General features: G+C 45.2%; 5 protein-coding genes across 5 annotated transcripts; 3 read left to right on the forward strand and 2 right to left on the reverse strand.

The window, feature by feature from the left end:
* Positions 1-11,712: 11,712 nt before the first annotated feature.
* On the reverse strand, positions 11,713-12,651 carry LOC142829618 (olfactory receptor 52D1-like). The gene has a single exon (XM_075930213.1). It carries the CDS (start codon positions 12,649-12,651, stop codon positions 11,713-11,715), a length of 939 nt encoding a protein of 312 aa, XP_075786328.1.
* A 12,189-nt stretch (positions 12,652-24,840) lies between these two features.
* Positions 24,841-31,841, reverse strand: LOC102448746 (olfactory receptor 52D1-like). Its single transcript, XM_006130959.3, has 2 exons — positions 31,766-31,841; positions 24,841-25,823 (listed from the first exon to the last, which is right to left on the reverse strand). The coding sequence occupies exons 1-2, from the start codon at positions 31,839-31,841 to the stop codon at positions 24,841-24,843; spliced, it is 1,059 nt and encodes a 352-aa protein (XP_006131021.3).
* Positions 31,842-36,087: 4,246 nt separating this feature from the next.
* On the forward strand, positions 36,088-37,026 carry LOC102448986 (olfactory receptor 52E8-like). Its single transcript, XM_075930363.1, has one exon. It carries the CDS (start codon positions 36,088-36,090, stop codon positions 37,024-37,026), a length of 939 nt encoding a protein of 312 aa, XP_075786478.1.
* A 15,805-nt stretch (positions 37,027-52,831) lies between these two features.
* On the forward strand, positions 52,832-53,770 carry LOC102449228 (olfactory receptor 52D1-like). Its single transcript, XM_006130961.3, has one exon. It carries the CDS (start codon positions 52,832-52,834, stop codon positions 53,768-53,770), a length of 939 nt encoding a protein of 312 aa, XP_006131023.3.
* Positions 53,771-61,007: 7,237 nt separating this feature from the next.
* LOC142829655 (olfactory receptor 52D1-like) lies at positions 61,008-64,128 on the forward strand. Its single transcript, XM_075930544.1, has 3 exons — positions 61,008-61,094; positions 61,415-61,495; positions 63,187-64,128. The coding sequence occupies exons 1-3, from the start codon at positions 61,008-61,010 to the stop codon at positions 64,126-64,128; spliced, it is 1,110 nt and encodes a 369-aa protein (XP_075786659.1).
* The last annotated feature ends 7,085 nt before the right edge of the window (positions 64,129-71,213 follow it).

The following is a 71,213-nucleotide window of genomic DNA, read 5'->3' on the forward strand; positions in this document are numbered from 1 at the left end:
TGTGAGATTCTTTCATTGCTTCCAGAGATCATCTCCCATGGTTGCACAGACCCTATCATGCTGACACACTGAAAAGTCTGACTCACAGTAGTGTGTAATAACCTCATATCAATGTATTTTATTTCTGTTACGTCATACAGACACGCATGCACCCTACAGACACGCATGCACCCTACAAAGGTAGCTCTGAGTTGGGCATCAGTGAATGGTGATGGTGGTACTTGGTCTCCAGGAAGGGCATGCACTGAACACCTTCCAACCCAGCACAGGAGTAGAAAACAGGCACAGGGAAAGCAAAGCAATTTTCTTCCCTAGGGGTTAATACATGCCCTCATTCAGATACATTTCATTCCCAACTCCCATAATGGAACAATCGGCTGATGTATATTTTCATTCTTTCAGCATTGCACATTTGCAGCATGAGGTATCTGAGATTCCTTACTCCCAATGAACCCATCTTGCAAGGCAGCTTGTTTGCAGCCCAAATCTCTGAGCCAAGTTTCTGACTGGGTTTAAAAGTTTCCCTTTGGAAGTGACTGTAGAGATCTTCCAAGCAGGTAGTTAATGTTCAGTTAAAGCTAATCTGACCTTTCGCTGCACAATCTCATCCTACTATGGCAATAGAAGTGTAACCCTTCTGCCAGGTAGCATCAACAGCAGCCAGGGCTGGGTCCAATATCTAGGGGTTTGTTTTTGTCATAGAAATGGCTCAAGCCCCTACCCAGCAGCCTCGGAAATTCACAAAGCTTGGGGTGCCTCTGAGAGGCAATGCTTCCCCACTCGCAAGCACAGAGTCTAAGTATAAAAAAGACTTTTAATTAAGAGGAAGAGAAGTAACATGGCATTAGCTTGGGAAAATACCACCAAGTTAGTCCCTAACCAAACCACGAGTAAATGTTCCAACTCAAATGGATTGAGCATTGTCCTTTGCCTCTCAGGCTCACAAGTCCAGCAATGTAAGTGTCCCATTCACATTCCCAAACTTTTTCCATACCCCATTCGCAGTTGCTGCCCTTGGTCAGGGCAGATCAGAGCTCAGAGGCGATTTTCAGAGCTCACTTCCCACCCTTGGGGATAGGATGTGGATAGCAGGCTTCTCACTCACTCTGTTGGCCACTCATCACTGCTCCCACCAGCCACCCTGATGACCACCTCCTCCTGCCAGCCATGCTGCTTACTGCCTGCTGCTATTCCTTCCAGCCATTTTCTGGCTGCTCCTGCAAGTCATCCTGCCGCTGTTTGTACTGGCTGCTCTGCTGACCACCTGCTCCTGGCATCCAGCTGCCACTGTTTCTGCTGGCTGCCCCTGCCAGCTGCTCTGTTGGCCACTTGCTCCTACCAGCTGCTGCTTCTGCAATGGGTCTGGCTCTTTGTCAGTTTGTCAGTGATTTCAGCTCTTGGCCACCACCTAGGCTGTCCAAAAGATTCCAGCCCCCACTGAAATAATATTTCAAAATAAAAAAGAGACTCACTGCAGGTATGGTGTAGAAGACCAATATCTATGTGAGTATTTTGTCTTTTGTGGTCTAAAATTATAACTTCACTTTCTCAGATTGATAAAGATTTGTATTCACTCACTGTACGTCTAAACTACGTTTTTTTTCAAAAGAGGATATGCACATTTTGTGGGAATTTGAATTTCTCCTTCCAATCTTACTTTCAAAAGAGGATCTTTAAAAAATGAAAGTAGTCTAGATGCATTTTTGGGGAGAGAAAAAACCCTTTTTTGAAAAATCTGCGTAAACTTCAGTTTTCAAGGAAAAGTGGTCTTTCAAAACTAAAATGTAGTCTAGCCATAGCCCCAGGGACTAATGGGAAACCACCGTGTGTCAAAGATGCAGTATTTTCTGGTGGACTGGAAGTCACAGAGAGGAAAACTGCCAGGTGTTGGTCAGAGAGAGGGAACTCGGCAGTGGACAATGCAGCAATTGGAGACATAGCTATAAGTTGGTAGATGTGAGGAGATGCTGAGATCAATGCTGAGTTCAAACAAAGAGGGACAAAGCAATGTTGGTTAAAGAGGAGGCAGCTGTCTCCTTCTTGGGATGTGGTTTCAATTCCGAAGCCCAATGGGATCACATTCTGCAGAAGTTTTTCCTCATTTTGTCACGAAGCTCTTTGGTTTTGACTCCATAAATGATGGGGTTGAGCATGGTGGGGACAAGGACATAGATGTTGGTCAAGAAGATTTGAACATGAGGAGCGATGCTCCCACCAAACCGATTTGTCATGATAGAGAAAAGGTAAGGAGTATAAGACATCAGCATCACACCGATGTGGGCGGTGCAGGTTTTGAGGGGTTTCAGGTGGGCTTTCTGGGAGGAGATTCTAAGAACAGCCCTGATGATCAGAGAGTAAGAAAGGGCAACGAGTGTCAGGTCTGACCCAATAATTGTAAGTGTCATCACTAAGCCATAGAGCCTGTAGAATGTGAGGTCCCCACATAAAATCTTTGCCACCGGAATAGCCTCACAAGTCATATGAGGGATGATGCGGTTGCCGCAGAACGGCAGTTGGCTCAGCATCAAGGGCACAGGCACCACACAGAGAATCCCTCTTATTAAACTGACCAGTCCCAGCTTAGCTATCCGTGTGTGGGTGAGGATGGTGGTGTGTCTCAGAGGATTACAAATGGCCACGTAGCGATCGAAGCCCATTGACACCAGGACACCTGATTGCATTGCGAAACCCGTGCTAAGGAAGGTAATTTGGGTGAGGCAGCCACTCACTGTGATGAATTTCAAATTGAACCAAAATATACCCAGGGCCTTTGGCACAACGCAGGTCGACATGGTGATGTCCGTGAGCGCCAGCATGCAGAACAGGAGGTACATTGGCTGGTGCAGCGTCTGCTCTTTGCATATCACAAGCAGAACGGAGACATTTCCTAACAGACAGAAAATGTAGCAAGTAGCAAAAGGGATGGAAATCCAGACGTGAGCGTGTTCCAGGCCAGGGATGCCTCTTAGGATGAATGTTGACATGTCAGAGGGGCTGAGGTTAAAAGCTGCCATGAGGTGGTGGATGAGACAACAGGGTTGAGGAATTCACAGGGCGCCTGTGAAAACACAGAAGCACACTGAGCTGGGGATATAGATAATCATCAACATCACAGGAAACATGATAGTTATTGTCAGTCTATAAAAGTGAGTACTGATACGGCAACTTTTGCAGAAGGCAACAGATGTTTTAGATTAATGTCAAATCTAGAGAAGTTCTCGGAGGAGCTAACCCCACCAGGTTTCTTGGCAGCAGAATGGCAGATCAACTTTCACGTTGAGAGGTTCAATACATCTGCTTAGTAGAGGAACTCCTCAAACATCAAACAAGGTTCTAACTGAACAGTACGAGCTCAGCACAGAGACCTGGGTACCTTCGACACATGGCTCTGGGAAACCCTGCTCACAGTGCAAACGTGGGCAACATTTGAGGAAAACATTGGGGCCCATAAACAGGAGAACAGTGAGGGGGGATTGTATGCTTTGGGTGTGTCTAGACTACATCCCTCTGTCTCCAGAGGGCTGTAAATTAGACATACTGAAATTGCTAATGAAGCGGGGATTTAAATACCCTACGCTTCATTTGCATAAAAATGGCATAAAAATGGCCACCACTTTTTGTCACCATGGAGCTTTGGTGACAAAAAGCAGCAGTCTATACACAGATGTAATGCTCAATAAAGCCTTTGCCAATAGACATACCTTTATAACAAATAGGAGAGATAATATTTTTATAGTTATGAACAATCTAACAAGAAGTTGAGTATCGAAGTGGCAACATTTACAGATGGCACCAGATTGTTTAGTTCAAATTCAAGCCCAGAGAAGACGTCAAAGGAGCTAACCGAGGCAGATGAATCAGTCGGCTAGCAGCAGATGAAATTTGATGTTGACAATTGCAGTATGTCTGCCCATTGGATGGAAAAGTTTGAACCCTTCAAACACCTAATACTAATATAACTGCTTGATCTCAGGACAAAGACCTGGACGTCATGGCTTACTGCTCTGGGAAACCAGCTCACTGTGGTAGGTATGACACAATATAAGCAAAACTTTAGAATCCAGGAGTTGAAGTAATCCTACAGAAAAGGCAATGCCATGAGATCACTCAGACTATGTTTCATCTGGGCTGTGTCTAGACTGGCCAGTTTTTCCGGAAAATCAGCCGCTTTTCCGGAAAAACTTGCCAGCTGTCTACCCTGGCCGCTTGAATTTCCGCAAAAGCACTGACTTCCTACTGTAAGAAATCAGTGCTTTTTGCGGAAATACTATGCTGCTCCCGTTGGGGCAAAAGTCCCTTAAGGGCCAGAGTAGACAGCTGAGATTTGTTTAGCGGAAAAAAGCCCCGATCGCGAAAATGGCGATCGGAGCTTTTTTGCACAAAAGCGCGTCTAGATTAGCCACGGATGCTTTTCCGCAAAAAATACTTTGCGGAAAAACGTCCGTGCCAATCTAGACGCTCTTTTCCAAAAATGCTTTTAACTGAAAACTTTTCCATTAAAAGCATTTCCAGAAAATCATGCCAGTCTAGACGTAGTCCTGGAGTCCCAGGTAAGGACCCAGGCTGAGACAGATACATTCTGGAGTGGGATAAACACTGGTGTTCTCGTTTTTTCTTTGTTGGGCTGTCTTGAAGCAGGTGACGTCTTAGTCTTACCAACCTACTTCTAGCTTTCATCCGGAGCACATCGTATAAACCATTGTTTATAGCCAACCCCTAAGATACAACTGAATTTGTTCGAGGCATACACAAATAGCCAGACAGGGCCAAGTGTCAAGACTCCTGCCTGAATGGAACATTTCCAAGGAATGTCACCTCCTAGAGACCTGCCCTAACTCAAATCCCTCATTTTCAGTATAGATACATAGCTCCTTAAATGGAAAAAAAAACCCAAACCATGAGTTACAAGGTGAAATAACGAGGATAAATCTAACAAATATCTTAAATGTCTGTATATCACAATAAGGAGTACGAGGAACAAATAAACAGGAAGAACTAGAAATGGTCTGGAACAATGCAATTCAATAAAGTAAAAATGCACAGTACCATACTTAGGAAGAATAAACAATTGTACAAATACTAAATGGGGAATTAAGGATCTGGGTTACAGTGGATCACAAAATATGAGCCAGTAACAGGGATGTGAAGGGTGAACCAGTAAGCATTACCTTTAATGGGTGATGCTTATCAGTTCCTGTTAACTGGCGGCTGGAGCAGCTCCCTGCCTGCCACAGACGGGGGATTGCTTTAGCCCTGGTTTGCAGCAGGCTCAGATGTGCCGCAGGCAGGAGAGGGGGAGGTATGTTACAGCCCAACCAGAGCACCCCTATCTGCCTCCCTTTAATTGGTTAACCAGTTAAACATCATATTTAATCAGTTAATCAACTAAATGGGATTCTGAATCCCTAGTGAATGTTTCCTGTAAGCTGTGCACTTCTGTAGCTGGTCAGGAGAGACTCACATGCCACCCCTCTGATTTGCAGAGTGTCCACAGCTAGATTTTTGTTGCTACTGGTGGTGCACATTCACACATGCTTCAGTGCACATAATTATTTCACACGTAGATGAAAAAGAGAGGGCACATTGGTAAAAAATGCAACACTGTTGCAAAAATGGCAAACAATTATGGGATGCATTGGCAAGAGAATTCTGAGCAAGTCATCATTCTTCCACTCTACTTAGCATTGATTAAGTCTCAACTGAAGTGGTGTGTCCAATTCTGGGCACCACACTTTGGAAAGATGTGGACAAATTGGAAAAAGTCCAGAGGAGAGCAATAAAAAAGGTTTAGAAATCATGATCTACAAGGAAAGATTGAAAAATAGGGTTTGTTTACTCTGAAGAACCAGTCTGACCAAGCCAAAAGAGTACTAACAGTCAGTGGATTTTCAAAATTTGGTGGTGTTTCAGGGTACGTCTAGACTACAGGGTTTTGTCGACAGAAGTTTTGTCGACAGATACTGTCGACAAAGCTTCTGTCGACAAAGAGTGTCTAGACTACATCCAGTTCTGTCGACAAAGCAAGCTGCTTTGTCGACAAAACCCTGTAGTCTAGACACAACCCTACATGCAATAACACCTTCTGTCGACAGAACTCTGTCGACAGAAGGTGTTATGCCTCGTAAAATGAGGTTTACCAGCGTCGACAAAACTGCTGAGTTCTGTCGACGTTATGTCGACAGAACTCAGCGGTAGTGTAGATGCAGGTATAGTTTTGTCGACAAAAGTCCACTTTTGTTGACAAAACTCTGTAGTCTAGACACACCCTCAGTGACCAACATTCATTTATACTATAGTGTCCAGAAAGTGGATCTCTTGTATTGTTCCAAGAGGAGGTTGATAGTGGGGTGGAAATGTTTGAAAGTAGAGTTTGAAAAGACTGGGTTTGTTAACTTACCAAAGGAAAAGAATAAGAGAGGGTATGAGAACAGTCTATATATGAATGACAGGTAGAGAACAGACTATATAGAACAGACTACAGGCAGTCCCCGGGTTACATGGATCCGACTTACATCAGATCCCTACTTACAAACGATCCCTACTTACCCCGCACTAGCTGCTTCCCCCAGCAGACCAGGGAGACGTGAAGCTAGCGCCCCCCCGCAGCAGACCAAGGAGACGCAGAGCGGTTTTTCTCAGCAGACACCTCAGCTTGAGAATAAAGGACTGAGGGAAGTGAGGGGTGGGAGAATAAAACTGAGCTCTGGAGAAATGTTTGGCTAGAGTTTCCCCTACAATATGTACCAGTTCCGACTTACATACAAATTCAACTTAAGAACAAACCTACAGTCCCTATCTTGTACGTAACCCGGGGACTGCCTGTATATGTTACTGAGCAGTAAAGAGTACACCGAGAATGTGTTTTCCATTTCTACTAAGAAAAGAACCAGGGTTCATGCAGTGAAATGTACATTGAAAGCAGATAGAAAATAATCTGTTCTTCACTCAATGTCCAGTTAGACTGAGGAACTCATTGCCACAGAAGGTAGTTGTGACCATGAGCTAAGCAACAATCAGGAAGGGTTTTGATTTTGACATGGAAAGAGAGACTATCCAATCACAGCATTCATAGTTACATACATATTTTGAAAGCATGTTTCATAGTACAAACCTGCTTTGAAAAATCTCGCTGAAGTCCTGATCTCTGCTTACTTCTAGGGTCAAAGAATGTAGCAGTGCTTGTATCAAAGGCAAATCCAGAAACAGCCAGTGTGACTCTGGGATGGAATCTCAAGGAGTCCCTGAGAAGTTATTTTACCTCAGTATTTTGCACTGGTGCAACTGATGTGGGAATCCTGTGTCCCGGTTTGGGACCCACGATAAAAAGGAATGTCGATAACACTGAAGAATCATAGAAATATTCAAAGATTAGAAAAGCTGCTTTGTAGTGATAGAGTCAATGAGCTCAATTCATTTAAAAGTAAAAAGGTAGTTAAGAAGTGACTTGGATACCATGTTTAAGTACATACATAGGCTTTTTAGCCTAGCATAGAGAAATATACGTTAAAAAAAATGGAGAGAGTGATTAACCAGTAGAACAATATAAGAAGAGTCTTGGCAGATTCTTCATCACGGAAAATTTTAAAATCAAAGTTTCTCTCTCTAAGGCTATATCTGCACTGCAGCGATGGAGATTTCACAACTGCATTAGGCAATTTATTCCAGTGTTTAATTACTCTGGCAGATGAGACATTTTCCTAATGTCCAACCTAAACCACCTTTGCTGCAGTTAAAGCCCATTGCTTCTTGTTCTATACTCAGAGGCCAATTTCTCAGAGGAGAACAATTTGTCTCCTTCCTTCTTGTGACACTTGTGGGGAAAATCAAATAACTCCAATTGTGTCTAAGGGGGGACACTGGAGGAAATCATAACTTTCTAAAAGAAAACTGCTGTAAGGGTTAAAAGTTTTCCAGACCTCTCTCCCTGTATCAGAGTGAAATCAAATTAACTCTAATCAAAGACCCTTACAAATGCCTATCTCAAATTCATGGATACTCCTAGTCTGTCACAAATTATCATGTAAACTCTTATCTTTGTCACAGTTTGACTTGTAAGACCACTCACTCCACATTCTCATGTGCCTTTGTTGTGTAAAACTTATTTCTAGCACTCCTGGTGTGAACAGAAGTCTCAGAGTACTTCTGCTGAGACTTTGATATGTTAAGGAAAACAATCCACAACTGAACTGTCTAAGCATTCTGTATAAAGGATCAAAAAACCTGTAACTCAGGGCTGACTGCTATTGCTCTGCTGCCAGCCTGCATGCATGCATAATAAAGTTTTCCCTTCTAGATTTCTCTCCTGCCTCACTGATTTGACTTCCAGCCTCGGACCCTTCTGGGGGCTCTGTACCCCAGGGGAACGAGATTTCCCCCTCACACTCTTCCAGTTACCTGAAAACCGCTATCATATCCCCTCTCTGTCTTCTGCTTTCCAAACTAAACAAGCCCAATTCTTTCAGTCTTCCTTCACACGTCATGTCCTCTCGACCAGTGGTTCCCAACCGTGGGCCATATGGATCCCTAGAGGCCACGCCCAACCTCTAGGGGGCCACATGGGAAAAACGGAACATTAGGCAAATTATGTACCTTTTTTTTCCAACTAACAGTGTCTATGGGGGCGGGTCACAGAGGAAAACGAGGCTCAGAAGGGGGCCATGAGCAAAAAAAGGTTGAGACACACTGCTGTGGACCTTTAATCCTTTTTGTTGCTTTTCTCTGGACCTTCTCCAATTTCTCCACATCTTTCCTGAAAGTGGTGCCCAGAACTGGACACAGTACTCCAACTGAGGCCTAAGAATGAGAAGGTTGGACATTAGGAAATTCTTCCTAACTGCCAGGGTGGTTAAACACTGGAATAGATTGCTGAGGGAGGTTGTGGAATCTCCATCACTGGAGATTTTTAAGAGCAGGTCAGGTAGATATCTATCAAGCGTAGGGCAGGGGACTGAATTCGATGACATCTCAAACTCTCTTCCAGGTCTAGGATTCTAGGATTTCACCCATAGGCCTGAAATAATGTACCAGTATTTTAGTTTCAGCAAATGGAGGGGATTATTTTACTTGACTGCTCAGAGTCTTACAGAAGCCCCAAGGTCTGTGGCATTCTTACTCTGGGTTTGAAGTTGGGTATTTTAAAAGACATGTCCCCCCAATTTTGGAAGAGCAGATAGTGGCCAGTGTGTGACCCATGTTTGTGGTGAACCTCCTTGTAACACAGATACACACTGCAGAGGTTTTGGCTGCTCTATCTATCTCTGCTGTGTTACTGAGGAATGAAAAACCACACTGCAGAAAACTCTAATGAGATAGATAGAAAGGCACAGTAAGAAACAAGGAACTTATTCTAAGGCCCAACAATTATCTACACTTTCCCCAATACATTGGTAGTTCCAATTAATCCTGGTAAATCCTTGCTATATCTTGAAAAAAAGCACTAAACACTTGAAGTCACCATGATCGTGTATTGCTGCCCTGATAGATATACATTTCAACTCTGGAACACCGTTCCTCAACCCTTATCACTAAGCATTAAGGTAGAAACAGGCAACTCACCACAATCCCCTCAACAAAGTGGGGAAATCTTCCTGTGGCTGTGAGGCAGAGAGAAAGGACTCAGCATGTGAATCTCACCTGTCTGATACTCGCTGCAGTGACTGTCCCCTTTATGATTCCCCTGTCCAGTCCCTGTGGGCTCCTGGGTGGGCCAGAATTCACAGACAATTCCCTCAGCTCTGTGAGCGGTGGCAGGAGCAGAAATTAGACCCTGGAGGACCAACAGCTTGAGAGCCTCATCCTGGAGAGAAGTAATTGGATGCTATCAGGTGCTCAGCTTGTCTGGGCAAACCGGACCTTCCCACTGCTCAGCCTTGCTGTCTGTTCTGTGGGCACTGCCCTGCCATCGGCACTATGGGTGGGGAGGCTGCCACACAATACAGGGCCAAAAATCAGTTCAGTGGATAGTAGCCAGGCACTGCTGCATACGGCCCATTCAGCCATATCAAGCCCATCGGCCTCCAAAAAGTCACTGCTGCCCTGTGGAGGCTCAGGCTATGTCTAGACTGCAAGCCTCTTTCGAAAGAGAGCGTCTAGACTGCACGTTGAACTTTCGAAAAAGCGGCTTGCTTTTTCGAAAGAAAGCATCCAGTGAGTCTGGATGCTCTCTTTCGAAGAAGCCCTATTTACATTCAAGAACGCCTTCTTTCGAAAGAGGAACTTTCGAAAGAAGGCGTTCTTCCTCGTAAATTGAGGTTTACCGCCATCGAAAGAAAAGCTGCGTTCTTTCGATTTAATTTCGAAAGAACGCGGCTGCAGTATAGACTTTGAAAGTAGGAATAAGAGATCCTCCGGAAAAGGGCTTTATTCCGGAGGATCGGGTCAGTCTAGACGCTCTTTTCCGGCTTTTCTACAAGCCGGAAAAAAGCGGCGGACATCTTTATTTAAATCCCGCGGGGGATATTTAAATCCCCCGCGGATTTCCCTATTACGAAGTGTAAAATTAGCATGCCCCTTTCGGAAAAGGGGCCAGTGTAGACGTAGCCCTAGGGTTTTATTTACACACATAATGAAGATTTGTTTTTTTCCCCAATTGATAAGTTCCAGGAAAAGCTTATCCACATTAGCAATGAAGTGAAAAGAAAAACAAATTCGGTCTTTGTCAGGAGTTCCGAGGCTACTGTACACAAAAATCTGCTAAACCAGTGCGAACATTTCTTCTTTGGTATAAAATGTTCAGAACAGAATTTGTGTTGTCTCGTATCTGGCCTGAAAGCAAAAAGATTTTTCTGAAGTTCCTCTTGTGTCTTGCTCTATTGTTTTGTTATTATTTGGTTCATCAGGGGAAAACAATCTTACTTCTTCAGTGTTACTTAAAAGTCTTGACATCAAAAAGAGAGCAACTGAACAAGTTCATAAAAGTCTTACTTCTCAATGGCAACGGTGTGTTAACAAATTTCAACCTCAAAGAGCTCAAATTATATGACTTGCGTCTGAAGCCAGTGAACCAAGTCAAAAGTGTCCACAGAACAATGTCTAAAATGAGATCTCAGCCCATGTATGTTGACAGGGTTGACTAGAGTAGAAGGACTTACAAATTCCTCACCTGATCACTGCAGGTATGGAGTAGAAGACCAATATCTATGTGAGTATTTTGTCTTTTGTGGTCTAAAATTGTAACTTCACTTTCTCAGATTGATAAAGATTTGTATTCACCCACGGTACGTCTAAACTACGTTGTTTTTCAAAAGAGGATATGAACATTTTGTTCGAATTTGTATTTCTTCTTCCAATCTCACTTTCAAAAGAGGATCTTTCAAAAATGAAAGTAGTCTAGATGCATTTTTGGAGAGAGAAAAAACCCTTTTTTGAAAAATCTGCATAAACTTGAGTTTTCAAGGAAAAGTGGTCTTTCAAAACTAAAAATTAGTCTAGACATAGCCCCAGGGACTAATGGGAAACTACTGTGTGTCAAAGCTGCAGTATCTTCTGGTGGACTGGAAGTCACAGAGAGGAAAACTGCCAGGTGATGGTCAGAGAGAGGGAACTCAGCAGTTGACAATGCAGCAACTGGGGACATAGTGATAAGAAGGTAGATGTGAGGAGATGCTAAGATCAATGCTGAGTTCAAACAAAGAGGGACAAAGCAATGCTGGTTAAAGAGGAGGCAGCTGTCCGCTTCTTGGGACGCGATTTCAATTCCGAGGCCCAATGGGATCACATTCTGCAGAAGTTTTTCCTCATTTTGTCACGAAGCTCTTTGGTTTTGACTCCATAAATAATGGGGTTGAGCATGGTGGGGACAAGGACATAGATGTTGGCCAAGAAGATTTGAACATGAGGAGCGATGCTCCCACCAAACCGATTTGTCATCATAGAGAAAAGGTAGGGAGTATAGGACATCAGCATCACACCGATGTGGGCGGTGCAGGTTTTGAGGGGTTTCAGGTGGGCTTTCTGGGAGGAGATTCTAAGAACAGCCCTGATGATCAGAGAGTAAGAAAGGGCAACGAGTGTCAAGTCTGACCCAATAATTGTAAGTGTCATCACCAAGCCATAGAGCCTGTAGAATGTGAGGTCCCCACATAAAATCTTTGCCACAGGAATAGCCTCACAGGTCACATGAGGGATGATGCGGTTGCCGCAGAACGGCAGTTGGCTCAGCATGAGGGGCACAGGCACCACACAGAGAAACCCTCTTATTAAACTGACCAGTCCCAGCTTAGCTATCCGTGCGTGGGTGAGGATGGTGGTGTGTCTCAGAGGATTACAAATGGCCACGTAGCGATCAAAGCCCATTGACACCAGGACACCTGATTGCATTGCGAAACCCGTGCTAAGGAAGGTAATTTGGGTGAGGCAGCCACTCACTGTGATGTCTTTCAAATTGAACCAAAATATACCCAGGGCCTTTGGCACAACGCAGGTCGACATGGTGATGTCCGTGAGCGCCAGCATGCAGAAGAGGAGGTACATTGGCTGGTGCAGGGTCTGCTCTTTGCCTACCACGAACAGAATGGAGACATTTCCTAACAGACAGAAAACGTAGCAAGTAGCAAAAGGGATGGAAATCCAGACGTGAGCATGTTCCAGGCCAGGGATGCCTCTTAGGATGAATGTTGATGTGTCAGAGGGGCTGAGGTTGAAAGCTGCCATGAGGTGGTGGATGAGACAACAGGGATGAGGAATTCACAGGGCGCCTGTGAAAACACAGAAGCACACTGAGCTGGGGTTATAGATAATCATCAACATCACAGGAAACATGATAGTTATTGTCAGTCTATAAAAGTGAGTATTGATATGGCAACTTTTGCAGAAGACAGAAGATGTTTTAGATTAATGTCAAATTTAGAGAAGTTCTCGGAGGAGCTAACCCCATCTGGTTACTTGGCAGCAGAATGGCGATCAACTTTCACGTTGAGAGGTTCAATACATCTGCTTAGTGGAGGAACTCCTCAAACACCAAACAAGGTTCTAACTGAACAGTACGAGCTCAGTACAGAGACCTGGGTACCTTCGACACATGGCTCTGGGAAACCCTGCTCACAGTGCAAACGTGGGCAACATTTGAGGAAAACATTAGGGCCCATAAACAGGAGAACAGTGAGGGGGGATTGTATGCTTTGGGTGTGTCTAGACTACATCCCTCTGTCTCCCGAGGGCTGTAAATTAGACATACTGAAATTGCTAAGGAAGCGGGGATTTAAATACCCTATGCTTCATTTGCATAAAAATGGCATAAAATGGCCACCACTTTTTGTCACCATGGAGCTTTGGTGAAAAAAAGCAGCAGTCTTTACACAGATGTAATGCTCAATAAAGCCTTTGCCAATAGACAGACCTTTATAACAAATAGGAGAGATAATATTTTTATAGTTATGAACAATCTAACAAGAAGTTGAGTATCGAAGTGGCAACATTTACAGATGGCACCAGATTGTTTAGTTCAAATTCAAGCCCAGAGAAGACATCAAAGGAGCTAACCGAGGCAGATGAATCAGTCGGCTAACAGCAGATGAAATTTGATGTTGACAATTGCAGTATGTCTGCCCATTGGATGGAAAAGTTTGAACCCTTCAAACACCTAATACTAATATAACTGCTTGATCTCAGGACAAAGACCTGGACGTCATGGCTTACTGCTCTGGGAAACCAGCTCACTGTGGTAGGTATGACACAATATAAGCAAAACTTTAGAATCCAGGAGTTGAAGTAATCCTACAGAAAAGGCAATGCTATGAGATCACTCAGACCATGTTTCACCTGGGCTTTGTCTAGACTGGCCAGTTTTTCCAGAAAATCAGCCGCTTTTCCGGAAAAACTTGCCAGCTGTCTACCCTGGCCGCTTGAATTTCCGCAAAAGCCCTGACTTCCTACTGTAAGAAATCAGTGCTTTTTGCGGAAATACTATGCTGCTCCCGTTGGGGCAAAAGTCCCTTAAGGTCCAGTGTAGACAGCTGAGATTTGTTTTGCGCAAAAAAGCTCCGATAGCGGAAATGACGATCGGGGCTTTTTTGCACAAAAGCGCGTCTAGATTGGCCATGGACGCTTTTCCGCAAAAAGCACTTTTGCAGAAAAACATCCGTGCCAATCTAGACGCTCTTTTCCGAAAATGCTTTTAACTGAAAACTTTTCCGTTAAAAGCATTTCTGGAAAATCATGCCAGTCTAGACGTAGCCCTGGAGTCCCAGGTAAGGACCCAGGCTGAGACAGATACATTCTGGAGTGGGATAAACACTGGTGTTCTCGTTTTTTCCTTGTTGGGCTGTCTTGAAGCAGGTGACGTCTTAGTCTTACCAACCTACTTCTAGCTTTCATCCGGAGCACATCATATAAACCATTGTTTATAGCCAAGCCCTAAGATACAACTGAATTTGTTCGAGGCATACACAAATAGCCAGACAGGGCCAAGTGTCAAGACTCCTGCCTAAATGGAACATTTCCAAGGAATGTCACCTCCTGGAGACCTGTCCTAAGTCAAATCCCTAATTTTCTGTATAGATACGTAGATACATTAAATGGAAAAAAAAAAACCCATGAGCTACAAGGTGAAATAATGAGGATAAATCTAACAAATGTCTTAGATGTCTGTATATCACAATAAGTAGTACGAGGAACAAATAAACAGGAAGAACTTGAAATGGTCTGGAACAATGCAATTCAATAAAGTGAAAATGCACAGTGCCATACTTAGAAAGAATAAACAATTGTACAAATACTAAATGGGGAATAAAGGATCTGGGTTATAGTGGATCACAAAATATGAGCCAATAACAGGGATGTGAAGGGTGAACCAGTAAGCATTACCTTTAATGGGTGATGCTTATCAATTCCGGTTAACTGGCGGCTGGAGCAGCTAGCTCCCTGCCTACCCTGGTTCGCAGCAGGCTTAGATGTGCAGGCAGGAGAGGGGGAGGTATGTTACAGCCCAATGAGAGCACCCCTACCTGCCTCCCTTTAATTGGTTAACCAGTTAAACATCATGTTTAATCAGTTAATCAACTAAATGGGATTCTGAATCCCTAGTGAATGTTTCCTGTAAGCTGTGCACTTCTGTAGCTGGTCAGGAGAGACTCACATGCCTCAGCTGAGTGTCCACAGCTAGATTTTTGTTGCTACTGGTGGTGCACATTCACACACGCTTCAGTGCACATAATTATTTCACACGTGGATGGAAAAGAGAGGGCACATTGGTAAACAATGCAACACTGTTGCAAAAATGGCAAACAATTATGGGATGTATTGGCAAGAGAATTCTGAGCAAGTCATCATTCTTCCACTCTACTTAGCATTGATTAAGTCTCAACTGAAGTGGTGTGTCCAATTCTGGGCACCACACTTTGGAAAGATGTGGACAAATTGGAAAAAGTCCAGAGGAGAGCAATAAAAAAGGTTGAGAAATCATGATCTACAAGGAAAGATTGAAAAATTGGGTTTGTTTACTCTGGAGAACCAGACTGACCAAGCCAGAAGAGTACTAACAGTCAGTGGATTTTCAAAATTTGGTGGTGTTTCAGTGACCAACATTCATTTATACTATAGTGTCCAGAAAGTGGATCTCTTGTGTGGACTGTTCCAAGAGGAGGTTGATAGTGGGGTGGAAATGTTTCAAAGTAGAGTTTGAAAAGACTGGGTTTGTTAACTTACCAAAGGAAAAGAATAAGAGAGGGTATGAGAACAGTCTATATATGAATGACAGGTAGAGAACAGACTATAGAGAACAGACTACAGGCAGTCCCCGGGTTACATGGATCCGACTTACATCAGATCCCTACTTACAAACGGGGTGAGGCAACCCCGCACTAGCTGCTTCCCCCCAGCAGACCAGGGAGACGTGAAGCTAGCGCCCCCCCGCAGCAGACCAAGGAGACGCAGAGCGGTTTTTCTCAGCAGACACCTCAGCTTGAGAATAAAGGACTGAGGGAAGTGAGGTGTGGGAGAATAAAACTGAGCTCTGGAGAAATGTTTGGCTAGAGTTTCCCCTACAATATGTACCAGTTCCGACTTACATACAAATTCAACTTAAGAACAAACCTACAGTCCCTATCTTGTACGTAACCCGGGGACTGCCTGTATATGTTACTGAGCAGTAAAGAGTACACCGAGAATGTGTTTTCCATTTCTACTAAGAAAAGAACCAGGGTTCATGCAGTGAAACGTACATTGAAAGCAGATAGAAAATAATCTGTTCTTCACTCAATGTCCAGTTAGACTGAGGAACTCATTGCCACAGAAGGTAGTTGTGGCCATGAGCTAAGCAACAATCAGGAAGGGTTTTGATTTTGACATGGAAAGAGAGACTATCCAATCACAGCATGCATAGTTACATACATATTTTGAAAGCATGTTTCATAGTACAAACCTGCTTTGAAAAATCTCACTGAAGTCCTGATCTCTGCTTACTTCTAGGGTCAAAGAATGTAGCAGTGCTTATATCAAAGACAAATCCAGAAACAGCAAGCGTGACTCTGGGATGGAATCTCAAGGAGTCCCTGAGAAGTTATTTTACCTCAGTATTTTGCACTGGTGCAACTGATGTGGGAATCCTGTGTCCTGGTTTGGGATCCACGATAAAAAGGAATGTCGATAACACTGAAGAATCATAGAAATATTCAAAGATTAGAAAAGCTGCTTTGTAGTGATAGAGTCAATGAGCTCAATTCATTTAAAAGTAAAAAGGTAGTTAAGAAGTGACTTGGATACATAGGCTTTTCAGCCTACCATAGAGAAATATACATTAAAAAAATGGAGAGAGTGATTAACCAGTAGAACAATATAAGAAGAGTCTTGGCAGATTCTTCATCACGGAAAATTTTTAAATCAAAGTCTGGTGTTTCTCTCTCTAAGGCTATATCTGCACTGCAGCGATGGAGATTTCACAACTGCATTAGGCAATTTATTCCAGTGTTTAATTACTCTGACAGATGAGACATTTTCCTAATGTCCAACCTAAACCACCTTTGCTGCAGTTAAAGCCCATTGCTTCTTGTTCTATCCTCAGAGGCCAAGGAGAACAATTTGTCTCCTTCCTTCTTGTGACACTCTTCCAGTTACCTGAAAACCGCTATCATATCCCCTCTCTGTCTTCTGCTTTCCAAACTAAACAATCCCAATTCTTTCAGTCTTCCTTCACACGTCATGTCCTCTCAACCAGTGGTTTCCAACCGTGGGCCATATAGATCCCTAGAGGCCACGCCCAACCTCTCGGGGGCCACATGGAAAAAAACGGAACATTAGGCAAATTATGTACCTTTTTTTTCCAACTAACAGTGTCTATGGGGGCGGGTCACAGAGGTAAACGAGGCTCAGAAGGGGGCCATGAGCAAAAAAAGGTTGAGACACACTGCTGTGGACCTTTAATCCTTTTTGTTGCTTTTCTCTGGACCTTCTCCAATTTCTCCACATCTTTCCTGAAAGTGGTGCCCAGAACTGGACACAGTACTCCAACTGAGGCCTAAGAATGAGAAGGTTGGACATTAGGAAATTCTTCCTAACTGCCAGGGTGGTTACACACAGGAATAAATTGCTGAGGGAGGTTGTGGAATCTCCATCACTGGAGCGTGTGACCAGTGTGTGACCCATGCTTGTGGTGAACCCCCTTGTAACACAGATACACACTGCAGAGGTTTTGGCTGCTCTATCTATCTCTGCTGTGTTACTGATGAATGAAAAACCACACTGCAGAAAACTCTAATGAGATAGATAGAAAGGCACAGTAAGAAACAAGGAACTTATTCTAAGGCCCAACAATTATCTACACTTTCCCCAATACATTGGTAGTTCCAATTAATCCTGGTAAATCCTTGATATATCTTGAAAAAAAGCACTAAACACTTGAAGTCACCGTGATCGTGTATTGCTGCCCTGATAGATATACGTTTCAACTCTGGAACACCGTTCCTCAGCCCTTATCACTAAGCATTAAGGTAGAAACAGGCAACTCACCACAATCCCCTCAACAAAGTGGGGAAATCTTCCTGTGGCTGTGAGGCAGAGAGAAAGGACTCAGCATGTGAATCTCACCTGTCTGATACTCGCTGTAGTGTCTGTCCCCTTTATGATTCCCCTGTCCAGTCCCTGTGGGCTCCTGGGTGGGCCAGAATTCACAGACAATTCCCTCAGCTCTGTGAGCGGTGGCAGGAGCAGAAATTAGACCCTGGAGGACCAACAGCTTGAGAGCCTCATCCTGGAGAGAAGTAATTGGATGCTATCAGGTGCTCAGCTTGTCTGGGCAAACCGGACCTTCCCACTGCTCAGCCTTGCTGTCTGTTCTGTGGGCACTGCCCTGCCATCGGCACTATGGGTGGAGAGGCTGCCACACAATACAGGGCCAAAAATCAGTTCAGTGGATAGTAGCCAGGCACTGCTGCCTACAGCCCATTCAGTCATATCAAGTCCATCGGCCTCCAAAAAGTCACTGCTGCCCTGTGGAGGCTCAGTGACGTGGTTCTGGATTGAAGGAAGATGAAGTTCATGGAAAAGGTTTCTGCTCCCAGGAGTCTGGCATCAAAGGCTTTTGCCAGTGTCCCTTTGTCATGTTCATACTGGATATGCATCCAGCAGCTCAAACTGCTCCACTGACAGGGGTTGTACGTTTCTACCGCAGCACTAGCACCATGGGACGGCTCCATTCACTCTGCAGTGAAGACTAACACGAGGTTGGGGGATTCTTGTACTGGCCGGCTGCGGTGTGTTTACACAGACAGTGTGTTCTACCCAGGCCAGCCGTCCCTGTGCATGGGGTGCTCACTGATGAACAGGCAATTGTTATACTTGGAAGAATTTCACAGGATCTTTTTCAGGGGGATACGGCAAAACACCCAGGCTATGTCTACACTGGCGGGTTCTTGCACAAGAACGGCCATTCTTCTGCAGAGCATCCACACTGCTAGCCTGCTCTTGGGCACGAAGATTGGGCTACTATATATATGTGTAGGGTAAATCGAGGCAGCCCATGGTATCTTGCTGAGAACTGAGGGTATGTCTACACTACCACCCTAGTTCGAACTAGGGTGGTAATGTAGGCAACCGGAGTTGCAAATGAAGCCCGGGATTTGAATTTCCTGGGCTTCATTTGCATGTTGCCGGGCGCTGCCATTTTTAAATGTTCACTAGTGCGGACTCCGTGCCACGCGGCTACACACGGCACGGAGTCCGTACTAGCGGACGTTTAAAAATGGCGGCGCCCGGCTTTATGCAAATGAAGCCCGGGAAATTCAAATCCCGGGCTTCATTTGCAACTCCGGTTGCCTACATTACCACCCTAGTTCGAACTAGGGTGATAGTGTAGACATACCCTGACAAACTCAAATCTGAAAGTATCAGACTAAGCCTGAGAAGCATATAGTACAGCAATTACTGTGACCCTGGTTCCCCTGACAACCACATTCCAAAAGGGCCTCACTTTGATAAGGCCGGTACCAAACAACCAAGCAACTGCGCGGGATTGTTCTTCATTGTCTTCTTTGTTCCTAGAAAATATGCTTGGTTCCCAAAGATCGCGTCAAGACAATACCACTCCCGCAGGAAACATATATTTCCGGCCAACAAAATGACCATCAACATGCCTTTGCTTATTTTGGCTTATTTAGCTTGTTAGGAATAACAGCCTGTATTCGTGATAACATGTTTAATTGGCGATGGGCAGAGATACTGTGTAACTGTTGTAGACTATTGGCTTATGTGCATATCTCACTTCCACTGCTAGACCTATCATATCACTTCTCCATCTGCTACCTGTATAATCTAATGTATGTTTTGGTTAAATTAGTGCTCACCGGGTTAACCCCTGTTGAGTACTCCACCAGCAGTGTGAACCAATAAATCCTCTGCTTGTTTTCACCTGCAACCAGTGTGTCCAAGAAATTGTTCCCTACAATATGATTGTGTGCACTCCTAAGGAATTTCTAAGCAGCCGTTAGGTTCCATGGGAGCTATCAAAATGCAGTTGCTGTGTTATTTGTCCCATGCTGTCACCCATATAGCCCACATCACAGGCTGGCCCTAGGTCTGACCCTTGTTTCTTTGTGCTCCCCACAGACAGGGGCTAAGCTGTTCCTGCTTCGGTTGGTCTCTCGGCACCAGGATTTCCCTGACCGCACTGATCACTGCATTATGATCATGCCACACACAATTTATTCAACAGTCACAGTGAGAAAAATTAGGAACATGTGGGAAAGATTCTAGGAAACAAGGGATCCTGCTCCGTGGGAATCGGAATGTCACCAACCAGTGGGATGTGAGGAAGATTCACGGTTTGTTCCTCGCACATCCCAGGCCTCCTGTCGGGCCCTGGAAGTGCCACACAACCTCAGACTCTGGGTGGCAGGACCAGTTTCCCCAGTGTCTTTCCATCACATTCACGTCCCTCTTCTGAGTCCAGCCCCCAAGGCCCTGTTGTTTAGTCTCATTGTACTCGGCTGCCATGTTCCATCCTGCAGGGCCGGCATCCACTGTCCTGGCTCTGGAACTGTAGCTCCCTGCAGTTGCTTAGCTCTGAGGCCCCATTGGCCCAGCCGGTCAGGTCATACACAAGCTCTGCCTCTGACATGGGCTTTACTTTCATCTCCCCAGGTAGTCATTTGGCTCAACTGCGATATTATGTCTTGCAGAGTCGTCATCCACTCACATGGCCATGGGATAAAAGGGAAGGTCCTTTCTTGGAATAAGAACTGGTTAAAAGACAGGAAACAAAGGGTAGGAATAAATGGTAAATTTTCAGATTGGAGAGGGGTAACTAGTGGTGTCCCCCAAGGGTCAGTCCTGGGACCAATCCTGTTCAACTTATTCATAAATGATCTGGAGAAAGGGGTAAGCAGCGAGGTGGTAAAGTTTGCAGATGATACCAAACTGTTTAGGATAGTCAAGACAGAAGCAGACTGTGAGGGATTCCAAAAAGATCTCACCAAACTGAGTGAGTGGGCAACAAAATGGCAAATGAAATTTAATGTGGATAAGTGTAAAGTAATGCACATCGGGAAGAATAACCCTAAGTATACGTACAGTATGATGGGGGCTAATTTGGCTATGATAAATCAGGAAAGGGATCTTGGAGTTATCGTGGATAGTTCTCTGAAAACTTCCACACAGTGTGCAGCGGCGGTCAAAAAGGCAAATAGGATGCTAGGAATTATTAAGAAAGGGATAGAAAATAAGACACAGAATATCTTACTGCCCCTGTATAAAACTATGGTACGCCCACATCTTGAATACTGTGTACAGATGTGGTCTCCTCACCTCAAAAAAGATATTTTGGCCTTGGAAAGGGTTTAGAAAAGGGAAACTAAAATGATTAGGGGTTTGGAGCGGGTCCCAAATGAGGAGAGGTTAAAATGACTGGGACTCTTCAGTTTAGAAAAGAGGAGACTGAGGGGGGGTATGATAGAGGTCTATAAAATCATGAGTGGTGTGGAGAGAGCGAATAAAGAAAAGTTATATATTATTTCCCATAATAGAAAAACTAGAGGACACCAAATGAAGTTAATGGGTAGCAGGTTTAAAACTAATAAAAGAAAGTTCTTCACATAGTGTGTAGAACTCCTTGCCAGAGGAGGCTGTGAAGGCTAGGAGTATAATAGAGTTTAAAGAGAAGCTAGATAATTTCATGGAGGTTAGCTCCATAAAAGGTTAGCTAGCTAGGGGATAGAAATGGTGTCCCTGGCCTCTGTTTGTCAGAGGCTGGAGAAGGATGGCAGGAGACAAATTGCTTGATCATTGTCTTCGGTCCAAACCTCTCTGGGGCACCTGGTGTTGGCCGCTGTCGGCAGACAGGCTACTGGGCTAGATGGACCTTTGGTCTGATCCAGTACGGTCATTCTTATGTTCTTATGTTCTTGGCTCTGACCCCGCAGCTCCCTGGTTTTGCTCGGCCCTGGCTCCACATTTGTGTAGTTGATCAGGTTCTGCACTGTCTATGCTTCCGACTTGCCACTCTACCTTGGCCCAGTTCTGCCTTCTGGGCTGCAGCTCTAGTCCCTGGGGTTCTGGCTGCTGCTCTTCCATCTCTATCATGGCTTTTGAAACTGTGAGATTCCTACTGCACCGATAGACCAAAGTCCGTTAAGCCCTAACCGAAAGGAACATCAGAAGAGGCACACTGGGTCAGACCAAAGGTCCATCTAGCCCAATGTCCTGTCTGCCGATAGTGGCCAATGCCGGGAGCCCCAGGTGGAATGAATAGGACAGGAAATCATCATGGACGTAACCTCCATGGATTTATCTATTTCTCTTTTGAACTCTGTTAAAGTCCTGATCTTCACACCATCCTTGTGCAAGGAGTTCAATAGGTTTTCTGTGCGCTGCAGTAATAAGTCCTTTCCTTTTGTTTCTTTTATTTGGTGACCTTCAGTTCTTATGTTATCAGAGCAAGTAAATAACTTTTTCTTATTCACTCTCTCCAGACCTTTCATGATTTTATAGACCTTATCATATTCCCTCTTTGTCTCTTCTTTACTAAGGTGAAAAGTTCCAGACTTTTTAATCCCTCTTCTTATGTAACACATTCAAAAGCCCTCCTTTTTATCTCTATTATACTGCTCCTGATCCAATGCCAAGATATCTTTTTTGCAGTGAGGTCACTACATCAGTACACAGTATTCAGGATGTGCACATACCATTGATTTATGTACAGGTGATAAGATATTCTCTGTGTTTTCCCGGTTTAAATGATTCCTAACATTTTGTTGCCTTTTTTGACTGTGGTGTGCATTGAGTGAATACTATCTGACCACTATCCCCAATGATACCGAGATCTCACTCTTGAGTAGTTGCAGCTAAATTAACATCCTTCATTTCATTTGTATATTTGGGGTTTTTTCCCAGTGTGCATTACCTTGCATTTATCGACATCAACATTTATTTGCCATTTTGTTGCCCATTCACATAGTTTTGTGATATCCTTTTAAGCTCTTCAGTCTACTATGGTCTTGAGCAGTTTGAGCAGTTTAGTATCATTTGCAAATTTTGCTCCTTCACTATTTACCTCTTCCTCCAGATCATTTATAAATATGTTGAATAGGATGGGTTCCAGGACAGACCCTTGGAGGAAACCACTAGTCACCTCTGTCCATTCTGAAAACTGACCATTTATAATGACCCTTTGTTTCCTTTCTTTTAACCAGTTTTCAAACTATGAGAGGACCTTCCCTCTTATCCTATGACCTACCTAAGAACCCTTGGGGAGAGAACTTGTCAAAGGCTTCCTCGAAATCTAAGTACACTATATCCACATGATCCCCCCCGTCCTCATGTTTGTTGACCCCCCTCAAAGAAGTCTAGTAGGGCACATTTCCCTTAACAGAAATCATCGGACTTTTCCTCAACAAATTATGTACCTTTATGTTTCTGACGATTTTATTATTTGCCATAGATTCAATGGATTTGTCCAGTATTGATGTTAGACTTACCAGTCTGAAAGTGCCGGGCTCACCTTTAGAGCCCTTTTTAAATGTTGGAGTCACGTTAGCTATCTTCCAGTCATTAGGTACAGAAGCTGATTGAAAGAATAGGTAAGAAATTACAGTTAATAGTTCTGCAATTCCACATCTGAGTTCTTTCAGAACTCTTGATTGAATGCCATCTAGTCCCAGTGACTTATGGGACTACAGAAAGCTCTGTCTGGGACAATTCTCATATTTGTCATTTAATAATGATGGCTCAGATTTGGGAATCTCCCTAACAGACTCAGTTGTGTTGAATGACAAAAGTCTAGTAAATAAAATACAAATTTTAAAATTAAAATATTGGTCAGTACATCACGTATTCAATGCAAATTTTATTTACACACCTAATGCAGATTTCTTTTGTTGTTTTCCCCAATGGATAAGTTTCAGGAAGAGCTCGTCCACATTAGCAATGAAGTGAAAAGGAAAAACCAATTCTGTCTTTCTCAGGAGTGCTCCTGCTACTCTACAAAAAACTCTGCTAAACCAGTGCAAACATTTGTTTCCCTGGTATAAAATGTTCATGACAGAATCTGTATTGTGTCATACCTAGTCTGAGAAGAAAAAAGTTTTTCCAAAGTTGTATCTTGTTCTATAGCTTTGCTTTTATCAGGTTCATCGAGGAAAACGATCTTTCTTCCTTAATGTTGCTTAAAAGTGGAGACATCAACAAGAGAGCAACTGCTCAATTTAATCAAGGCCTTATTTCTCATCAGCAACAGCGTGTTAACAAATACCAACCTCAAACAGCTCAACTTATATGACCTAGGTCTGAGGTTACAGAACCAAGACAAAGCTTTCCCCTGCTTCTCAAGCTGTCAAAGGTGTCCACAGAACCATGGCAAAAATGAGATCTCAGCCCATATATGTTGCATAGGGCTGACCAGAAAAAGGGGACTTACAAATTCCTTACCAGATCATGATGAAGAAGACCTGTATCTAAGTTACAATTTTGTCTTTGGATGGCTAAATCTGTAACTTCAATTTCTCAAACTAATAAAACCTGAGTTTTTAGTATTTTTGTTAAAATAATGATTAAGACATTGTAAGATTTTGTACTTTATTTATACCAGATGAAACCCTGTATTCACCCAGGGACTAATAAGAAACCAGCAGAAAGCTACAGTATCGTCTGGTGGATTGGAAGTCACAGGTAGGCCGACTGACAGGGTGGTGGAATGTGCAATGATGGGTGACACTGAAACAGGCCAGGTGATGATCAGAGAGTGGGAACTCGGCAATGGTGAAAGCAGCATTTGGGGATGGAACGGTGAGATATCAAAGCTGCTGAGACCATGAACTTCCATAATTCTAAGCTCAGCCAAAGTGAAACAGCAATCTTGGTTAATGAGAAGGTAACTGTCCCCGTTTTGGGATGTGGTTTAAATTCAGAGGCTCAATGGGATCACAATCTGCAAAAGTTTTTCCTCATTTTGTCACGAAGCTCTTTGGTTTTGACTCCATATACGACTGGGTTGAACATGGTGGGGACAAGCACAAAGACACTGGCCAAGAAGATATGAACGTGAGGAGCAATGCCCTCACCAAACCGATTTTTCATGAGGGCAAAAAGGTAGGAAGTATAAGACGTCATCATTGCGCTGATGTGGGCGGTGCAGGTGTTGAGGGCTTTCTGGTGGGCTTTCTGTGAGGAGATTCTAAGAACAGCTCTGATGATCAGAGAGTAGGAAAGAGCAATGAGCATCAGGTCTGACCCAATGAGTGTAAGTATCATCACCAAGCCATAGACCCTGTAGAATGCGAGATCCCCACATAAAATCTTTGCCACCGGAATAGCCTGACAGGCTATATCAAAGATGATGCGGTTGCCACAGAAAGGCAGTTGGTTCAGCATCAGGGTCACAGGCAGCACCAAAACTATCCCTCTTATTAAACTGAGAAGCCCTAGCATAGCTATCCGTGTGTGGGTGAGGATGGTGGTGTATCTCAGAGGGTTACATATGGCAACATAGCGATCGAAGCCCATTGCCACAAGGACACCTGATTGCGCTGCAAAAGCCATGTTAACGAAGGTAATTTGTGTGAGGCAGCCATTCACTGTGATGACTTTCAGATTGAACCAAAATATACCCAGGGCCTTTGGCACAATGCAAGTAGACATGCTGATGTCTGTGAGCGCCAGCAGGCAGAGCAGCAGGTACATCGGCTGGCGCAGGGTCTGTTCTTTGACAACAACAAACAGAATGGAGAAATTTCCCAACAGGGAGAAAATGTAGCAAGTAGCGTAAGGGATGGAAATCCAGGCGTGAGCATCTTCCAGGCCAGGGATGCCCGTTAGGATGAACGTTGACATGTCAGAGGGGGTAAAGTTGAAATCTGCCATGAGGTGGTGGATAAGACCACAGAGTTGAGGAATGCACAGGATGCCTGTGAAAACACAGAAGGTCAGTGAGCAGAGGTTACACATAATAACCAATATCACAGTAAACATGATAGTTATTGCCACTTTAGAAAAGTGAGTAGTGATGTGGCCACTCTTACTGAAGACAACAGATTGTTTAGACCAAAATGAAATCCAGGGTAGTTCTTAAAAGGAGCTAACCGTGCCAGGTTATTTTGCAGCATGATGGCAGATCAATTTTGATACTGAGAGTTGCAACATGTCTGCCCATTAGAGGTAAAAGCTTGAGCTCCTCAAACATCAAACAAGATTCTAATTTCATTATATGAACTCAGGACAGAGATCTTTGGAACAAGCCAATCTCCAGATATTTCACCATCTCCACTAAAGCTTACTATTTAGCCGTGCACCTCTGATTAATGTAGGGTCAAAGAATGTAGCAGTGATTGTATTATAGCCAACTACAGTTGGAAGCAGTGACTCTAAGTAACATTTGGGGACATAAAGAGAGAATTAGCTAAATATGAGCTCCCGGTGTGACCTTGGGGCAAACAGAACCAATGTGACCTTGGGATGCTAACCAGGGGAATCTCAAGGGAAGTTATTTTGCCTCAACATTTGGCACCGGTGCGACTGCTACTGGAATCCTGTTTCCAGGTCTGGGTCCACAATACAAAAGAAATGTTGATAACACTGAAGAGAAAAATCACAAAAAAAATTAAAAACCTGCTTTGTTGTGACAGCTTCAATGAGGACATTAGGTTTAATTTACGAAAGGTAGCTAAGGAGAACCATGACTTGACAACCTTGGTGGATTCTTCATCACTGAACATTTTTAAATCAAGGTTTGGTGTTTCTCTCTCTAAAGACCAGCTCTGGGAATATGACTGTGAAAACTGTCTACACAGGAACTCAGAAGAGGCGATCACAACAGTCACTTCTGGTCTTGGAATTCCATCACAGCTGATCCCCAGCTTTATTGCAGCCCCCTGGAAAAGTAACCTTCCTGAGGTGGCTTTTCAGTGCTGACATTTCCTCACCAATGACTCATAAGGTGTCAATGTGGTTGCTCACGGGAGCAGGAATAATCTCGACAGCAGATGGTAATAGAGAGAATAGTCTACAGTGTGATCTATGTTACTTGAGAGTGTGAGACACCTCCTGTCTTCATTGGCCTCTTTGGTCTGTACATAAGGCCGGCTGTCCCTTCCCAAGTCGTCTGGTTTCAGGACTCTATGCCATTGTGATCTGGATACTGCTCAACTGCCCCGACTCTCTCCCACACTCCATGCATTCCATTGTGGTCGCCAGAAACACCTTGTTTCCCCAAAGTGTGAATCAGAAATGGGATTTCCTTTTACTGCTTTTTGTCTTCTTCAGTCCACAATTACAGGGGAACAGGGAGAGCAGACTAACAAATACAGGGGCACAGAATCTGACAGGACCCTCTCCCTCCCTGAAATAAATTGTTAGCCTGATTTTTCTCCACCTTTCAAGCCATGAGTTTGATATTTCAGCAACTCTCCTTCCAGTTCTCCTTTGATTCAAACGAGCTCACCTTTCAAGGGGAACCAGATGCCTCCAGCTGAAATCCCTGTAGGCTCGTGGTCGGTTCAGATAAATGCATCTATTCAAGTTCCTACACATGGGTGAAGAATAATTTGAAGGACTCCCAGATTTCACCCATAGCTTGGTCTAACAGGAAGAAATAATAAACCAAGCATCTACACTACTAAGCCTGTTATTATGGGGAAACGCGGCTGTTTATTTTGGAATAATGACTCCTGCTTTCCTTGAGGATTAATGTCTATTTCAAAGTGACTTTCCAGGTATGGACATGTCCTTAGTGTTTTAGTTTCAGCAACTGGAGAGCGCTGTTTTGCTTGGGAGCTCAGAATCTGACAGAAACTCCAGTGTCTGCGACCTTCTCAGAGCAGGTTTCAAAGCTGGGATTTCCAAACACATGGACCCCAATTTTGCTCCCAGGGAAGTTAGTGTCAGTCTGGAGTGATACACTGAAGGCAGAATGGGAGAGCCAATTGTGGCCAGTGTGTGACCCATGTTTGTTGTGTACCCCAAGTAGCACAGATCTCCACTGCAGAGGGTTTACCTGTGCAGTGCAGTTGAGGAATTGGAAAACCACACTGCACAAAACCAGGAAACTACTCAAAAGGATAAAAGGACACAAGAAGGATCAAGGCATTGATTCTAAGGACAGATAATGGTCTCAACATTTTTTCCAATACAGTGGTAGTTCCAATTTATTTTGAAAAATCCCTGGTATGTTTGAAATAATCTAAACATTTTAAGTCACTGTCCTGGTTAATTCCTGCCCATATGATTCTAGATGTCAACCCTAGAAAGCTTCTTTACTCTTTACCCCTAATGTTAGTACAGAAACCGGCAGCTCACCACAATCCCGCTCAGCAGAGAAAGGAAATCGCCTACCTGTGGCTGTGAGGCAGAGGTAAGAGAATCAGCGTGTGAATCTCACCTGTCTGACTCTAGGCAAACTGAACCGTCACCTTTATGATTCCCTTGGTCAGTCCCTGCGGGCTCCCAGGTGGGCTGGGATTCACAGACAATTCCTTCAGCTCTGTGAGGGGGGGATGAGCAGAAATTAGACCCTGGAGACCTACAGCTTGAGAGCCTCCCCCAGGAGTGAAGTAATTGACCATTCTAGTGATTTAGCTAGTCAGGGCAAACTGCTTCTTCCCAATGCTCAGCCTGGCTGGCTGTTCTGTGGGCACTGCCCTGACATCAGCACTAGGAGGGGGGAGGCTGCCACACAAAAACGACCAAAGGTCAGTTCACGTGATTGTAGCAGCTTGTGTCTAGTTGCTCAGTTGTGTCAAGACCTTTGGCCCCCGAAATGTCACTGCTGCCCTCTGGAGGCTAAATGACGCCCTGGAGTGATGGAAGCCGAAGGGCATGGAAAAGGCTTTCTGCTGCCAGGATGTTGATATCAAATGCATTTTCCAGTGCTGCTTTGTCATGTCTAAAGTGAGTACGTGTCCAGCAGCTCAAACCGCTCCGCAGAAACAGGCTGCTCCATTCTGCACCAGCCCTAGTCTCATGGGAATGCCTCATGCACGCTGCAGTAAAGACTGAGGCGAGGATGACGGGTTCTTGTGCTGCCGGCTGGGGTGTGTTTACACAGTCAGTGTGTTGCAGCCAGGCCAGCCGTCCCTGTGCTGAGTCCATGGGGTGCTCATTGACAAATAGGCCAGTTCTGCTTTTGACAGGCCATAGCATTTTCACCATACAGCTGCTATGTGTTTCCACATGTGCAACAGGGCAGCCATCTATAATGGAGCGATAAATATTGTAAACTCTATCGGCTGTGTCTACACTGCACCCCTTTTCCGGGAAAGGGATGCAGATTAGACACATAGTTATTGCAAATGAAGCGGGGATTTAAATATCCCCTGCTTCATTTGTATAAACATGGCTGCTGCTTTTTTCCTGCTCGGAACTTTGCTGGAAAAAAGCGCCAGTCTAGATGCAAATCTTTTGGAAAATAAAAACTTTTCCAAAAGATCCCTTATTCCTTATTTTAAGAGGAATAAGGGATCTTTCGGAAAAGACTTTATTTTCCGAAAGATCCGCGTCTAGACTGGCACTTTTTCCGGCAAAGCTCCGAGCCGGAAAAAAGCGGCAGCCATGTTTATGCAAATGAAGCGGGGATTTAAATCCCCGCTTCATTTGCAATTGTGATGTGTCTAATTTGCATCCCTTTTACAGAAAAGGGATGCAGTCTAGACACAGCCTATCAAGTTTCACGTGCATAACTCAAGACATTTTTGTCATTTTAAGCAAAAAGCTGGTATCAATGTTCAATGAGTGTCCAGGGCCAATATTCAGAAAAATTTGCAACCAGAACAAGGAGGTGCATATTTTTCTTCCCGATAGCATGAATATGGCAGACAGACATGAAATCTATGAAATCCAATGAGTGTCGTGAAAATGGGGTGCAAACTGAGAGCCACTGAATTCTTTGAGGCCTGGTTTACCTGTAAGAGGAAGGTTGACATAAGATCCACAGCTCCAGCTACATTAATCACATAGATGGAATAGACATAGTTTAAATTTCTACCCACGCAGTGAGAGGTTGGCAAAAGCAAACGCTCCCAACAGCTTCCCGAAATCCTCATGAGGAGCAGGAGTATCGGTGCCGATGGGGGCACCCTTTGAGTTTAAATTAGTGTGTCTTCACTATATCCTCTCTATTGTACCCCAGAAAATCAACCATAGTAGCATCGATCTTCTGTGTTTTGTAGACGTGTTCTGAGTGTGTCTTCAGCAGAAACACACTGAAGGACGCGTCTGGTGCAAGGCCTGTGGCTTCATCCAGAGTTAGCACAAGTTAAGAGCAACAGCCATGGCCTGTCAAAAGCAGAACTGGCCTATTTGTCAGTGAGCACCCAATGGACTCAGCAAAGGGACGGCTGGCCTGGCTGCAACACACTGACTGTGTAAACACACCCCAGCCGGCCAGCACAAGAACCTGACAACCCCGCCTCAGTCTTTACTGCAGAGTGCGTGAGGCATTCCCATGAGACTAGGGCTGGTGCAGGAAGGTGCAGCCTGTTTCTGCGGAGCAGTTTGAGCTGTTGGATACCTTAGACATGACAAAGCAACACTGGAAAATACATTTGATGTCAAAATGCTCAAAGGGTAAAACCTTTTCCATGCCCTTCGGCTTCCATCACTCCAGGGCGTCATTTAGCCTCCAGAGGGCAGCAGTGACATTTCGGGGCCAAAGGTCTTGACACAACTGAACAACTAGACACAAGCTGCTACAATCACGTGAACTGACCTTTGGTCATTTTTGTGAGGCAGCTTCCCCCCTCCTAGTGCCGATGTCAGGGCAGTGCCCACAGAACAGCCAGCCAGGCTGAGCATTGGGAAGAAGCAGTTTGTCCTGACCAGCTAAATCACTAGAATGGTCAATTATTTCTTTCCTGAGGGAGGCTCTCAAGCTGTAGGTGTCCAGGGTCTAATTTCTGCTCATAACCCCCTCACAGAGCTGAGGGAATTGTCTGGGAATCCTGGCCCACTTGGGAGCCCGCAGGGACTGACCAGAGGAATCATAAAGGTGACGGTTCAGTGCAGCGAGTGTCAGACAGGTGAGATTCACACGCTGTTTCTCTTACCTCTGCCTCACAGCCACAGGTAGGCGATTTCCTTACTCTGCTGAGCGGGAATGAGGTGAGCTGCCTGTTTCTGTTCTAACATTAGGGGTAAAGAGTAAAGAAGGTTTCTAGATTCACATCTAGAATCATCTGGGCAGGAATTAACCAGGACAGTGACCTAAACTGTTTATATTTCTTCAGAAATACCAGGGATTTATCAAGATAAATTGGAACTACCACTGTATTGGAAAAAATGTTGAGACCTTTATCTGTCCTTAAAATGAGTGTCTCGTTCCTTCCTGTGTTTTTTTATCCTTTGGAGTAGCTTCCTGGTTTTGTGCAGTGTGGTTTTCCAATTCCTCAACTTCACTGCACAGGTAAATCCTCTGCTGTGGGGATCTGTGTTACTGGGGGTACACAGGAAACATGGGTCACACTCTGGCCACAATTTGCTTTCACATTCTGCCTTCAATGTATCGCTCCAGACGGACACCAGCTTCCCTGAGAGTAACGTTGGGGTCCATGTGTTTGAAAATCCCCAACTTTCAAACCTGTATTGAGGATGCCACAGACACAGGAGTTTCTGTCCGATTCTGAGCACCCCATCAAAACAGCGCTCTCCAGTTGTAGAAACTAAAATACTAAGGGAATGTCCACACCAGGAAAGTTACTTTGAAATAAGAATTATTACTCAAGAAAAGCAGGAGTTGTTATTTCAAAATAAACAGCCCCTTTCCACCAAAATAACAGGCTCAGTAGTATAGATGCTCAGTTTGTTCTGTCTTTTTCTTAAACAAAGATATGAGTCTAATCTGGGAGTCCTTCAAATCTACCTCCATATGTAGGAACTTGAATAGGTGTTGTTATGTGAACTGACCACGAGCCTTCAGTGATTTCAGCTGGAGTCATCTCGTGCCCCTTGAAAGGCGGGTGAGCTCGTTTGACTCAAAGGAGAACTGACAGAAGAGTTGCTGAAATATATATCTCACAGATCGAAAGTTCCTGCCCCTCCCTGAAATAGCGTGTGGGAGAGAGTCGGGGCAGTCGAGCAGTGTCCGGATAACAATGGTATAGAGTCCTGAAAGCAGACGACTTGGGAAGGGGCAGTTGGCCTCATGTACAGACCAAAGAGGCCATTGAAGACTGAAGGTGTCTCATATTCTAAAATAACATGGATCACACTGTAGACTATTCTCTCTAATACCATCTGCCATCAATATTATTTCTGCTCCCGTGAGCAACCACATTGACACCTCATGGGTCATTGGTGAGGAAATGTCAGCACTGAAAAGCCACCTCAAGAAGGTTAGCCTTTCCGGGGGGCTGCAATAAAGCTGGGGATGAGCTGTGATGGAATTCCAAGACTGGAAGCGACCATTCAGACTTTGCGTGTCGACAGTTTTCACAGTCATATTCCCAGAGCTGGTCTTTAGAGAGAGAAGCACCAAACCTTGATTTAAAAATTTTCAGTGATGAAGAATCCACCAAGGTTGTCAAGTCATGGTTCTCCTTAGCTACCTTTCGGAAATTAAACCTAATGTCCTCATTGAAGCTGTCACAACAAACCAGGTTTTCTAATCTTTCAATTTTTTTTATGATTTTTCTCTTTAGTGTTATTGACATTTCTTTTGTATCCTGGACCCAGACCGGAACCAGGATTCCAAAGCAGTTGTACCAGTGCCAAACACTGAGGTACAATAACTTCTCTTGAGAGTCCCCTGTTTAGCATTCCATGATCACATTGGTTTTTTTGGCCTCAAGGTCACACTGGGAGCTAATTCTCTCTTCATGCCCCCGAATCTTGCTTAGAATCACTGCTTCCAGCTGTAGGTGGCTATAATATAAGCACTGCTACATTCTTTGACCCTAGATTAACCAGAGATACAGGTCTGTAGAGCTCAATATTAAGCTTTAGTGGAGATTGTGAGATTTCTGGAGATTGGCTTGTTCCATGAAACATGTTGGTGTATTGGGCTTTCATAGATTTCATGTAACTATAATTGCTGTGATTGGATCATCTCTTTCTCCATGTAAAACACAAAATCCTTACTGATTCTTGCTTACCTAATGGCCGCAATTACCTCCTGCATCAATGAATTCCTCAGACTATTTGTGATAGAAATGTAGCTGTGTTAACTACACCTGTCAGTTGACAGAGTGATGTAGATTAGGCATGTTGAAATTTCTAATGAAGCCAGGATTTAAATATCCCAAAGAATCATTAGCATAAACATGGCCGCCACTTTTTTCAAAACGGAGGGTTTTTTTTAAAAAAAAAACGGCAGTCTAGACGCAGATATGTTGGAAATGAAGCCTTTTTTGATAGATCCTGTAAACCACATTTTTTGAGGAATACGGAATCTGTCGATAAAGGGTTTATTTTCAACAGATCCATGTCTAAACTGCTGTTTGTTTTGAAAAAACTCAGTTTTGAAAAAAGGCAGCGGCCATGTTTATGCTAATGAGGCATGGGATATTTAAATCCCGGCTTCATTAGTAATTTTGACATGCTTGATCTGTGTCCCTCTGTCGATAGAGGGATACAGTCTAGACAAAGCCTGAGTGAAGAATAGATTCTTTTTTATCTATTTTCAGTGGATTATATGTCATTGCATACACCCTGGTTCTTTTCTTAGTAGACGGGGAAAACACATTCTCAATACACTCTCTCTCTCTTGGTCGATAACATATAGTCTGTTCTCTACCAGTCATTAACATATACTCTTCTCATGTCATCTCTTATTTTGTTCCTTTGTAAGTTAACAACCCCCAACTTTTCAAACTTTCTACTTTCAAACATGTCCCCCCCCCCCTCAAACTCATCCTGGAACAATCCACACAAGAGACCAACAATGCATCAATCCAACAAAAACATATGAGAACACCAGCGGTTAACCCCCTGGCAGCATATATCTGTCTCAGCCTGTATCTGAGTGATCTCGTGGCATTGCATTTTCTGTAAGATTCCCCATCTCATGCCTCATGGATCCCAATGTTTTGATAATATTCTGTCATGGCGAGCAGGTTTTCTCAGCGTAGTGGGCCATGATACTCAGGTCTGTGTCCTGAGTCTATACAGTTAAATTAGAACCTTGTTAAGTGTTGGAGGGGTTCAAACTTTTCCATCCAATGGGCACACATACTGCAGTTGTCAACTTCCAATTTCATCTGCCATGACCCTACTGATATTTCCAGTAGGGATAAGAAGGTGTTAGTGCCATTATACAAGGCATTGATGAGACCCCATTTGGAATACTGTGTGCAGTTCTGGTCTCCCATGTTTAAGAAAGATGAATTCAAACTGGAACAGGTATAAAGAAGGGCCACTAGGATGATCCGAGGAATGGAAAACCTGTCTTATGGAAGGAGACTCAAGGAGCTTGGCTTGTTTACCTTAACCAAAAGAAGGCTGAGGGGGGACATGATTGCACTCTTTAAATATATTAAAGGAATAAATACCAGGGAGGGAGAGGAATTATTTAAGCTTAATACCAATGTGGACACAAGAACAAATGGATATAAGTTGGCTAGTAGGAAGTTTAGACTTGAGATTAGACAAAGGTTTCTAACCATTAGAGGAGTGAGATTCTGGAATGGCCTTCCAAGGGAAGTAGTGGGGGCAAAAGATCTATCTGGCTTCAAGATTAAACTAGATGGGTTTATGAAGGGGATGGTTTGATGAGATAACATGATCTTGGTAACTAATTCACTATTCATTATCAGAGGTAAATAGGTCAATGGAGGGATGATAGGAGTTACTATAGAGAACTTTCTAGGTGTCTGGCTGGTGAGTCTTGCCCACATGCTCAGGGTATAGCTGATCGCCATATTTGGGGTCGGGAAGGAATTTTCCTCCAGGGTAGATTGGCAGAGGCCCTGGAGGTTTTTCGCCTTCCTCTGTAGCATGGGGCACAGATCACAGCTGGAGGATTCTCTGCATCTTGGGGTCTTCAAAGTATTTGAAGGCTTCAATATCTGACATATAGGTGAGAGGATTATTCTAGGAGGGGGTGGGTGAGATTCTGTGGCCTGCACTGTGCAGGGGGTCAGACTAGATGATCAAAATGGTCTTTTCTGACCTTAAAGTCTATGGCTGTGTCTACATTGGCACCCCTTTCCGGAAAAGGGATGCTAATGTAGACTTCGGAATTGCAAATTCTGCGGGGGATTTAAATATCCCCCGCGGCATTTGTATTTACATGGCTGCCACTTTTTTCCGGCTTGGGGATGAGCCGGAGAAAAGCGCCAGTCTAGACGTGATTATCCGGAAAATAAGCCCTTTTCCAGAGGATCTCTTATTCCTACTTGAAAGTAGGAATAAGAGATCCTCCGGAAAAGGGCTTATTTTCCAGAGAATCACGTCTAGACTGGCGCTTTTCTCCGGCTTATCCCCAAGCTGGAAAAAAGCGGCAGCCATGTAAATGCAAATGCCGTGGGGAATATTTAAATCCCCCGCGGATTTGCAATTGCGACCCGTCTCATTAGCATCCCTTTTCCGGAAAGGGATGCCAATGTAGACGTAGCCTATGAGTCTATGATTCATCTGCCTTGGTTAGCTACTCTAATGTCTTCTCTGGATTTGAATTTCCTCTAAATAATCTAGCGCCACCAGGAAAGGTTGCCACTAGCCTAGACTGCTAATAACTATAAAACTATTAACAGTACAATTTGTTATAAAGTGAATAAACTCTCTCCTTACCGACCTTCTGTTTAAGGGTGCCAATATTTTACTCAGATTCTGCCCATGCTTGCATTGTCAGCAGAGTTTCCCAGAGCTCTGTGTCAAAGGTACCCAGATCCCTATCCTGAGTTCATATAATTAAATTAGAACCTTTTTTGATGTTTGAGGAGTTCAAGCTTTTCCCTCCAATGTGCAGTCATGTTGCAACTCTCAATATTGAAGTTGATCTGCTATCATGCTGCCAAATAACCTCGTACATTTAACGTCTTCTAAGGACTACTCTGGATTTGACTTTGGTCTAAATCTGTTGCCTTCTGTAATAGTGGCCACATCAGTACTCACTTTTCTAAACTGGCAATAACTACCATGTTTCCTGTGATATTGGTTATTATCTGTAATCTGTGCTTACTGTGCTTCTGTGTTTTCACAGGGGCCCTGTGCATTCCTCAACCCTGTTGTTTCATCCACTATGTCATGGCATCATTCAACCTCACACCCTCTGACACGTCAACATTCATCCTAAGTGGTATCCCTGGCCTGGAAGATGCTCATGTCTGGATTTCCATCCCTTATGCTATTTGCTACATTTTCTGCCTGTTGGGAAATTTCTCTGTTCTGTTTGTGGTAGGCAAAGAGCAGACCCTACGCCAGCCAATGTATCTGCTGCTCTGCATGCTGGCACTCACAGACATCGGCATGTCTACCTGCATTGTGCCAAAGGCCCTGGGTATATTTTGGTTTAATTTGAAAGTTATCACAGTGAGTGGCTGTCTGACCCAAATTACCTTCCTTAGTGCATCTTTTGCAACGCAATCAGCCATCCTGGTGGTAATGGGCTTCGATCGCTATGTTGCCATATGTAACCCTCTCAGATACACCACCATCCTCACCAACACACGGGTAGCTACACTAGGGCTGGTCAGTTTAATAAGAGGGATTATTTATGTGCTGCCCATGCCCCTCATGCTGAGCCCACTGCCGTTCTGCGGCAACCGCATCATCCCTCATATGAGCTGTCAGTTTATTCCGGTGGCAAAGATTTTATGTGGGGACCTCACATTCTACAGGCTCTATGGCTTGGTGATGACACTTACACTTGTTGGGTCAGACCTGATGCTCATTGTTCTTTCCTACTCTCTGATCATCAGAGCGGTTCTTAGAATCTCCTCCCAGAAAGCCCACCAGAAAGCCCTCAACACCTGCACTGCCCACATTGGTGTGATGATGACGTCTTATACTCCCTACCTTTTTGCCATCATGACAAATCGGTTTGGAGAGAGCATCGCTCCTCACGTTCAAATCTTCTTGGCCAATGTCTGTGTCCTTGTCCCCACAATGCTCAACCCAATAGTATATGGAATCAAAACCAAAGAGCTTCGTGACAAAATGAGGAAAAACATCTGCAGGTTGTGATCACATTGATCCTCTGAATTTAAACGGTGTCCCAAGAGGGGAACAGTTACCTCCTCATTGACTAAGATTGCTCTGTTCCACTTTGGTTGAGCTCTGCATAATGGCTGCCAACATGTGAACCAGAGATAGGTCGCTTGACCATGTGACCTGCTCTGGCTAGGAGGATGCCAGCAGAAATATATAAGTGCAATGTAGCATCCTCCATCTGGTCTTCAGTTTAGCTCCTGATTTCAGATGCAGCCTTGCAGGGATAACAAGCCGGAAAGAACTGTGGACCCATCCTGACATAGGATGTACACCAGAGACTTATAAGTCGGAGCAGTCTTGACGCTCCCCTGTCGACATGAAAGCCCTTTGTCGACCTCCCCGTTATGCCTTGTAGGGTGAGGTTTACCAGGTGTGACAGACCGGGCCGTGTCTGGGCACAGCTGAGGGCGTCCACTCAGGGCGAATTGCTCAAATTCAGGGCTCCTTACAGCCCCCAGACTGGTGACCTCCCCAACCAGGCCACAAACCAGTCCCACAGAGCGCTTCAGCAGCCTGCCTGAAGCCTCACGAGAAAAACCCCTCTGACACCCCAGCAATATCCGTGCCCCAGATGGCCCTGGGCCTCATACACAGGTAGGGGGTCCTAGCACCCAATCCCACCTACCCCGAACAAGTTCTGTCCGGTTCCAAGAAACCAGTCACAGATCCCTGGTCAATTTACCCTCTGGACCTTATCCACAAATCACGCTGAGCCAATCCTTTAGCATCTGTCATCTAAAGGTTTATTATTACAATAAAGAAAAGCATGAGAGTAAGGTTGTTAAAGGATAGTACATTACATGCACCGAATCTCCCAGTCCTCGATGCAGGCTCTAGCAGAGATGTTGCAGCTGCTGGCTCAAAAGTCCTTGTTGCGCATCCTAGGATCAGGATGGGTCCACAGTTCTTTCTGGCTCTTCGATCCCTGCATTTCTGCCTCTGGGATGAAGTGCTGAGCTGAAGACCAAAATGGAGTCCACCACATGGCCTATTTATTCCTCCTTCCTGGTCTCTTCTTGGCTACAGCAGGTCACCTGGCCCACGGCTTATTCCTGTGTTCCCGGCTGGTAGCCCTTAGCTATGAGTCACCACTCATTCTTTAGGTGTGTCCTTGGCCCATTGAGTGCCATTGTCCTGCAGGGCCTCCCTAATTAGCATGTCCATAGGCTGGGCTCTGCCCAATGCTCATCTACATGCAGAGCAATATTCAGTATCCATACAAGTACATGCTTATAATTTCACACACAAGCATTATACAATCACATGACTAGTGTACATAGGATTATCAGACAGTAAGCTACTATTCAACACCTCTGTAGCCAGACAGGAACCCCCCTGTAACATCCATTTTTGCTTGCCTGGAGCATGCAGGGCACACAGAACAGAAGGCCCGGATATGGCAGGCTTCTGTGACCATGAATGGCTGTAAACAGAGATATGCCAATTGCTGACCAAGAGGCTGCCAAGGAGTGCCCTTGACTTAACCCATATTGATACAAACACACAGCCGTCCGCGGGGGGAGGAATCTCTCGCCCAGTAAAAAAAAATGTCTAGTACTCACAATTTAGTTATCCCTCTTGCAAGTGTAAATTAAGTTGAAACTTGCTTGTAAGAACTGGCGTCACAAAGACAGACCAGTACAATTTGGCATCTTAGATAAGAAAGAGGATACAGGCCCCCAGGGGTATAAAGATGGGTCCAGCAGCACATTTACTCTGAGTGTCAATCTACCATCTATCTGCTGGTCGGGTTAGGTGTTTGATCTCCCGAGGTTCCACCTCGTATTCGTCTTTCCTAAGAATTGAGAGATCAGCCCTGGCCTGACATGCTGGAGTCGAGAGGCACAGAAAGGGGTAAAAATTGTAACTGGATGTGGTCCTTAGTCTTAAGCGTACACATAGATTTAGAGTTCTTTAAAGATTAAGCTGTCACTTGGTACCATTATTTCTATTTTCTATCTTTATTTTCTTTGTAACCATTTTTAAAATCTGTATTTGCTAACAGTTAAGAAAGAGAGCAATAGCCATTGTAACCATATGATTTATAAGTCTTTTTAATAAACCTGTAAGGGTATGTTTACACTACCACCCTAGTTCGAACTAGGGTGGTAATGTAGGCAACCGGAGTAGCAAATGAAGCCTGGGATTTGAATTTCCCGGGCTTCATTTGCATAAAGCCGGGTGCCGCCATTTTTAAATGTCCGCTAGTGCGTACTCCGTGCCGCACGGCTACACGCGGCACGGACTAAGTAGTTCGGACTAGGCTTCCTAGTCCAAACTTACCATTACTCCTCGTGTAGCCGCGCGGCATGGAGTCCGCATTAGTGGACATTTAAAAATGGTGGCGCCCGGCTTTATGCAAATGAAGCCCGGGAAATTCAAATCCCGGGCTTCATTTCAACTCCGGTTGCCTACATTGCCACCCTAGTTCGAACTAGGGTGGTAGTGTAGACATACCCTAACTTTTTAAGCTTTTAACCTGACTCCTTCAGTTGCTGTAACAGAACCAAGCACAATTTAAAAGAACTTCAGCCAGTCATAAAGGACAGGTATAGGAAGAGCTTGGGCGTTTGGATCTGTGTCACTCCCAGGTGACAGGTCCGTTGGGGCACTTCTCAGTCTTTCCCAGACTGCCTGCTGCGAAGGAATCTTGCATTCTAGCAGCTAAAATCTGAGGTGTAATAAGCTCTTCCTATAAAGGGGCATCTGTTGGCCTGCTGGCTACCCTCTGTGATGGGACCCCGGTCCTAGCAGTAAAGACACGGACGTTAAACCTTTTCTCAGAAACACACACACACACTGCCCTGACCGTTGGCTGACAACCTCACATGACCCCCTTTTATACCTTTTTTGGGCCAACACCCCCCCCATGGGTGCAGCAGTGTTCTGGCTGCTCCCCTCAAAATCCAGTAACGTGACACCAGGGAGGTCAACAAAGGGCTTTCATGTCGACAGGGGAGTGTCTAGACTGCCCCGATCTGCCAACAAACAGCTGATCAGCAGAGTGGGGCAGCCATTTAAATTTAAATGAAGCCACGATTATTTAAATCACGGCTTCATTTCCCTCTGCCGATCAGCCTAATCTACATGGCTCTGTCGATGAAGCCATGTAATTTAGACACACCCTTGTTGATGGCAATACTGAAGCATCTCTGAAGAAGATAGTGATAGAAATGTAGCATGTTAGTCTGGTATAGCTGAAACAAAATACAGGACTATGTAGCACTTTAAAGACTAACAAGATGGTTTATTAGATGATGAGCTTTCGTGGGCCAGACCCACTTCCTCAGATCAAATAGTGGAAGAAAATAGTCACAACCATATATACCAAAGGATACAATTAAAAAAAAGAGAACACATATGAAAAGGACAAATCACATTTCAGAACAGAAGGGGGATGCGGGGGGGATAAATGTCAGTGAGCTAATGGTATTAGAGGTGGGGAAAGGTAAATGTCTGTGAGCTAATGGTATTAGAGGTGATAATTGGGGAAGCTATCTTTGTAATGAGCAAGATAACTGGGGTCTTTGTTGAGACCCACACGTAGAGTGTCGAATTTTAGCATGAATGACAGTTCAGAGGATTCCCTTTCAAGTGGAGATTTAAAAGGCTTCTGAAGATAGATTGTTTTCCCTGATGAACCTGATAAAAACAGGTTTAGAACTATAGAGCAAGACAGAAGTGGAACTTTGGAAAAAACCTTTTTGCTCTAAAACCAGATATGAGACAACACAAATTCTGTTCTGAACATTTTACACCAAGGAATGAATGTTTGCACTACTTTAGCAGATTTTTGTGTACAGTAACCTCAGAACTCCTGAATAGGACAGAATTTGTTTTTCTTTTCACTTTATTGCTAATGTGAGCAAGCTCTTCCAGGAACTTATCAATTGGGGAAAAAAACTCAAATCTGTATTAGATGTGTAAATAAAACTTTTGTTGTATACTTGATGTATAGACCAATCTGGTAATTTTAAATTGTTCGTTTCATTTACTGGACTTTCTTCAGTTTACATGACTGAGGATGTTAGGAAGATTCCTAAACCTGAGCCATTCTTTTTAGGTGAGAAATCTGAGGAATTGTCCGTATTTGAGGTTTCTGTAGAGGAAGATTTGGCACAAATTAATAAACTTAATGGTAACAAGTCACCGTGATTAGATGGCATTCAGCCAAGAATTCTGAAAGAACTTAAATGTGAAATTGCATAATTATTAACTGTGGTTTGTAAACTATCAGTTAAATTAGCTTTTATGCCTAATGACCAGAAGATAGCTAATGTGACTCCAACAGAGATGGTCAAAAAGCATATAGACAAGGGTAATCCAATGGATATAGTATATTAGATTTCCAGGAAGACTTTGACAAGTTCCCTTGCCAAAGGCTCTTAAGTAAGTGATGAAATAAGAGGGAACGTCCTGTTGTGGACTGATAACAGGGTAAAAGACAGGAAACAAAGGGTTGGAATACATGGTCAGCTTTCAGAATGCAGAGAGGTGACTCGTGGTTTCCTCCAAGGGTCCTTACTAGAACCAGGTGTATTCAACTTATTTATAAATGATCTGGAGAAAGGGGTAAGCAGTGAGGTTGCAAAATTTGCAGATGATATTTAACTGCTCAACAGAATTAAGATGTGGTCACCTCATCTCAAAAAGGATATCTTGGCACTGGAAGGGTACGTCTAAACTACATGGCTCTGTTCACGGAGCCATGTAGATTTGTTTGTTTGGCAAAGGGAAATGAAGCCGTGATTTAAATAATCGCAGCTTCATTTAAATTTACATGGCTACCACGCTGAGCTGACAAACAGCTGTTCAGCTGTTTGTCCGCTCAGCGCGCTAGTCTGGATGCTCCCCTGCCGACATGAAAGCCCTTTATCGACCTCCCTGGTAAACCTCATCCTACCAGGCATAACGGGGAGGTCGATAAAGGGCTTTCAGATCGGCACGGGAGCGTCCAGACTAGTGCGCTGAGTGGACAAACAGCTGATCAGCTGTTTGTCGGCTCAGCGTGGCAGCCATGAATATTTAAATGAAGCTGCGATTATTTAAATCGCGGCTTCATTTCCCTTTGCCTACAACCCTCATCTACATGGCTCCATCGATGGAGGCATGTAGTTTAGACACAGCCGAAAAGTTTTAGAAAAGAGCAACAAAAATGATGAGGGATTTGGAATAGGTTATGTATGAAGAGAGATTGTCTACATTACAGAGTTTTTGTGGAAATCAGTCGTTTTGCCACAAAAACTTGCAGAGTGGCCATACCTCAAGTGAGTTTTTGAGCAAAAAAATCGAAAGAGGAGAGGGGCTTTTGCGCAATAGCTGTTCCTCTTTCTATGAGTAATAGCTCCTTTTTGCCAAGAGCTCTTGCGCAAAAAGGCATGTTTGGATAGGGAACAGGGTTTTTTTGTACAAAAAGAGGCAATCCGAAAAAGCCCAGGTGCCCTGGTGGCCATTCTGTAAATAGCAATCAGAGTTTGCTTTTGAGAGTGCTTTCACACAATATAGATGCTCTCTTGCACAAAGTCGCATGGCCCTTTCAATGCACGTTTGCAGTGTGGACGTGCTCTTGTGCAAGAAGTTTTTGTGGAAGATCTCTTCCACAAAAAGCTTCTTGCACAAGAAGCCTGCAGTGTAGACATAGTCTGAAAGACTGGGACTTTTCATCTTTGAAAAGGGGAGACTAAGGGCATGTCTACACAGCAATGTTATTTCGAGATAACTTTCCTAGCATCTACACAATCCAACTGCTATTTCGAAATTAATTCAGGGCGTAGGTTTCAGTCACGAAGCGAAAGGCTTGAAGCCCTGCGGCCTTGGCATCCCCTCCCCAGCCGGAGAGAGGTTGGCGGGGAGAAACCCCTCTTAGCTAACTATTTACAGACTAGCCAATTAGCCCGTCGTAAGACAGGATTTTCAGGTCTCTCCTCCACGTTGGTCTTCTCTCCTGAGCCTCCGGTCTCTCGCTCTGTCTCTCTCTCTCTCTCTCTCTCTCCTTCTCCTACTGCCTCCCCGTCTCTCTCTCTTAGTTCTCCTCTGCCTCCTGCCTCTCTCTTTGTCTCTCTCTTTCTTTTCTCCTCCCCCTCCTGCCTCTCACTCGGGGGACTGTGGAGCCCAAATGGCCATTTGGGCCCCACACTCCCCATGCAGCATGGGCCACCCAGAGGGAACAGCCAGCATTTCAGCAACATCGCCCCCCAGAGGGAACAGCCAGCATTTCAGGAAACAGCGCCGTCCAGAGGGAACAGACACCATTTCGGCATTACAGACTCATAGACACTGGGCTACTATATATATGATACTAATGTTAGGGTACTAAACGACTGAGAAACTGAACATTTAGGCTACATCTAGACTGCTCCTTTTTGTGCAAGAGACTGCAAATGCGGTAAAGTGGTGAATATCGCCATGCCTCATTTGCATACTTAATGAGCTGCCATTTCTGCACAAGGGGCTTTTGAGCAAAAAGGAGCCATCTACACTACTCCTTTTTGTGCAAAACCCCACTCTTGCGCAAGAGCTATTCTGCCTGAAAAAAGTGGCAGAACGGCTCTTGCACAAAAGCCACTTGCACAAAAATGGCTGCTCGTTAAATATGCAAATGAGGCACGGCGATATTCACCACTTTGCCTCATTTGCATATTCTCTTGTGCAAGAGGGGGCAGTCTAGACGTAGCCTTAGAGATCTAAAGAACTATGTACAAGCTAAGGGAAAGACTATCAGTCTTAACAACGATGGCAGTAACAAGGAACTGAGGGGTGAAGGTCCTGCAGGGGAATATATGTGTCGATATGTTGGCACCAACCTAAGGGGCTCCCTTCCTGATTCTTACTTGCCTAATGGCCTCAACTACATCCTGTGGCAATGAGTTCCTCAATCTAACTGAACACTGACTGAACAATAGCTCCTTTTTCAATCAGTTTTCAATGTGCCATGTTTCACTGCATGCACCCTGGTTCTTTCCTTAGCAAACAGGGAGAACACATTCTCAGTGTACACTCTATTGGTCGGTAACCTATAATATGTTCTCTATGGCTAGGTCTAGACTACATCGAATTTTTGAAAGAGGATATGAACATTTTGTGGGAATTTGCATATCTTCTTCCGATCTCGCTTTCAAAAGAGGATCTTTCGAAAGTGAAAGTAGCCTGGACACGGTTTTTTTCAGAAAAAAAACTATTTTTCGAAAAAAAAAGTTATCCTTTAAAAAATGAGGTTTATGCATTTTTTTCGGAAAAGGGGTTCTCCCCCCCAAAATGCATCCAGACTACTTTCACTTTTGAAAGATCCTCTTTTGAAAGTGAGATCAGAAGAAGAAAGTGAGATCGGAAGAGAATCGGAAGAAGATCCTCTTTCGAAAGAGAGATTGGAAGAAGATATGCAAATTCCCACAGAATTTGCATATCCTCTTTCAACCCTCCCCCCATAGTTTAGACGTGCTCTATAGTCTGCTCTCTACCAGTTAGTATTATGTTATATTGAAGCCCTTCGGCCTTGGCATCCCCTCTCCAGCTGGGGAGAGGCCGGAGGGGAGAAACTACTCTTAGCTAACTATTTATAGATACTAATGTTAGGGATATACAAGCTCAGGGAAATGCTATAGCTACCATCACGGGCAGTAAGAAGAAACTGAGGGGGTGAGAGGGTGAGGGGCCAGCAGGGGTATATATGTGCTGATATGTAGGCGCCACACTAGGGGGCTCCACAGTTGGCCCAACCGGTATTGCTCAGGGAAAAAGCTCCATAATCTGTGCACGCGGTGCATGATCACCTAATTAGAATGGACATGAACAAGCACTTGAAGAAGAATCTCCCAGCTTTACAAGATAAGATGGAGGCAGAGGAAAAGCCACGGGAACCACAGAGACCACGACACAGCCCAGAAGGCAGAGCTGGATTGGAGGCAGGACGGCAGGGTGAGGCAAGGAAGATGCAGGACCTGACCAGCAGAGCCGAGTGACAGCGAGGTTGCAGGACCTGAGCCAGGACAGTGGATGTTGGCACGGCAGGAAGTCACATGGCAACTGAGCACAATGAGAAGCTGAGGAGAGGAAGGTGGGGCCCTGGGCACAGAACCCTGCACAGGAAGATTTCACCAGACAACAGGGACTGGAAGGCCAGACTCAGAAGGAGGACGTGAATCTGATGGAAGGACACTGATGAAACTGGTCCTGCCACCCAGAGTCTAAGGTTATGTGGCACTTTCATCACTGCCAGGGCCTGACAGGAGGCCTGGGATGTGCAAGAAACAAACCTGAATCTTCTTCACATCCCACTGGCCTCTGTTGGTGACATTCCGATTCCCACAGAGCAGGATCCCTTGTTTCCGTCAGCCTTTCCCATGTTTTACTATTTTTTTCTCACGGTGGCTGTTGAATATATTGCATGTGGGTTAGCCAAATCCTAAAATACAACCCAATCTGCACCAGAGAGAGAGAAACACTTATATGATCTTTATCAAGCATGTCTAAAACTTCAACACCCACCTGGGGCAGGGAGAACCAGAATTAGAACCTTGTTTGATATTTGAGGAGTTCAAATTTAAGCTTTTCCCTTAAATGGGCAGGCATGTTGCACCTCTCAACATCAAAGTTCATTTGTCATCATGCTGCCAATTAACCTGGCACGTTTAGTGCCTTCTAAGAACCACTCTGATTTGATTTTGGTCTAAATAATCACCTCAAACACCAGCTCTGCAGGAAGTAACATGGCAGCTGAGCACAATGAGAAGCCGGGGAGAGCAAACTGGGGCACTGGGCAGAGGGGTCAGCACAAGGAGATGCCACCAGGCAACAGAGCTTGAAGGCCGGACCCTGACAGGGCTGGAGAGGGTCCTGCCACGTAGAGTCTGAGATGTGTGGCACTTTCAGAGCAGGCGTCTGGGCCATGTCAGCCCCACAGCACAGCCAGGGCCTAGAATGTGTGAGGAACAGATTGTTAATCTGTCTTCCATTCCATCGACAGCTCTGGTGATGGGTCCCTGCCCACAGAGCGGGATCCTGTCTCTCCTTGAACTTTTCCCATTTGTCCCTTTTCTCACCATTGCCTATGGTATCAGCACAATGAAGTGACCAGACTCAACATTTGTAACAAGCAGGTTGCCCTGACCGGCTAGGTCACTATTACCATTAAATTAGTTCACTCTCATAAAATCATAGAATACTAGGACCAGAAGGGACCTCAAGAGGTCATCGAGTCCAGTCCCCTGCCCCTATGGCAGGACCATCCCTGATAGACATTTATCTAACCTACTCTTAAATATCTCCAGAGATGGGGATTCCACAACCTCCCCAGGCAATTTATTCCAATGTTTGACCACCCTGACAGTTAGGAGCTTTTTCCTAATGTCCAATCTAAACCTCCCTTGCTGAAGTTTAAGCCCATTGCTTCTTGTTCTATCCTCGGAGGCCAAGATGAACAAGTTTTCTCCCTCCTCCTTATGACAAACTTTTAGATACCTGAAAACGGTCATTATGTCCCTCCTCAGTCTTCTCTTTTCTAAACTAAACAAACTCAATTTTTTCAGTCTTCCTTCATAGGTCATGTTCTCTGGACCTTTAATCATTCTTGTTGCTCTTCTCTGGACCCTTTCCAATTTCTCCACATCTTTCTTGAAATGCGGTGCCCACAACTGGTCACACTACTCCAACTGAGGCCTAACCAGTGCAGAGTAGAGCGGAAGAATGACTTCTCATGTCTTGTTCACAACACACCTGTTAATGCATCCCAGAATCATGTTTGCTTTTTTTGCAACAGCATCCCACTGCTGACTCATATTTAACTTGTGGTCCACTATAACCCCTAGATTCCTTTCTGCTGTACTCCTTCCTAGACAGTCGCTTCCCATTCTGTATGTATAAAACTGATTGTTCCTTCCTAAGTGGAGCACTTTGCATTTCTCTTTATTAAACTTCATCCTGTTTACCTCAGACCATTTCTCCAATTTGTCCAGATCATTTTGAATTATCACCCTATCCTCCTGAGCAGTCGCAACCCCTCCCAGCTTGGTATCCTCTGCAAACTTAATAAGCGTACTTTCTATGCCAATATCTAAATCGTTGATGAAGATATTGAACAGAGCCGGTCCCAAAACAGACCCTTGCAAAACACAACTTGTTATACCTTTCCAGCAGGATTGTGAACCATTGATATGGTTACCCAGCCAGGTATGCACCTACCTTATAGTAGCCCCATCCAAGTTATATTTGCCTAGTTTATTGATAAGAATATCATGCGAGACCGTATCAAATGCCTTACTAAAGTCTAGGTATACCACATCCACCGCTTCTCCCTTATCCACAAGACTCGTTATCCTATTAAAGAAAGCTATCAGATTGGTTTGACATGATTTGTTCTTTAGAAGTCCATGATGGCTGTTCCCTATCACCTAGCCACCTTCCAAGTGTTTACAGATGATTTCCTTAATTACTTGCTCCATTTTCTTCCCAGGCACAGAAGTTAAACTATCTTTTCTGTAGTTTCCTGGGTTGTTCTTATTTCCCTTTTTATAAATGGGCACTATATTTGCCGTTTTCCAGTCTTCTGGAATCTCTCCTGTCTCCCATGATTTTCCAAAGATGATAGCTATATGCTCAGATACCTCCTTTATCAGCTCCTTGAGTATTCTAGGATGCATTTCATCAGGCCCTGGTGACTTGCAGGCATCTAACTTTTCTAGGTGAGTTTTAACTTGTTCTTTTTTTATTTTATCTTCTAAACCTACCCTTATCCCACTAACATTCACCATGTTAATCATTCCTTCAGACTTCTCGGTGAAGACCGAAACAAAGAAGTCATTAAGCATCTCTGCCATTTCCAAGTTTCATGTTACTGTTTCTCCCTCCTCACTGACCAGTGGGCCTACCCTGTCCTTGGTCTTCCTCTTGCTTCTAATGTATTTATAAAAAGTCTTCTTATTTCCCTTTGTTCCCGTAGCTAGTTTGAGCTCATTTTGTGCCTGTGCCTTTGCCTTTGTAATCTTGCCCCTGCATTCCTGTGTTGCTTGCCTATATTCATTCTTTGAAATTTGTCCTACTTTCCATTTTTTATGACTCCTTTTTTATTTTTAGATCATGCAAGATCTCGTGGTTAAGCCAAGGCAGTTCTTTTTCCATATTTTCTATCTTTCTGACGCAGCGGAATATCTTGCTTTTGGGCCCTTAACAATGTCCCTTTGATAAATTGCCAACTCTCCTTAGTTGTTTTCCCCTCAGTCTTGGAGGCTCTCAAGCTGTGTCTCTCCAGGGTCTAATTTCTGCTCATCCCACTTCTCACAGAGCTGAGGAAATGATCTGTGAATCCTGGCCCACCTGGGAGCCCGCAGGGACTGAACAGGGAAATCATAAAGGGGACTGTTCTGCTTGCCGAGTGTCATGCTGAGTCTCTTATCTCTGCCTTGCTTCTGCAGGAAGTAGATTTCCTCTCTCTGCTGAGCGGGATTGTGGTGAGTTGCCTGTTTTTGCATTAAGAATTAGTGGTAAGGACTGAGGAAGGGCTCCAGGGTTAAAATCTGGGCAGGAATTCACCCACACAGTGACTGGAATTGTTTAGGGGTTTTTTTAGACATACCAAAGATTTATCAGGTTAAATTTACAATATACTGGAAAAGTTGAGACCATTATCTGTCCTTAGAATCAGTCCCTTGTTTCCTACTGTGTCCTTCTATCCATCGCAGTAGTTTCCTGGTTTTGTGCAGTGTGGTTTTCCAATTCCTCAACTTCACCGCACAGGTAGAGAGAGCAGCCAAAGCCCCGGCAGTGGAGATCTGTGTTACCGGGGGCTTACAACAATAATGGGTCACATGCTGACCACAATCTGCTCTCACATTCTGCCTTCAGTATTGACACTGGCTTCCCTGAGAGCAAAACTGAGGCCCATGTGATTTAAAATATCCAACTTTCAAACCTGGTCTGAGAATGTCCCAGACATGGGTGTTTCAGTCAGACTCTGAGCACTCAAGCAAACCAACACTCTCCAGTTGCCAAAACTAAAACACAGACACTACGTCTACATTGGCAAGATTTTGCGCAAATACTCTAAACGCAAGAGTTTTTGCGTTAGAGTATTTGAGTAAGAGAGCGTCTACACTGGCATGTGCCTTTGCACAAAAGATGTGCTTTTGCGCAAAAGCATCCGTGCCAGTGTGGATGCTCTCTTGCGCAAGAAAGCTCCGATGACCATTTTAGCCATCGGGCTTTCTTGCGCAAGAAATTGATGTTTCCTGTTTACACTGGCCTCTTGTGCAAGAACACTTGCTCAAGAGGACTTATCCCTGAGTGGCAGTGTCATAGTATTTGCGCAAGAAGCACTGATTTCATACATTAGAACGTCAATGTCCTTGCGCAAGTATTTGCGGCCAGTGTAGACAGGTAGCAAGATTTTGTGCAAAAGCACCTGCTTTGGCACTAAATCTTGCCAATGTAGACGTAGCCAGAGAGAATGTCCGCACTAGGAAAGTATTTTGAAATAATAACCCCTGAATTAACTGTTTTGCAATAAGTATTACTCCTCAAGGAACACAGGAGTTATTATTCAAAATAACCAGCCTGTTTTTTCCAAAATAAGAGGCTTGGGTAGTGTAGATGCTTGGCTTGTTAGACCAGGGCTATGGGTGAAATCTAGGAGTCCTTCAGATTATTCTACACCAACATGTAGGAATTTGAATACATGGTCTGATTTGAACTGACCACAAGTCTACTGTGGGTTCAGCTGGAGGCATCCCCTGCCCCTTGTAAGGTAGGTGAGTTTGCTTCATTTAAAGGAAGGATAGCTCAGTGGTTTGCGCATTAGCCTGCTAAACCCAGGGTTGTGAGTTCAATCCTTGTGGTGACCATTTGGGGCAAAAATTTGTCAGGGATGGTACTTGGTCCTGCTATGAAGGCAGGGGACTAGATTCAATGATCTTTCAAGGTCCCTTCCAGCTTTAGAAAATAGGCAATCTCCATTAACTGAGAGGAGAGTTGCTCAAAGGTTGAAAACAATCAGCATCACAATTGCTTTCAGGGAGGGCAAGGGGGCTGTTCTCTCTATGTGACTGTGCTCTGAGGAGGACAAAAAGAAGTGACAGAAAATCATTTTTCTCATTCACACTTTGGGGAAACCAGGTGTTTCTGGATACCTGAAAGGAATGCATGGTATGCGGGAGGGTGTAGGAGCAACCATGCAGTATCCAGATCACTGTGGCACAGATTCCGGTAATCAGGTGACAAGGGAACGGGCAGCTGGCCTCATGCACAGACCAAAGAGGTGTAAGGAAGACAAAAAATGCTGCACACTGTAAAGTACCATGGACCTCATTGTAGTCTGTTTTCTCTAATACCATCTTCCACCCAGACCATTCCTGTTCTCATGAGCAACCCTACTACAGCCCCACAGCAACGGGAGCAAATGTGAACACTGAAAAGCCTCCTCAGGGAGATCGGCGTTTCCAATGGGCTGCAATAAAGCTGAGGACGAGCCAGGCCAGAATTCCAAGACCAGAAGTGACCATTATGATCACCTGTCTAACTGCCTGGGTAGACAATTTTCACAGTAATATTCCTAGAGCTGATCTTTCAGAGGGAGAAACACCAAACCTCGATGTAAACCTTTTCAGTGATAAAGAAGTCACCAAGACTCTTGGTGTATTGTTCTAATCATTAATTACTCTCTCTGGTTTTGTTTAAATGTACATTTCTGTATGCTAAGCCAAAAAGCCTTTTATTAAATGTTTTCATCTGTACTTACATATACACAGTTCTCAAGTTCTGCTTCTTCTTAACTACCTTCCTTGAATTAAACCAATTAAGCTCATTGAATCCATCACAACACAGCAGGTTTTCTAATTTTTTGGTGATTTTTCTCTTCAGTGTTATCAACTATCCTTTTTATTGTGGACCAAGACATGGAAACAGGATTCCAGTAGCAGTTGCACCAGCACCAAATGCTCAGGTAAATTAACTTCTCTTAATTAATGGAGATTGCCTAGAACTGGAAGGGACCTTGAAAGGTCATCAAGTCCAGTCCCCTGCCTTCACAGCAGGACCAAGTACCATCCCTGACAAATTTTTGCCACAAATCCCTGAATGGTTGCTGCAAGGATTGAACTCACAACACTGGGTTTAGCAGACCAAGGCTCAAACCACTGAGCTATCCCTCCCCCAAAGGGTCACAAGGTCTCCTTGAGTTTCCCCTAGGTAGCATCCCAGGGTCGCATTGGCTCTTTTGGCCCCAAGGTCACCCTGGGAGTTCACGATTAGCTAATTATCTCTTCAGGCCACTAAATCTTGCTTAGAGTCATTGCATCCAACAGCGGTTCCCTATAATACAAGCACCATTACATACTTTGACCCTAGATTAACCAGAGGTGCAGGTCTGTAGTGTGAATAGTAAGCTTAAGTGGAAATGGGGAGATTTCTATAGATTGTTTTGTTCCATGAAACACAGTGTATCGGTCTTTCAAAAATATTTATGTAACTATAAAGGTTCTGATTGGATAATATCTCTCTCCGTGTAAAAATCAAAACTCTTCCTGATTCTTGTTTACCTAATGGCCTCAACTACCTCTTGTGGCAATGAATTCCTTACTCTAATTGGATGTTGAATGAAGGACAGATTCTTTTTTATCTGTTTCAAGTGTACCATGTTTCATTAAATGTGCCCTGCTTCTTTTCTTAGTGGACAGGGAGAATACTTTCTCAGTGTACACTCTACTGCTCAGTCACTTATAATCTATTCTCATGTCCTCTCTTATTCCATTACTTTGTAAGTTAGCCACCTCAGCCTTTTCAAACTCTCTCAAACATTTCCATCCAACTATCAAACTCAGTGTGGAACAATGCACACAAGAGCCCAAACATGCTCAAACCAGCAAGGAAAACAAGAGCGGTTATCCTCCCAGCAGCATACAGCTTTATCAGCCTGGGTCTGAATGATCTCATGGCATTGCATTTTATGTATGACTCCGCATCTCATTTCTCACGGATCCCAATGTTTTATTAGATTCTGTCATGGCGAGGCCTGTCAGAAGGGTTTCCCCAGAGTTGTGGGCCATAGCGCTCAGGTCTGTGTACTGAGTTCATACAATGAAATTAGAACCTTGTTAAGTGTTTGAGGGCTTGAAACCTTTCCATCCAATGGAATGACTGAAGTTGTCAACATAAAATGTCACCTGCCGTCATCCTGCTGATTCATCTGCCTCGATTAGCTCCTCTGAATTCTTCTCTGGATTTGAATGTCACCTAAATAATGTAGTGCCACCTGTAAATGTTTCCACTTCACTACTCACTTCTTGTTAGATTACTCATAACTTTACAAATATTTATATTCGTTATAAAATGTATAATCCCCCCTGCCTGTCCTTCTGTTCAAGGGCCCCAGTGATTCTCCCCACGCGTGCACTGTGAGCAGGGTTTCCCACAGCTGTGTGTCAAAGGTGCCCAGGTCCCTGTCCTGAGTTCAGACCATCCAGTTAGAACCTTGTTTGATGTTTGAGGAGCTCAAGCTTTCCATTTAGTGGGCAGATATGTTGAACCTCTTGACATCAAACTTTATCTGCCATCCGGCTGCGAATTATCCTGGCACAGTTAGCGCCTTCCGAGAGCTTCTCTAGATTTGACTTTGGTCTAAATAATCTGTGGCCTTCTGTAGAAGCGGCCACATCAATACTCACTTTTCTAAACTGGTAATAACTATCATGTTTCCTGTGATATTGGGTATTATCTATAACACCAGCTCAGTGTGCTTCTGTGTTTTCACAGGCATCTGTGCATTCCTCAACCCAGTTGTCTCATCCACCACCTCATGGCAGCTTTCAACCTCAGCCCATCTGACACATCAACATTCATCCTAAGAGGCATCCCAGGCATGGAAGATTCTCACGTCTGGATTTCCCTCCCTTATGCTATTTGCTACATTTTCTGCCTGTTAGGAAATGTTTCTGTTCTGTTCGTGGTAGGCAAAGAGCAGACCCTGCACCAGCCGATGTACCTGCTGCTCTGTATGCTGGCACTCACCGACATCACCACCTCTACCTGCATTGTGCCCAAAGCCCTGGGTATATTTTGGTTCAATCTGGAAGTTATCACAGTGAGTGGCTGCCTCACCCAAATTACCTTCCTTGGCCTGGCTTTTGTAATGCAATCCTCCATCCTTATGGCAATGGGCTTTGATCGCTACGTGGCCATATGCAACCCTTTGAGATATGCCACCATCCTCACCCACACACGGTTAGCTACCTTTGGGCTCATCAGTTTAATACGAGGGATTCTCTGTGCGCTTCCCATGCCCCTGATGATGAGCCAACTGCCAATCTGCGGCAAACGCATCATCGCTCATACAATCTGTGAGCCTATCCTTGTGGCAAAGATTTTATGTGGAGACCTCACATTCTACAGGCTCTATAGCTTGGGGATGACACTTACTCTTGTTGGGTTGGACATGATGCTCCTTGCCCTTTCATACTTTCTGATTCTCAGGGCCGTTCTTAGAATCTCCTCTCAGAAAGCCCACCATAAAGCCCTCAACACCTGCACCGCCCACATCAGTGTGATGCTGATGTTTTATACTCCCTATCTTTTCTTCATTATGATAAATTGGTTTGGTGGAAGCATCGCTCCTCATGTTCAAATCTTCTTGGCCAATGTCTATGTCCTCGTCCCCACCATGCTCAACCCCATCATTTATGGAGTCAAAACCAAAAAGCTTCGTGACAAAATGAAGAAATTCATCTGCAGAATGTGATCCCATTGGGCCGCTGAACTGAAACTGTGTCCCAAGAAGGGAACTGTTACCGCCTAATTAACGAAGTTGGCTATGTCCCACTGTGGTTGCACTCAGCATTGTGGAAGTTCATAGTCTCACCAGCTTCTTCCATCTAACATCTTATCATTCCCTCAGCAGACTTTCTTCAGTTTACATGACTGAGGATGTTAGGGAGGTTCCCAAACCTGACCATTATTTTTAGGTGACAAATAAGTGGACTTGTCCATGTCTGAGGTTTCTGTAGAGGAGGATTTGGCACAAATGTATAAGCTTAACAATAACAAGTCACCAGGACCAGATGTCATTCACCCAAGAGTTCTGAAAGAACTTAAAGGTAAAATTGCAGAACTATTAATTGTGGTTTGTTAAATCAGCTTCTGTACTAATGACGGGAAGATAGCTAATGTGACTCCAATATTAAAAGATGGCTCTAAAGGTGATCCTGGCAATTTGAGATCGGTAAGGCTAACATCAGTACTGGACAAATCTGTTGAATCTATCCTAAAGAATAAATTGTCAGACACATAGGGTATGTTTACACTGCATGGCTCTCTTGACAGAACCATGTAGATGAGCTTTGTAGACATAGGAAAATGAAGCGGCAATTTAAATAATCACTGCTTCATTTACATCAAAATGGCAGCCACGTTGTGCCGATCAGCTGTTTGTTGGCACAGCGGGGTAGTTTGGACGCTCCGCGGTCAACATCAAAAGCCTTTGTCGACCGCCCTGTTATGCCTTGTGAGATGAGGTTTACCGGGGCGGTCGACAAAGGCTTTTCATATCGACCACAGAGTGTCTAGACTACCGCGCTGTGCCGACAAACAGCTGATAGGCACAGTGCGGCAGCCATTTTGATGTAAATGAAGCGGAGATTATTTAAATCACCGCTTCATTCTTCATTTTCCTATGTCTACAAAGCTCATCTACATGGGTCCATCGACAGAGCCATGTAGTGTAGACATACCCATAGATTAACATAATTTGTTGAGGAAAAGTCAGCATGATTTCTGTAAAGGGAAATTGTGCCCTAATAATCTACAAGAGTTCTTGGAGGAGGACAAAAACCATGTGGCCAAAGGGGATCGTGGGGATATAGAATAACTAGGGTTTGTCTAGGATTTTTTCGAAAAAAGTGGCTTTTTTTCTAAATAACTTCCCCTGCATCTAGACTGCTGTCGCGTTCTTTCGAAAGTAAATCGAAAGAATGCGGCATTTTTTTCAACCACAGAAAACCTCGTTTTACAAGGAATAACAACTTTTCTCAAAAGTGCTCTTTCAAAAAAAGGTGCTATATAATGCAAACTGTGCTTTTTTGAAGAGAGCATCCAGTCTGCCTGGGTGCTCTCTTTTGAAAAAGCGGCTTGCTTTTTCAAAAGTACTGGTTGTAGTCTAGATGCTCTTTTTCGAAAGAGGCTTTTTTGAAAGTGTCTTTCGAAAACGCCTCTATCAAAAGAGCCTTGCAGTCTAGATGTAGCCCTTGATTTCCAGGAAGCCTTTGACAAGTTCTCTTGCCATGGGCTCTTACGTAAGTCATGGGATAAGAAGAAATGTCCTCCCGTCGATTGATAATAGCTAGAAGACAGGAAAAATTGGTCAGAATAAAGGGTCAGTTTTCAGAATGGAGAGAGGTGAATTGTGGTTTCCTCCAAGGGTCCATATTGGGATGAATCCTATTCAACATATTTATAAATTATCTGGAAAAAGACTGATCTACTTTTGAGTTAGTGCTTAAGGGGCTGTGGGCAATCGGTGCAGTAGAAATCACATAGCTTTACAAGCTGGGATGAAAGCAGAGGAACAGCAGCCAGAACCACAGGTAGGAGGGACGCAGCCCAGACAGCAGAGCTCGGCCAGAGGCAGATCGGTAGGGCTGATGTGGAACTGGTGCCGGGGCTGAACAGCTGTGCCAATGTGGCACCAGGGCCGAGTGACAGCAGGGAGCTGTGGTTCCATAGCCAGGACAGTGGATGCCGGCTCTGCCGGAAGTAACATGGCAGCCGAGCACAATGAGCAGCCAGGGAGAGCAAGGTGGGGCCCTGGGATGGACTCTGAAGGGGGACATGAATCAGGGCAGGTGTTGAGGAGAAGGGTCCTGCCACCTACTCTCTGAGGCATGTGGCACATCCAGAGCAGGTGTCTGACGCACGGTATCAGCACAACACAGCCAGGGCCTGGGCAGGAGGCCTGGAATGAGTGAGGAACAGGCAGTGTGTCTTCTTTACATCCCATGCCCACAAAGTGGGATTCCTTGAGTCTTTTCTGTTCGTTCTTTATTTACCTCACCATTGCAATTAAATACATCTCATGTGGCATGGCCATAATTCACTGGTCACTGGGTCAAGGATGTCCTGGTGAAGAAAGGCCACCGAGGGCAGAGGAACCTTTGGCCCTGTCTTTAGTGAGCTCCCAGAGACTGAGGGTCAAATCTATGGCCGACTTTTGACATGGGGTGTCTGGGTGACGGCTGAGGATAAAGTACCACAGAGAGTTTGACAGCTCCCATGGAACCTGCCAGCTGCTGGGAGCCAGATGGACTATCCAGCACCCAGCCGGCTGGGCGAGAGACAGGCAGCGCTGGGAGGTTTGTCCCAAGATGATTCTTGTGGAGGCAGGCGCTCAGCCAGGTCACTCCTCCAGGTCAGTGCCTGTGGATGAGGGGCAGCACATGGAGCCATTGTTGTACTTGCCAGCTGCTTTCAGGAGTGGTACAGGGCCAGAGCAGGAGTAAGCCTGCCTTAACCCCACTGTTCCATTCCTGGGGCAGCTGTCTGGTCGCTCCCACGGTGGGATCCCCCAACCCTGCACTCCCCACACAAATGCCGTATCCCCAAGGCCACTCCAGAACTCACCCTGCCTCCACAGGGTCCTTTATCCTGCTTTCGTAATGCAGGAGCCAGGTCCATCCCTGGGGCTACCACACGCTTGATGATGGCTCGACCTGGCACCCTTGGAACAAAGGACGGATATGGGGGGCCCAGAATGTAGGGAGGTTGGGGGGCTCCCCCAGTGGGGCAGTGGATAAGTTGTGGCCCAGAGTGTAAGAAAAGCCAGCAGGCAGCAAACTGCAGCCTCCCAGCCCTTTCCCCAGATGCCAGGAGAGCAAGCAGTACAGCTATAGGCCTGGAGCAATGGGGGTGCTGGCAATGCAGCCCTAGTCCCAGCTACAAAGACAGCCCTGGTGCACTTGGAGGGCAGGTAGTGCAGCCTGAGCTGGGGCCTTGCCACAGGCTGTCTGGAGCCATGGCAAAGTTCATTTCTATCTGGGCTGTATGTGGAGCGGGTCTAGGACTGCCCTGTGACCTCAGCATGTGGTACGTAATGTAGTGCTGGCAACGGACAGTCTGCTGGCCTGGTATCACACCCCCTCTCCAAACCGGACACGACCTCAACTCACTGTGCTTTGCAGGCTCAATGAATTAGCAGGACAAATAAATGCTCAGGGAAAGATGAGGTGCTGCTCCCACTTATAACGGGTACGGGAGCAGGGAGCGCAAGAGAGAAAGCAGCATCACAGCTAGACAGGATCCCACCTTCTAATGAGGCAATAGCAGGCCACATTGTGCGGACGGCCACTGATGTAAAAGAGCAGTGGCTGAAAGTGCTCAGCAGAGTGCACATGATACAGAGAGGTGCACCAGCCCATACTGTAATACCTCAGAGTTATGAACAGCAGAGCGACTAATTCACCAGCCAAGTATCTCTTGGACCAGCTACATCTCTCACTTAGAAATGGGAATATGCATCAAATCTACCCCTCACCTCCTCAAAAAACCCAAAACCAATATAGTTCAGGGCTGAAGGAGCAATCATAAAGTTTGTTCACAGCTGTGAACATCTGTAGAGTTACATTCAACCTCCACCCCATTGGGGTTCATAACTGGGAGGTTCCAAAGTGCCTCATATGCTGCACAGCAGCTGGGATATATTCATTGTACTCCAGCAATAGAGGTAAAAGAGGAAATTCTGTTCCATCATCCACTACAAACACAGCAACCAGCAAAACGATTTTTAACTAATTAAACAATCGTGTCCAAGACACAGGCCTTGATTGTGGACATTGTTTTTGCATCTGCAACAGGGGAGCCATCGATAATGGAGCGATAAATATTGTAAACTCTATCAAGTTGCACTTACGTAATTAAAGAGATTTTTGCCATTTTAAGCAAAAAAATGGTATCAATGTTCAATAAATGTCCAGAGCCAATATTCAGACAGAAGTGTGACCTGCACAAGGATGTGCCTACTTTTCCATATATAACGGAGTGATAAATATTGTAAACGCTATCAAGTTGCACCTACATAACTCAAGACAGTTTTGCCATTTTAGCAAAAAGCTGGTCTCATTGATCAATGAGTGTCCAGGGCCAATATTCAGAAAAATTTGCGACCAGCGCAAGGAGGTGCATATTTTAATTCCTGCTAGTAAGAATATGGCAGACAGACATGAAATCTATGAAATCCCATGAGTGTCATGAAAATGGGGTGCAAACTGAGAGCCACTGAATTCTTTGAGGCCTGGTCTACCCGTAAGAGGAAGGTTGACATAAGATGCACAGCTCCAGCTACATTAATCACGTAGATGGAATTGACATATTTTAAATTTCTACCCACGCAGTGGGAGGTTGGCAAGAGCAAACGCTCCCAACGGCTTCACGAAATCCTCATGAAGAGCAGGAATACCGGTGCTGATGGGGATACCCTTTGAGTTTGAATTAGCGCATCTTTACTACACCCTCTCTACTGTACCCCAGAAGATCGACTATAGCAGCATCGATCTTCTTTGTTGTGTACACATGTTCTGAGTATGTCAGCAGCAGAAACACGCTGAAGGACACGTCTGGTGCAAGGCCTGTGGCTTCATCCAGAGTTAGCACAAGTTAAGAGCAACAGCCATGGCCTGTCAAAAGCAGAACTGGCCTATTTGTCAGTGAGCACCCCATGAACTCAGCACAGGGACGGCTGGCCTGGCTGCAACACACTGACTGTGTAAACACACCCCAGCCGGCAGCACAAGAACCCGCCAACCCTGCTTCGGTCTTTACCGCAGAGTGCGTGAGGCATTCCCATGAGACTAGGGCTGGCGCAGGATGGTGCAGCCTGTTTCTGAGGAGCAGTTTGAGCTGCCAGACATGTACCCACCTTACACATGACAAAGGAACACTGGAAAATACATTTGATGGCAAAATCCTGGGAGCAGAAAGCCTTTTCCTTGTTGTTTGGCTTCCATCACTCCAGGGCGTCATTTAGCGTCCACTGAGCAGCAGTGACATTTCAGGGGCCAAAGGTCTTGACACAACTGAGCAACGAGACACAAGCTGCTACAATCATGTGAACTGACATTTGGTCGTATATTGCGTGGCAGCCTCCCCCTCGCAGTGCTGATGTCAGGGCAGTGCCCACAGAACAGCCAGCCAGGCTGAGACTGGGGAGAAGCAGTTTGCCCTGACTAGTTAAATCACTAGAATGGTCAATTACTTCACTCCTGAGGGAGGCTCTCAAGCTGTAGGTCTCCAGGGTCTAATTTCTGCTCATCTCCCCCCCCCTCACAGAGCTTAGGGAATTGTCTGGGAATCCCGGCCCACCCGGGGGCCCACAGGGACTGCACAGGGGAATCATAAAGGTGACAGTTCAGTTCGCTGAGTGTCAGACAGGTGCGAATCACACGCTGATTATTTTACCTCTGCCTCACAGCCACAGGTAGGCGATTTCCTTTCTCTGCTGAGCGGGATTGTGGTGAGCTGCCTGTTTCTGTACTGACATTAGTGGTAAAGAGTAAAGCAGGTTTCTAGAGTTGACATCTAGAATAATCTGGGCAGGAATTAACCAGGACAGTGAGTTACACTGTTTAGATTTTTTCACACATACCAGGGATTTATTAGATACATTGGAACTACCACTGTATTGGAAAAAAAAAGTTGAGACCATTATCTGTCCTTAGAATCAGAGCCTTGTTTTCTACTGTGTCCTTGTATCTTTTTGAGTAGTTTTGTGGTTTTGTGCAATGTGGTTTTCCAATTCCTCAACTGCACTGCACAGGTAAATCCTCTGCAGTGGGGATCTGTGTTACTGGGGGTACACAACAAACATGGGTCACACACTGGCCACAATTTGCTCTCCCATTCTGCCTTCAGTGTATCGCTCCAGACTGACACCAGCTTCCCTGAGAGCAAAATTGGGGTCCATGCGTTTGAAACCCCCCAACTTTCAAACCTGCTCTGAGAAGGCCACAGACACAGGAGTTTCTGTCCGATTCTGAGCGCCCAAGCAAAACAGCGCTCTCCTGTCGCTGAAACTAAAACACTCAGGGCATGTCCACACCAGGAAAGTTACTTTGAAATAAGTAGTATTCCTCAAGGAAAGCAGGAGTTCTTATTTCAAAATAGACAGCCCCTTTCCCCCGAAAGAACAGGCTTAGTAGCGTAGATGCTTGATTTGTTACTTCTGCTTGTTAGACCAAGGGATGGGTGAAATCTGGGAGTCCTTCAAATTATCCTACATCCATATGTAGGAACTTGAATAGATGCACTTATCTGAATCAACCTTGAGCCTGCAGGGATTTCAGCTGGAGGCATCCCTTCCGCTTGAAAGGTGAGCTGGTTTGAATCAAGGAGAACTGACAGGAGAGTTGCTGAAATCTCAAACTCACAGGTCGAAAGGTGGAGACCAATCGAGCTAACAGGTGTCTGCTGTGCCCCTGAAACTGTGGTCTGAAGAAGACAAAAAGCAGTAAAAGGAATCATGTTTCTGATTCGCACTTTGGGGAAACCAGGAGTTTCTGGCTACCTCCAAGGAATGCACAGTGTGTGGGAGACAGTGGGGGTGGTCGTGCAGTGTCCAGATCACAATGGCATAGAGTCCTGAAACCAGAGGACTAGGGAAGCGGCAGCCGGGCTCATGCACAGACCAAAGTGGCCAATGGAGACAGCAGGTGTCTCACACAGTACAGTATCAGAGGGGTAGCTGTGTTAGTCTTTGTCTGCAAAAGCGGCGAGAAGTCCTGTGGCACCTTATAGACTTACTGAAATGTAGGAGCATAAGCTTTCGTGGGCAAAGACCCACATCATGAGATGCATGTGACAAAGTGAATCTTTGCCCACGTAAGCTTATGCTCCTACACTTCAGTTAGTCTATAAGGTGCCACAGGACTTCTCACACAGTAAAGTAACATGGATCACACTGTAGAAAATTCTCTCTCATACCATGTGCCATCGAGATGATTCGTGCTCCCATGAGCAACGACATTGATGCCTCATGGGTCATTGGTGAGGAAATGTCAGCACTGAAAAGCTTCCTCAGGAAGGTCAGAGTTTCCAGGGGTCTGCAGTACAGCTGGGGATGAGGCGTGATGGAATTCCAAGACCAGAAGTGACCATTGTGATTGCCAGTTCTGACTTCCCGTGTAGACAATTTTCACAGTCATATTCCCAGAGCTGCTCTTTAGAGAGAGAAACACCAAACCTTGATTTAAAAATGTTCAGTGATGAAGAACCCACCAAGGTTGTCAAGTCATGGTTCTCCTTAGCTACCTTTCGTAAATTAAACCTAATGTCCTCATTGAAGCTGTCACAACAAACAAGGTTTTCTAAACTTTTAATTTTTTTGTGTGGTTTTTCTCTTCAGTGTTATCAACATGTCTTTTGCATTGTGGACCCAGACCGGAAACAGGAGTCTGGAGCATTTGTACCAGTGCCAAACACTGAGGTACAACAAATTCTCTTGAGATTCCCCTGGTTAGCATCCCAAGGTCACGTTGGTTCTGTTGGCCCCAAGGTCACACTGGGAGCTCGTGGTTAGCTAATGATCTCTTCATGCCCCCGAATCTTGCTTAGAGTCACTGCTTCCAGCTGTGGTTGGCTATAATACAAGCACTGCTACATTCTTTGACCCTAGATTAACCAGAGGTGCAGGTTTGTAGTGTTCAATATTAAGCTTTAGTGGAGATTGTGAGATTTCTGGAGATTGGCTTGTTCCATGAAACATGTTGGTGTATTAGGCTTTCATAGATTTTATGTAACTATGAATGCTGTGATTGGATCATCTTTCTCTCTATGTAAAAATCAAAATCCTACCTGATTCTTGCTTATCTAGTGGCCTCAAGTAGCTCCTGTGGCAATGGGCTGTTCTGTCTAACTGGCCATGGAGTGAAGAACAGATGCTTGTTTATCTGTTTTCAGTGGATCATGTTTCATTGCATGTTCCCTAGTTCTTTTCTTAGTAGACAGGGTAAACACATTCTCAGTGTACTCTCTACTGGTCGGTAACATACAGTCTGTTCTCTGTAGTCTGTTCTCTACAAGTCATTAACATAAGAGTTCTCATGTCGTCGCTTATTCCTTTCCTTTGTAAGTCAACAACCCCCATCTTTTCAAACTCTCTACTTTCAAACATGCCCCCCACTATCAAACTCATCCTGGAACAATCCACACAAGAGTCCAACAATTCGTCAATCCAACAAAGAAAATAAGAGAACACCAGCGGTTAGCCCCCAGCAGCATATATCTGTGTCAGTCTGAGTCTGAGTGACATCATGGTATTGCATTTTCTGTATGATCCCCCATCCCGCGCCTCGTGGATCCCAATGTTTTGATGTATTCTGTGATGGTGAGCCCTGTGAGCAGGGTTTCCCAGAGCAGTGGGCCATGAAGCGCAGGTCTGTGTCCTGAGTTCCAACCGTTACATTAGAACCTCGGTAAGTGTTTGAGGGGTTTAAACTTTCCATCCAATGGGCAGACATACTGCAGTTGTCAACATCAATTTTCATCTGCCCCCAACCTGCTGATTCTTTCCTCAGTTAGCTCCTCTGACATCTTCTCTGGACCTGATTTTCCCCTATATAACCTGGTGCCACCTGTAAATGTTGCCACTAGCCTAGACTGCTAATAACTATAAAGCTGTTAACAATACAAATAGTTATAAAGTGTCTGATCTCCCCCTCCCTCTACTTCTGCTTAAAGGCCCCAGAGTTTTGCTCAGATTCTACCCATGCTTCCATTGTAAGCAGGGTTCCCAGAACTGTTTGTCAAAGGTACCCAGGTCCCTGTGCTGAGTTCATATAATTAAATTAGAATGTTCTTTGAAGTTTGAGGAGTTCAAGCTTTTCCCTGCAATGGGCAGACATGATGCAACTCTCAATATCAAAATTTATCTGCCATCATGTTGCTAAATAACCTGGCACAATTAGCTCTTTCTAAGAACTACTCAGGATTTGACTTTGGTCTAAATAATCTGTTGCCTTCTGTAAAAGTTACCACATCAGTACTCACTTTACTAAATTGGCAATAATTGTAATGTTTACTGTGATATTGGTTATTATGTGCAACCCCTGCTCATTGTACTTCTGTGTTTTCACAGGCGCCCTGTGCATTCCTCAACCCTGTTGTTTCATCCACTAGCTCATGGCAGCTTTCAACCTCACACCCTCTGACACATCAACATTCATCCTAGCAGGCATTCCTGGCCTGGAAGATTCTCACGTCTGGATTTCCATCCCTTTTGCTACTTGTTATATTTTCTGCCTATTGGGAAATTTCTCCATTCTGTTCGTGGTAGGCAAAGAGCAGACCCTGCACCAGCCGATGTACCTGCTCTTCTGCCTTCTGGCGCTCACAGATATCACCATGTCGACCTGCATTGTGCCAAAGGCCCTGGGTATATTTTGGTTCAATTTGAAAGTCATCACAGTGAGTGGCTGCCTCACCCAAATTACATTCACTGGCACGGCTTTTGCAATGCACTCAGGTGTCCTAGTATCAATGGGTTTCGATCGCTATGTTGCCATATGTAACCCTCTGAGATACACCACCATCCTCACCCACACACGGGTAGCTACGCTAGGGCTTCTCAGTTTAATACGAGGGATTCTCTGTATGCTGCCCGTGCCCCTACTGCTGAGCCAGCTGCCGTTCTGTGGCAACCGCATCATCTCTGATATAAACTGTCAGGCTATTCCTGTGGCCAAGATTTTATGCGGGGACCTCACATTCTACATGCTCTATGTCTTGGTGCTGGCACTTACAATTACTGGGTCAGACCTAATGCTCCTTGCCCTTTCCTACTCTCTGATCATCAGGGCCGTTCTAAGAATCTCCTCTCAGAAAGCCCACCAGAAAGCCCTCAACACCTGCACTGCTCACATCGGTGTGCTGCTCACGTCTTATACTCCCTTCTTTTTCACCCTTGTGACAAATTGGTTTGGTGAGAGCATCGCTCCTCATGTTCAAATCTTCTTGGGCAATGTCTGTGTCCTTGTCCCCACCATGCTCAACCCAATTGTATATGGAGTCAAAACCAAAGAGCTTCGTGACAAAATCAGGAAAAACTTTTGCAGATTGTGATCACATTGAGCCTCTGAATTTAAACAGTATCCCAAGAGGGGGAACCGTTACCTCCTCATTACCCAAGATTGCTCTGTCCCACTTTGGCTGAGCTCAGCATTGTGGAAGTTCATGGTCTCCGCAGCTACTCACATCTAACGTCTCACCGTTCCATCCCCAAGTTCTGCTTTCTCCATTGCCGAGTTCCTACTCTCTGATCATCACCTGGCCGGTTTCAATGTCACCTGTTATTGCACATCCCACACACCCTGTCGGTCAGCCTCTCTGTGACTTCCAGTCCACCAGAAGATACTGCAGCACTCTGGTGGTTTCCCGTTAGGCCCTGGGGGTATGTCTACACTTGTAGCCTAATTCGAACTAGGGCTGCAAATGTAGGCATTCGGAATTGCAAATCTAGCCTGGGATTTAAATATCCCAAGCTTGATTTGCATCTTCCCGGTTGGGCACCATTTTTGAAATTTTCAGGACTATCTGCCTGCGTCTACACGCGACAGGGAAATGCGCGTTCGAAATAAAGCCGTATTTCAAACTACCTGTTAAACCTCATTGCAGGTGGAATAACAGGAAGTTCGAAATAGGGCTTTATGTGGTCACCTCATCTCAAAAAGGAAATCTTGGCACTGGAAAAGTTGTAGAAAAGAGCAACATAAATGATGAGGGATTCGGAATAGGTTATGTATGAAGAGACAGAGTTTTTCTGGAAAACCCGTCGTTTTGCTGCAAAAACTCGCAGAGTGGCCATACCTCAAGTGAATTTTTGAGCAAAAAAAATCAAAAGGCTTTTGCGCAAATGCTGCTCCTCTTTCTATGAATAATAACTTTTTTTTGCCAAGAGCTCTTGCGCAAATAGGCATGTGTGGATGGGGAACAGGGTTTTTCTGTACAAAAAGAGGCAATCCGAAAAAGCCCAGGTGCCCTGGTGGCCATTCTGTAAATACCTTTCGAGGGTGCTTTCACACAATATAGATGCTCTCTTGCGCACAGTCGCATGGCGCTTTCAATGCACGTTTGCAGTGTGGACGTGCTCTTGTGCAAGAAGTTTTTGTGGAAGATCTCTTCCGCAAAAATCTTCTTGCACAAGAAGCCTGCAGTGTAGACACAGTCTGAAAGACTGGGACTTTTCATCTTTGAAAAGGGGAGACTAAGGGCATGTCTGCACAGCAAAGTTATTTCGAGATAACTTTCCTAGCATCTACACAATCCAACTGCTATTTCGAAATTAATTCAGGGCGTAGGTTTCAGGCACAATGCGAAAGGCTTGAAGCCCTGCAGCCTTGGCATTCCCTCCCCAGCCGGAGAGAGGCAGGAGGGGAGAAACCCCTCTTAGCTAACTATTTACAGACTAGCCAATTAGCCCGTCGTAAGACAGGATTTTCAGGTCTCTCCTCCTCGTTGGTCTTCTCTCCTGAGCCTCCGGTCTCTCGCTCCATCTCTCTCTCTCTATCTGTCTCTCTCTCCTCCTCCTCCTACTGCCTCCCATTCTCTCTCTTTCTCTTCTCCTCCCCCTCCTGCCTCTCACTTGGGGGACCGTGGAGCCCAAATGGCCATTTGGGCCCCACACTCCCCATGCAGCATGGGCACCCAGAGGGAACAGCCAGCATTTCAGGCAACATCGCTCCCCAGAGGAACAGCCAGCATTTCAGGCAACATCGCCCCCCAGAGGGAATAGCCAGCATTTCGGCGTTACAGACTCTCAGACATTGGGCTACTATATCTATGGGTATGTCTACACTAGCTTGGTAGTTCGAGCTAGGTAGGCAAATGAGGGCAACCGGAGTTGCAAATGAAGCCCGGGATTTAAATACCCCGGGCTTCATTTGCATCTTCACAGGCGACGCCATTTTTAAATCCCCCTTTCTCCGAACTCCATGCCCGCGGCTATACGCAGCACGTAGTAGGTAGTTCGAATTAGGATCTCTAATTCAAACTACCGGTACTCCTTATGGAACTTAACAGAGGAATCATAAAGGGGACAGTCAGTGCAGCGAGTGTCAGACAGGTGAGATTCACACGCTGACTCCTTTCTCTCTGCCTTACTGCCGTAGGAAGGAGATTTCCCCACTCTACTGAGGGGATTGTGGTGAGTTGCCTGTTGCTGCCTTAATGCTTAGTGATAAGGGCTGAGGAACTGTGTTCCATGGTTGAAATCTAGAACTATCAGGGAAGGAACGCACCACAACGGTGACTTAAAACTGTGTAGTGTTTTTTTCTCTCCAGATATATCAAGGATTTATCAGGATAAACTGGAACTACCAATGTATTGGGGAAAGTTGAGATAATGATTAGGCCTTAGAATATGTTCCTTATTCCTTGGAGTGTATTTCTATCTGTCTCAGTAGAGTTTTCTGCAGTGTGGTTTTTGAATTTCTCAGTATCACTTCAGAGATAGATCACCTGGTCTGACTTCTTGTGTAGACAATTTTCACAGTAATATTTCTAGAGTTGCTCTTTCAGGCTAAGTCACAATTCCCAATTTGTGTTTCGTTTTCCATTTTTTTTTCCCGGAAAAGGCTTTTCTGAAATTTAGCTCTTCTACACGGGCTCAAATTTTGGAAAAATGTCCCCTTTCAGAACATTCCCTATTTCTCATAAAATGAGGAATCAGGGATGCTGAAAGAACACATCTACTTTTTTGGAAACTATTCCGAAAACGTGGACACATTCCTTGGATGTGATATAGTTTATTGAGTGTAGATATAGCCTTAGAGAAAGAACACTGCACTTTGATTTAAAAATTTTCAGTGATGAAGAATCCACAATGACTCTTGGGATACTAGCCAATTAGCCCGTCATAAGACGGGATTTTCAGGTCTCTCCTCCACGTCGGTCTTCTCTCCTGAGCCTCCGGTCTCTTGCTCCATCTCTCTCTCTCTCCTCCTCCTACTGCCTCCTCCCCTCTCTCTCTCTCAGCTCTCTTCCCCCCCCTGCCTCTCACTCTCTCTTTCTCTTCTCCTTCTCCTCCTGCCTCTCACTCTCTCTTTCTCTTCTCCTCCTCCTCTTGCCTCTTTCAAAAGAGCCTTGCAGTCTAGTGGTAGCCCTTGATTTCCAGGGAGCCTTTGACAAGTTCCCTTGCCATGGGCTCTTATGTAAGTCATGGGATAAGAAGAAATGTCCTCCCGTCAATTGATAATGGCTAGAAGACAGGAAAAATTGTTCGGAATAAAGGGTCAGTTTTCAGAATAGAGAGAGGTGAATTGTGGTTTCCTCCAAGGGTCCATATTGGGATGAATCCTATTCAACGTATTTATAAATGACCTGGAAAAAGGGAAAAAGTCTGATCTACTTTTGTGTTAGTGCTTAGGGGGCTATGGGCTATTGATGCAGTAGAACTCTAATAGCTTTCAAGCTGGAATGAAAGCAGAGGAACAGCAGCCAGAACCACAGGTAGGAGAGATGCAGCCCAGACAGTAGAGCTGTGCCAGAGGCAGAGTGGTAGGGCTGATGTGGAACTGGTGCCGGGGCTGAACGGCTGTGCCAATGTGGCACCAGGGCCGAGTGACAGCAGGGAGCTGTGGTTCCATAGCCAGGACAGTGGATGCCGGCTCTGACGGAAGTAACATGGCAGCCGAGCACAATGAGCAGCCAGGGAGAGCAAGGTGGGGCCCTGGGATGGACTCTGAAGGGGGACATGAATCAGGGCAGGTGCTGAGGAGAAGGGTCCTGCCACCTACTCTCTGAGGCATGCGGCACATCCAGAGCAGGTGTCTGACGCACGGTATCAGCACGACACAGCCAGGGCCTGGGCAGGAGGCCTGGAATGAGTGAGGAACAGGCAGTGTGTCTTCTTTACATCCCATGCCCAAAAAGTGGGATTCCTTGAGTCTTTTCTGTTCGTTCTTTATTTACCTCAACATTGCAATTAAATACCTCTCATGTGGCATGGCCATAATTCACTGGTCACTGGGTCAAGGATGTCCTGGTGAAGAGAGGCCACCGAGGGCAGAGGAACCTTTGGCCCTGTCTTTAGTGAGCTCCCAGAGACTGAGGGTCAAACCTATGGCCGACTTTTGACATGGGCTGTCTGGGTGACGGCTGAGGATAAAGTACCACAGAGAGTTTGACAGCTCCCATGGAACCTGCCAGCTGCTGGGAGCCAGATGGACTATCCAGCACCCAGCCAGCTGGGCGAGAGACAGGCAGCACTGGGAGGTTTGTCCCAAGATGATTCTTGTGGAGGCAGGCGCTCAGCCAGGTCACTCCTCCAGATCAGTGCCTGTGGATGAGGGGCAGCACATGGAGCCATTGTTGTACCTGCCAGCTGCTTTCAGGAGTGCTACAGGGCCAGAGCAGGAGTAAGCCTGCCTTAACCCCACTGTTCCATTCCTGGGGCAGCTGTCTGGCCGCTCCCACGGTGGGATCCCCCAACCCTGCACTCCCCACACAAATGCTGTATCCCCAAGGCCACTCCAGAACTCACCCTGCCTCCACAGGGTCCTTTGTCCTGCTTTCCTAATGCAGGAGCCAGGTCCATCCCTGGGGCCACCACATGCTTGGTGATGGATCGACCTGGCACCCTTGGAACAAAGGACGGATGAGGGGGGCCCAGAATGTAGGGAGGTTGGGGGGCTCCCCCAGTGGGGCAGTGGATAAGGTGTGGCCCAGAGTGTAAGAAAAGCCAGCAGGCAGCAAACTGCAGCCTCCCAGCCCTTTCCCCAGATGCCAGGAGAGCAAGCAGTACAGCTATAGGCCTGGAGCACTGGGGGTGCTGGCAATGCAGCCCTAATCCCAGCTACAAAGACAGCCCTGGTGCACTTGGAGGGCAGGTAGCGCAGCCTGAGCTGGGGCCTTGCCACAGGCTGTCTGGAGCCATGGCAAAGTTCATTTCTATCTGGGCTGTACGTGGAGCAGGTCTAGGACTGCCCTGTGACCTCAGCATGTGGTACGTAATGTAGTGCTGGCAACGGACAGTCTGCTGGCCTGGTATCACACCCCCTCTCTAAACTGAACACGACCTCAACTCACCGTGCTTTGCAGGCTCAATGACTGAGCAGGACAAATAAATGCTCGGGGAAAGGTGAGGTGCTGCTCCCACTTATAAGGGGTACGGGAGCAGGGAGCGCAAGAGAGAAAGCAGCATCACAGCTAGACAGGATCCCACCTTCTAATGAGGCAATAACAGGCCACATTGCGCAGACTGCCACTGATGTAAAAGAGCAATGGCTGAAAGTGCTCAGCAGAGTGCACATGATACAGAGAGGTGCACCTGCCCATACTGAAATACCTCAGAGTTATGAACAGCAGAGCTACTAATTCACCAGCCAAGTATCTCTTGGACCAGCTACATCTCTCACTTAGAAATGGGAATATGCATCAAATCTACCCCTCACCCCCTCAAAAAACCCCAAATCAATATAGTTCAGGGCTGAAGGAGAAATCAGAAATTTTGTTCACAGTTGTGAACATCTGTAGAGTTACAATCAACCTCCACCCCACGGGGTTCATAACTGGGAGGTTCCAAAGTGCCTCATATGCTGCCCAGCAGCTGGGGTATATTCATTGCACTCCAGCAATAGAGGTAAAAGAGGAAATTCTGTTCCATCATCCACTACAAACACAGCAACCAGCAAAACGATTTTTAACTAATTAAACAATTGTGTCCTATACACAGGCCTTGATAGTGCACATTGTTTTTCCATCTGCAACAGGGGAGCCGTCGATAATGGAGCGATAAATATTGTAAACTCTATCAAGTTGCACTTACGTAATTAAAGAGATTTTTGCCATTTTAAGCAATGTTCAATGAATGTCCAGAGCCAATATTCAGACAGAAGTGTGACCTGCACAAGGATGTACGTATTTTTCCATATATAACGGAGTGATAAATATTGTAAACGCTATCAAGTTCCACCTACATAACTCAAAACATTTTTGCCATTTTTAGCAAAAAGCTGGTCTCATTGATCAATGAGTGTCCAGGGCCAATATTCAGAAAATTTGCGACCAGCGAAAGGAGATGCATATTTTTTTTCCTGTAAGAATATGGCAGACAGACATGAAATCCATGAAATCCCATGAGTGTCATGAAAATGGGGCACAAACTGAGAGCCACTGAATTCTTTGAGGCCTGGTCTACCCGTAAGAGGAAGGTTGACATAAGATGCACAGCTCCAGCTACATTAATCACGTAGATGGAATTGACATATTTTAAATTTCTACCCACGCAGCGGGAGGTTGGCAAGAGCAAACGCTCCCAACGGCTTCACGAAATCCTCACGAGGAGCAGGAGTACCGGCGCCGATGGGGGTACCCTTTGAGTTCGAATTAGCGCGTCTTTACTACACCCTCTCTACTGTACCCCAGAAGATGGACCATAGCAGCATCGATCTTCTTTGTTGTGTACACATGTTCTGAGTCTGTCAGCAGCAGAAACACGCTGAAGGACGCGTCTGGTGCAAGGCCTGTGGCTTCATCCAGAGTCAGCACAAGTTAAGAGCAACAGCCATGGCCTGTCAAAAGCAGAACTGGCCTATTTGTCAGTGAGCACCCCATGAACTCAGCACAGGGACGGCTGGCCTGGCTGCAACACACTGACTGTGTAAACACACCCCAGCCGGCAGCACAAGAACCCGCCAACCCTGCTTCGGTCTTCACCGCAGAGTGTGTGAGGCATTCCCATGAGACTAGGGCTGGTGCAGGATGGTGCAGCCTGTTTCTGCGGAGCAGTTTGAGCTGCCAGACATTTACCCACCTTACGCATGACAAAGGAACACTGGAAAATACATTTGATGTCGAAATCCTGGGAGCAGAAAGCCTTTTCCTTGTTGTTTGGCTTCCATCACTCCAGGGCGTCATTTAGCGTCCACCGGGCAGCAGTGACATTTCAGGGGCCAAAGGTCTTGACACAACTGAGCAACGAGACACAAGCTGCTACAATTATGTGAACTGACATTTGGTCGTATATTGCGTGGCAGCCTCCCCCCTCGCAGTGCCGATGTCAGGGCAGTGCCCACAGAACAGCCAGCCAGGCTGAGCACTGGGGAGAAGCAGTTTGCCCTGACTAGTTAAATCACTACAATGGTCAATTACTTCTCTCCTGGGGGAGGCTCTCAAGCTGTAGGTCTCCAGGGTCTAATTTCTGCTCATCC

Source organism: Pelodiscus sinensis, chromosome 1, assembly GCF_049634645.1.
Source record: "Pelodiscus sinensis isolate JC-2024 chromosome 1, ASM4963464v1, whole genome shotgun sequence".
Lineage (NCBI taxonomy): Eukaryota > Metazoa > Chordata > Testudines > Trionychidae > Pelodiscus > Pelodiscus sinensis.

Excerpts from the sequence above, each read along its gene's own strand:
- LOC142829618 (XM_075930213.1), bottom strand. The coding sequence starts at position 12,651 with ATGGCAGCTTTCAACCTCAGCCCCTCTGACACATCAACATTCATCCTA.
- LOC102448746 (XM_006130959.3), bottom strand. The coding sequence starts at position 31,841 with ATGACTCCAGCTGAAATCACTGAAGGCTCGTGGTCAGTTCACATAACA. Across the intron at positions 25,824-31,765 it reads TCAAGTTCCTACATATGGAG|GCATCCTGTGCATTCCTCAA; the intron begins GTAGATTTGAAG and ends GTGTTTTCACAG.
- LOC102448986 (XM_075930363.1), top strand. The coding sequence starts at position 36,088 with ATGGCATCATTCAACCTCACACCCTCTGACACGTCAACATTCATCCTA.
- LOC102449228 (XM_006130961.3), top strand. The coding sequence starts at position 52,832 with ATGGCAGCTTTCAACCTCAGCCCATCTGACACATCAACATTCATCCTA.
- LOC142829655 (XM_075930544.1), top strand. The coding sequence starts at position 61,008 with ATGATTCGTGCTCCCATGAGCAACGACATTGATGCCTCATGGGTCATT. Across the intron at positions 61,095-61,414 it reads TGAAAAGCTTCCTCAGGAAG|TGTTATCAACATGTCTTTTG; the intron begins GTCAGAGTTTCC and ends TTTTCTCTTCAG. Across the intron at positions 61,496-63,186 it reads TACCAGTGCCAAACACTGAG|CTCATGGCAGCTTTCAACCT; the intron begins GTACAACAAATT and ends TTCATCCACTAG.